This window comes from Ruditapes philippinarum, unplaced genomic scaffold, assembly GCF_026571515.1.
Source record: "Ruditapes philippinarum isolate M1 unplaced genomic scaffold, ASM2657151v2 ctg1599_1_1_1_1, whole genome shotgun sequence".
Classification (NCBI taxonomy): domain Eukaryota; kingdom Metazoa; phylum Mollusca; class Bivalvia; order Venerida; family Veneridae; genus Ruditapes; species Ruditapes philippinarum.
Window position 1 is genome coordinate 223338 of NW_026862866.1, and position 65209 is coordinate 288546.

Here is a 65209-nt window from a genome sequence, read left to right on the forward strand (position 1 = left end):
TCTCTTAAATTTCTTTTCTTTTATAGGCGAAAAACCCGAAACACTTTCCATCACACATAAACAATGTTATTAAGTAAAATCTGAATAGTTCATACCATTAAAAAGAAATGTCTATCTTTCAAATGATATTTGCTTGTTTTGCAGAATCTGTTTAAGTAGTCACTGAATAAACCTTGGTATGGTAAACTTATCTTTTTTTTTTATATTTTCACAGCAGATACACGAAATCATTATTCCCTGTCTAGCAAGCCTATACAATTCAATGTGTATACTTAAATGTGTACATCGTCTTGGACTCACTCTATATTGTTCTTTATATATATTAAATAGCTCACTTACTTCAATATGTTAACAATGAACAAATACATGTTTATTATTCTAGAAAAAAAGTTGTAAGTGGTTTAATAACACTTGTCATTTTTTCCACTTATAAAAACTTAAAATATAACCTAAATGTGACATATGCTAGTCACATGACCACTGCAATTGACTTAATGACCTACTTCATGAACAGATTTTACAATCAATATTTAAAATATACACATCAATATTGTAATTACAAAATAACCAATATGCTGAAGCAGCTGAGCAATTTGAAATTTTGCAATAACTGCCTTATTATATATAGTTTAAAGAAAAGCATTCCATGTTATTTGGAATTCTTGCATTTCAAAATGTCTAGAAGTAATCATATTACACTCAAATAACCTTAAATTGCCAGAACTGTAAGAGACAACTACATTTAAATACTACAAGAATATTCTAAGAAATTTACTGTGATTAAAAATAAATATATAAATTAAATCTACAAAATGTTTGAATTTAAAAACAAGTGCTGATATATTATTATGTTATAGTGTCACAAAAAAAAATCTAACTCTAATTAAAAAAGAATTTTAAAATATGCTAATATCACACGATGATAAGATTCCATCTTAATTTTTCAACAACTTGGAAAATTACATCAATTTAACTCCATGCTATCTAAATTAGCTAAAATATTTGAAATTTCTCTTTACATGTTTATCAAGATAACTTGCAAAATGTGCGAGGAAAATGAATAAATACACAGAATGTTTCAATGTCAAACTTCTAGTGATAAAATTATGTCCAAAGCTTTACAAGTACAAAAGTAATCAGCCCAAAATAGGAAAAAACTAACATAGTAAAATAATGCACTTAAAATGAACATCTAAATCAATTAATTACAATTTATATTAGAATTTAAAGATACTGGTTCACATTTGCGGCAAATATTCATAGCATGTACAAATCAAGTTAAATTAACATAGAACACTTAACATGTATTATAAAATAACAAATTCATTACCTGTATAAGTGAATAAAAGAGAAAAGAGTCATAAAGCTATTGATTATCTAAGGAGTTTTAAAAGCTTCCCAACAGGACTCCTCTACAAAATATACTGTGTATAAATTTAGGCTTGTTTGTTTTGATGTTTTTAAGTCATATAGATACTGTAATGGCCATGGTTACTTTCTAGTTTTACTGGTGGAAGAAGACCCTCATGTGGCACTATGTGCACTATTTCAGGCACAAAGGGGGCATCTGGGTCGAACCACTGACCTTTCTTAAGCTAGCCAGATAGCTTTCTCACACCAGAAAACCCTAAGTCCTTGACAGGATTCGAACCCACAATACACAATAGTATGGGGCATTAATTTTGAAGTGGACAACCTAAACCATTTCGCAATGGAGGCCTCGATAATTGTAGTCTAAACTATTTCATTTCAACTGAACTCACATAACATACAATTTACATGTATATGTAATCTTTCTCAGCTAATCTGTACAAATATTGTGTGAGAAAACCTGGTTCTCACCTCAGGTACACTTAAAACACACACTGACTGCATTAAGAGGTAGACACCTTAAACCATCAATTCCTTTGTGTTTAGTAATTGGATAAACATGGCATCATTGGAAAATGTGTATTCAAATTTGTTTGCATCATAAATTCTGAAAAGTACCACATTATTTACTCGTATCATATGAAATTAAAATATTTTGTCTCAAATGTGAACAATTAACTTAGACTTACTCAGGGTATCATTCTGTAAAAATATGTCACAATCAAGATCATCAAAAGAACACCAACATTTTGCTTACTTGAAAAAACTTTAAATTAAGAAATATAACACCTTAATCATACATTTTCCAAACAATAAATTTTATCACTCCCTCATTTGTTCATCCTATAATACAAGATAAAAATGTATATATGTCTGTGTAACAATTCTTGCAATTACGATCAAAATATTAATCTGTTTTTCTTCCCTTTCAGTCTGATTAACTTATAATACACATCATGAATTACATGAGGCAAACAAAACAACATGAAGATAAAAGCTGCGGGCAGTTATGGGCCAAGAAATATCATACAAGTTCAAAATATCAAATACAAAAATTTCAAATAAATAGCTGCGTAAGAACCAATTGTTATGAGCACATAATTCTAACTTAACAACATAATACAATACACCGTGTAGCAACCTGTTTACAATATATAACAGAAAATTATCTGTGTAATACATAATTCTAGCACCTAAATATATACCTTTTGTGTTTTATGAAGAAATCTTTCGATCAGAGTTCAGAGCATTCACATTGATATTGAGTGTTCAGATTAACTCAAGTGTTCAAACAGAGTGAAATCTAGTAATCTTACAAAAATTTAGTGCTCAGATTATAAGTTTTAACATGTCTGATTGAAATTATTGATATATTTTCCTTTTAATCACCTTCTTACTCTCTCAGGCACATTATTTTATTAAACCAAGATAAGTAAGTCTATAAATAAACCAGAATGTTATGTGTCTATCGTGTTTTTTTATTATCTAATGGCTATGATATAAACAAACAATTCCTCCCTACTATGGCCAGCAGTATACTGGTATAAGAAAACAGATAAATGCAGTATGTTAATATGTAGATATCCTGTATAATAATGTGCAATAAATTAAAACAACATGCACTTAATTCTAGATATAAATGTGCAAAAATGCCAAAACAACAGCTTTTATCTAATTTCTTCTACAAAATGTGATACATTTAGCTCTTTGGTATGTCGTACATGTAATTGGTTTTCTTTGAAGGTGCATGTCTTCTGTTTCAGTTAAACACAAAAATCTCTAAAAAAATTTAAATATGTTTTAATGATTTCTAAGGGATTAGATAACTTTTTTGATCAAATGGCAGAGAAATATATATTTATGAGAGAGAGACTTTCTTTGATCGTTTTGTTGGATTTAAGTTGCGCTGACACTGTTCAAGCCATATGGCAACATTTTGGGTCAACTAATGGCAGAACTGCTCAGGTTTCCCTTTAACCATGAGCAGGCACTTAGACAGAACCATCAACGTTTCATAAGCTACCTGGATAACATCCTCACATCAAAGAATCCAAAGTCACTGGTGGGATTTGAACCCACAACTGTTGGGACAGATTAATAGTTTAAAGATATATAAATAAGACACCATAAAAGTCATATGGCAAAATATTTAATATACTACGGCAAGCAGCCATAGTTGTAAAGTGTAGGTGGGAAGTTATGATCTGAAAAACCTGACCTGGAAATAAACTACAGACTGCTTAACTTTAACATTTTGAAATTGAATTCCCATGAATTTACATAACAATAAACTGGAGGCCAAGATTTAAGATTAAACTTTAGTCAGACATACTTGATACCCAATGCTGTAAATGAATACTATATAATAATGAATATTTTAAAAATGCTTCTTCAAGAAAGAACACAACAAGTCTTTCAAAATGGGTAATTTTCAACTTTGAAAGCTAAACATAAAGCTCATGACTGCTGTTTAGAACTGAATGTAAAGTTTATGAAATTTCTCCCAAAATATACAGATGCACAATTTATACTGTAGATGGTTTTGTGATAGAAGGTCAACATGTTCGTGCAACAACTGTCAAAAGTATTATACTAAAACTCTAACAAATTATAACACAAAGACTTATACATATTTCATGAACAAAAATATAATAATTTTAAATACTGTATCCGAGTATAAGCAGAATACATGAACCAATCTTGATAACGCCAGAAAATAACAGCAATGCCCCTTAAATGAGATGCGTTAAAAAAATCTAAAAAGAAAAATACCCCTCCTACATATTTCCAAATAAAGCCTCTATAACATAATTCCCATGTTCGAAACTACATAAAATTGAACTATAGTATTACTTTATTCTGTTGCAAAAAGAATAAAACTTTTAAGACTAAATATCTTAAGAACAAATTTACAATATATAAATTTGTGTATTCATGAAAGCTGATAATTTATGTCTTTTTAGGCATAACATTCAACACAAATAAATCATAAGACTCACTTATGTGTATGTATGTGCCAATTTAAAACATATATTTCTCGGATATACCTCAACATAGCCCGATGATATACCAATATATGCATTGATTATATACATCAATTTTTATTTTATGTTGTTTTTTTCTTTGTATGGGATACTTCCTATTGTCAGGACCAAAATGAAAAGCATTTAATAAAAACATTTACAATTGTGTTAACAGTGTATTGCAGATGTAAATATTCCACTGATCTTGAGGTACAATTGAACAGAGGTTCTACATGTAATTATTTGACTCTCCTATGATAACATCTTTAACAGTAAAAAATCAAACACACCCAATTAAAACATAGCACCAAACAAGACACTTTATACCAAAACATAATATAGATACAAAGCTAATCACTTGGGCAGTTTTGCAGTTTCTGATTGGATGAATTGCTAAGCCAATGAGGGCATGAGAACAGAAATGCTAAATAGCCATTACAAGTTACTCCCTCGTACAAGTGCAAGCACATGAAGCTGTTTCATTTTCCTCCCACTTGAAAGATTCTCAGGTTTTATCATTCTTGTCAACGCTAGGATAACTACTGGGACGGACAAATTTATCACCAGATGCTCGTCTCTGAAAAATATTAAAGATATTTATGTGTATTACTTTATCTCACAAAGAAGTGAAAACTTAAATTTTATTTACATATTTTCAAGAGCATGAAGCAAATTTTTTTTATTATAAGTGTTTCCCATGGAATATCAGCACCAAATAAAGCTTATTTATATCTGATGAAGTTATCAATGATGTTAAAAAAAATAAAAATCTTACAATGTATTTTTCCTTACTAAAATAAAAGAGAAATAAAATATGAAACAAGTTTTGGGCACATAATTTTATCGTCCTGTATTTTATTAGGGCTGACTCCTCACCCACACATTCAAACATTCAAGGTAAGAGATATCAAGAAAAAGTCAAAAGAAATTGATTAACTGTATTTAAATGAAATGTTGGACTAATATCGGGAGTAAAGAGCAGAAGAAAGAAAGGTCAGCAATCAAAAGTTTTTCATCATGACATAGATCTACATTAAGAGGAAAGTTGTACATATGTATATCACAAGACACTAGAAAATGCAAAATCAAATATGATATGATTAAGTTGCATAATTCATTAGATAAATATCTTCTGATTGTTACCAGTTAACCAGTTTTAACCCTTACAAATGTACCTAAATTCTTTAAATATATTTGTCTTACAATCTGAACAGGGTTGTGCATTATTTCTTGGGAAAATCTCAAAATATCTTCTGACTGAATAACTAACAGTGCAACCCATGCTGTGCCAGTTGATCTTGGTCTGTACTGTAGCATGGGCAGATTCTAAAGCTGCCAGCTGGCTAAGTGTTAGGCTACATACCAGCAGTTAGATACCTAACGAGTTGTCTGAATTCTGTACCAGTACTAATATGTTTTCTCACATGTAACTGTCAACTTCTTCACATACTTATTTTGAAACATTGTTGGAAGAGGAATAGAATTTGAGATAATGGGGTCAAACAAAATTTCATTGTAAACATTTATCTTTATGTTTTGTTTGTTTTATTTGTTTGATTTTACATGGCACTAACACTGTTAGGGTCAGACAGTGACTTTCCAGCTTAATTCGAAGAGCAAGATGTCAAGTGCCCCTCCAAGCATCATTTAGGTGAGGGGCTAATAGACTGAAGTATGTCACCTTAACCACAGATAGCCCATCTTTTATGGGAATTTAATAATACAAGTCTAAGGTTTATTAGCCTAACAATCTCTCACTGAGCTTACATGGTAGGGTAGACAAATAGTAGCTTATGTGAGAGCTAAATAAAAGGACACTGGCTATGGTTAAAGAAATGCATATTTAAAAGAGTAAGAATATGCTATACTGATGCAGGGATCTCATGTTGCAAAGTGTATGCAAATTGTTTACACTTAATATTACCAGTTGTTGATCTAATATTTCTGCAAGAGATGTTCACTGACAACTAGGTACATGTACCTTTTCTGACATCACTTGTTCCAAAACAGGTTATCCAAACTGATTTACCATCAATAATCATAATTAATCAAAGAATTAAAATATTCTTAATAAACATCAATTATTAACATAGTTTTACAACAGTAAGTTGAATTAATGAGTGTCAAGGTAAAAATAAGTAACTGACATTAATGTATCTTTATGTAAGATTGAACAATATTTACCTGCGGTCCAGAATGGGCCATTGGTATGTGTGTGCTGGTATGAACAGGGGGTGATGTACCAAACCCAGGGGGATGAAATGCTGATCTTCCGGTAGATGTTGATTCACCAGTGTTTCTCCTCATGGGGCTTGGTGGACTAAATATTGGGTGCATCCCTCCAGCTGAAACATGAAGACAGGTTTTTTTATGCTTACAAATAAGTAATGAAAAGTTTCTTTTATGTTAACAAGTAAGTAACAAGAGAAAAACAAGAGGGCCATGATAGCCCTGAGGTCGCACACCTGTATATAGGCTTGGGTTTTTTCAAAGAAGATTTAAAATTTTTGCTATACACATATAAAGAAAATCAATGACCCCCGGGGCGGGGCCAATTTTGACCCCAGGTCTTTTATTTGAACAAACTTTGTAGACACTCACTAAAAGATGTTCCATGCTTAATATCTTAACTCTAGCTATTTGGTTTTTTTTATGTTTTTGCTATACACATATAAGGAAAATCAATGACCCCCGGGGCGTTGCCAATTTTGACCCCAGGGCTTTTATTTAAACAAACTTGGTAGACACCTATTAGAACATGTTTGATGCTAAATATCTTAGCCATAGCCCTTTGAGTTCTTTAAAGGAAGATTTTTTAAGTTTTTAATATATGCATATAGGGAAAATCAATGACCCCCAGGGGCGGGGCCAATTTTGACCCCAGGGCTTTTATTTGAACAAACTTGGTAGACACTTATTAGAACATGTTTCATGCTAAATATCTTAGCTCTTACTCTTTTGGTTCTTTAAAAGAAGATTTTTTAAGTTTTTACTATATGCATATAGGGAAAATCAATGACCCCCTGGGGCGGGGCCAATTTTGACCCCAGGCCCCGTGTTCACAAAGAAAAGATTAGCATCAGGATCAAGTGATCCTGATTTTATTTTCATTGTTTTATGTTACTAAAATTAATTATGTTTTGCTACAATTATATAGTAAATATTCAAAATGTAAAAAATTGCTGATTTGCAAAGTAATCAAACTATTTTGGGATAAAATTAACAAATAAAAAACAAATACAAAAATGTCCGGATCAAAATAAGGATCAATTTTAGGATCAGGATCAATATTTGGATCAACTGTAAAATGCCTGTTTCTTGTAAAAAAAACAATAAAGTTATTCTAAAATTTCATTAATTTGCTAGTACACGTCCAGTTTTATCAAAGTAATATTAGATATTTACTCTATGAGGTTTAAAAATGAAGAATATGAGAGTTTTTAAATTTGATCCTGATCTTGATCCTGATCCTTAAATCTTTGTGAACACAGGGCCTGGGCTTTTATTTGAACAAACTTGGTAGACACTTACTAGAAGATGTTTCATGCCAAATATCTAAGCTCTAGCTCTTATGGTTTATTAAAAGAAGATATTTAAAGTTTTTTCTTTCAGTTGCCATGGCAACCAGAGTTCTGCATGGAATTAAATTCTTTGAACAATTTTTAAAGGTGACCACCAAAGGAACATTCCTGTGAAGTTTGGATGAAATTGGCTTAGTGGTTTATGAGGAGATGTCATTTAAAGTAAAAGTTTACGACGGACGACGGACGGACACCGGACGAAAAGCGATCACAAAAGCTCACCCTGTCACTTTGTGACAGGTGAGCTAAAAAGAACAAAATGTACAGGTATGGCATTACATGAACAGGTAGATGAAACTGTAAGAAAAATTTATATTTTTCTAAGAATGATAACCGATACATATGAATTATATATATGATTTAAAAAGGCTATGAGGAACAGCTTTTTCAAGTTTGAAGCAAATCTCTTAATCCTCATGCTACCAGAATATTAATTATTACCTAACAATGTATTTGGCAGGGAAACTACAGGGTATACCTGTCTTGTAGGCAGTGAAAAGGTTATGTAATTTACCAAACTTTATGCAGGAATATGCACATGATTTATATTCACTGAGACCAACACAACATATTATAGTCGAGCTAAAAACAGTCCAATATAAAGCTAACCTGGTGATAATGGTCTGGATGAATTAGGTGAAACATAGGGTATTGGACTGGATACTGTGCGTGGTCTAATGTGACCGCTGGAACCAGCCCCATGACCTGAAGAGCCGCTCCCACCACTGATATCATGTTGTTTTGTCATCTCATTGAAATGCCTACAAAATAATACATGCATATTACAAAATGAGGTCAATTAAATGGTATAATAACTTTATGTTCATTTCATTGATATTGTGTTAAAGGCCCATTATACACCAGAAATGCTTTTATTTCTTAAGTTTTTTATATTTGTTGTCCTGTTATAGGTTCCAAAAAGTTACTCATTAGCCAATTACTTGAACCATCTTGTACAACTAATGCCTTTTGGCAAGTGATAAAGTATTTTATATGAAGTCAAAATACTACTTTTGTTTACATTTTGTAACTTTTAGGACAAATTATTTCACATTGAGCACTACTTTTTTCAGGTAATAAGCATCTAATATACTCTAAATAATTATCTAAACATCATAAAATTCATATTTCCCCTTTATAAAGAAGGAAAAGAATTATTTGTTTCTGAGGCATAATGTGCCTTTAACATGAAGTTGAACTCTCAATATTCTGTTTAAACGGATAACCATATATGATCAAACAAAATGCACTTGTAAAATTTGGTCAGTCTAATATTTCCCATAAAAAATATGGGACATTGTCACTTAAAGTATACTAAACTTCCCTCAAACAAAATGTTGAATTCCACTTACGATATACATATTCTGCATAACGAAATACAATTCAAGTCAGAAAATATTTTCCAGCAATTTACAATGCCTGTACAAGACTTGAGAGGTGATAAATAGTACCTTTCATCATCCATTTCTAGACTAGATTCACTCTCTGACAAATGCCGACACAGACTTTCCCGCCGTTCCATCTCCATCTGTAATTTACGTTGTAGACGAAGGTTCTCTTCTCGAATGTGACGTTCCTCTTGAGCATAGTGTGCCATCTTCTCCTCATCTAATAATACATAATATCTTCGTGATTATTTCATATCTTTGTTATAATTTCATATCTTTGTTATAATTTCATATCTTTGTTATTATTTCATATACAAAACAAAACTTTTTTATTTCTGCATTAATGCATTACAACTTTTGGGTTTATTGAATTGTCACTTTAGTTTTGTTTAATAATATTTTATTGCTATTTGAATACAATTTCAGAATATTATATTCAAGGGTTGAATAACAAGTTCTAGAAACATTAGCAACTTTTCTTCCCTCGTCAGTTTCTATGTTCAGCATTCCTATATGATAATCTCTACTTTCAAGCATAATAAATTTAGTATTGTACAAATACACATAAATTATTTTCTTCAAATCATTCTAGATGTATTTGATAGGAACTCAGTAGGTAAAAAAATTAACTCTAATTGCTATTACGTCAAGTAAAGTAGTTTCATATATTCTTTATACATGTTTGCTTCATAAATCATGTATATTTGCTGATGAATTCCTTGAATTTCTGAGCTAAGTAACATTATAATGTAGGTCTCTGTTAATCAACGTGACCCATTTATCCTTTATATTGTGTGACATCTGTCAATGATGGATGTTATCTATTAATTGTTTCAAATCATATTTTAGAAATTTCCATTGCACATTTTCTCCTTTTTTTGTGTGACAAGAATGTGGACAATATAATTTCTAACATAAGAAGTTCAGAATATTTTTTTTTATGAAGAAACAGCTTGCTTTAATTCCCTAAGAAATGAAAAGGGGGTCTAAAAAGTCTGATGAAAAAATACCAAAGAGTTACAGATACCCTGAAGAAAACAACAATGTATGTGTATTTATGAAGTTCATATACATGTACATATTTGTCAGTCAGTGTAAAAGTTAATGTCTTCAATGAGTAAACTATTGTTGTTTTTTTTATTATTAAATATATTGTATTACACATGTACACTGGATGAAAGTTCAGCTTTGAATCACATCATCCATGTGAAACAGAAATGAAAACAAAAGATATCAATATTTTAACAAAACATAAATCAATAATGTTTAAACATGTTAAATTTTTTTGTAATGAATTAACAGAAAGTGTGTCAACAATAAACAAAGATAATATCAAATTACGTTCAATCTGCGCTGATCTAAGCTGCCTCCTAAGTCTGGTAACCTCTCCTCTCAGGCCCTCTATGTGAGTAGATAGATTCTCCGCAGTATCTCCATTGTTTATTTCACGAGGAGACGGCGGCTCTGTCACTGGCTGTTCCAGTTTCTCTTGTAACAATCTATCAAAAAATAATACTTTTAATGTATTTTTAGATATATCAAAAAATGTATACAGATTTTCACTGAAATCTTCCGCAAACACTAATTGGACTATTCACAAATCTAAGATTTTAAAAATTGGAAGGCTTACTGAAAACTTAACAAAGAAACTTGTAGATAACTACACATCAAGACAGTTGTCTCATCATTTGGATGATTGAAGAGCTATGTTTGAAGTAAATTTTTTGTAAAAGATCATGTATATAACAATACTTTCATTTTTTGTTATAAATGGCTGTTAATCATATTCTTGAAAATGTAACCAAAGTAAGTAAAGAGATAAGACATAAAAATCTGATCCCATTTTCAAGTACACCTTTCAACAATCTTAAAACGCTATAAAAACCTAAAAATCTGTGTACCTTTTTTCAGCCTCTAGCTTATCCATACGTTTCCATAATCTGTTCACAAGTGACTCTTGTTCTTGTTCTAATGCATTCTCTAATTCTATCTTCTCTCTTCTCAACTAAAATATATAGCAAGATTTATTTAAAATTCTATTAGATTAAACATTTCAAATATGTCCAGGGTTTTTTTTTTGGCCGATTTTATAGCTGATAACAGGTTATATTTTCAACCAAAACACCAATAAAATTCCAAATCCCAAGGGTATGGGTCATGTTCCCAAAATACTGAGGAAAAACTCCTGATGTTTAACAATAATATAGGGAATCCCATCAATAAAGCAACACACCTTCTGAGCCATATTTATTTCATGAAAATTTAAATTGAACTGCACACATTTACGTTTTTACAAACTTATAAGTATCAACTTTGAATAAACTCTGTGAGAAGTCTTTTCACCCCTCTTTTTCTTCAGTTTTACCTGCCTCAAGCAGCAGTAACTTATCTGAATTTTCTTTTTGACCATTTAGAATGAGACACCCAATATGCCTCATTATATTACCTGTTCCAGTGTGGTTTGTTTCGACATAGTATCTCTCTCCAGCTTTTCTATCTTCCTCATCAATTTGTTCACTTGATATTCTTGTTCTTTCTCCAATGTTTCCTCAAGCTCTACCTTCTCTTGTCGTAGCTAAAATTATAACATCAACAGATGAAATCATTACTTGGCTGTTGGTTTTTATTGTTTTAAGACATAATGAAAATTTTTGCAGGTAGATAAATACACCTGGATGCCTCTATGTGTATTGTTTATGATTGATTTGGTACTAGATAAAGGCAATGATGTTTAGGGGTGTGGATCGTCGGATAAGTGACGATCCGATCCGAACCAAGATTCAGCATTAACAATTCACAAATCGAACAACAAATCTTTTGTTATCAAGACACCCATAAAAATATGTACATTAGTTATAAAAACATGTTTATTTCAAACAAAAAAAACACTACTAAACATTAAACATAAAATATAAACAAGAATTATGTTTTTATTCTTTGGATGAGTATTTTTGTTTTATTTTTTGAAACCAATTACTTCCTAACTCAGCATCATGGTACATTAACCAGCAAATTGTATTTAGGTAAACTTCATATAATTTATACTCAAATCGTATTTTTCTCGATTTTAAATGTGTGAGAAACAGTGAATGTATAACAAAAATTAGATCGCGATCCACGATCTCTGGGCTAACGAAAATTCAAACTCGATTTTTCACTTGGATTCGTGATTATCCGAGTACTTGGATACTCGCCCCAGCGCTAATGATGTTAGTCAAGCTTGTTGAGTTGTGCTCCTCACAATTAATATTAATTAGAATATGTGATAGTGACCATTTTTTAACATTAACAGATCTATGAGAATCAGTACTTTGTTGCTTTTATTGCTTAGACACAATGAAGGTTTCTGCTAGTAAAGAATTACACCTGGATGGCTTTATGTGTATTGTTTATGATTAAGTTGGTACTAGATAAAGGCAATGATATTAGTCAAGCTTGCTGAGCTGTACTTCTCACAATTAGGTACTCAACTTCCATTAACAACACTAGATATCTAGTGATTCAAAGTCAATCACCATGACTACTCCACCATATAAGCCCCAAGCACATTCCCAAAAAATCAACACAATTTGTAGAAATGGTCTTGGAACCTCAGGACATACATCTAAGAAACTTGCTTATTTTCCTAAACTACGTTCTTGTTAAAACATCTGTTTTATAAATTGGCAAAAACTATGATTTAATTTTTTTTTTCAGTTTTATTCAAACAAAATGATTTCAGGAAATGTGTTAACTTGTACATGTGTATTACTGAAACAATCACTTAAGGCTTATGATAACAATGTATTCTTACTATCACATGATAAAACAATATGATGATACATGTATCTTGAACCTTACAACTAAGTGTTTGTGTCCACTACTTAAAATAATCCAGTTGCTGAATTCAATTTCTTTATTTTTTTCTTCCTTCAAAAAAAAAGAAAGAAAGAAAAAAAAACTTATATTCATGATGCTTCTGTTAATTGCATTTTAATATTTGTGTGATCATATCTTTGGCATTCCAGAAAATGTTCATTAAACAAAGTTTTATTTCATTACAAATTCCTTGCGGGTTATTAATTTCATTGATTTGTAAGTAAATTAGTTTTTTTAATTGTTTGGCAATTTGTCAGAATTAAATCTCAGCTGATATAGATAAATGTGTTTCACAAGATATTGCAGTAATCTACAATGTACATGCAATAGAAATGCTGGAGAAAACCTAAAACCTATACTGGTAGATCTCTTTCAAACATTGAATTTAAATTTGTGGCTCACAAGACCAGTTCATCTAACTTTGGATGTTTTTTTTTAATATAAAATAAGGAATAAAATTTATTTCCACTGATTTTAGATGACAACTAAAACTGCCTATATGATGCCAGTTCAAAAATTTAAAATTATTTTCAAAATTTCATAAAAATATGTATTCATCCATTAGCAATTTCTTTTTCAAAATTCAAATGGGTTTTTTGCTTACTAATTACTAATTGGGAGAGAAAAGAACAGTAACTGAAGTCCCATTTCAGCACAATTATGTCTCATATTGGCTTAAAAGAAATTACCTGTGTTAATTTTCTTGAGAGATCATTGGTGAGGAATTCTTCTTCTTGTTCATAGTTCATAGCAAGGGATTCCTTCTCTTTCTTCAGTAACTGGATTTTCTTCAGCAATGTATTACTGATAAATTCTTCTTCTTGCTCTGCTCTTGCTTGCTGTAAATTGTTGAAAAGTTAAACACTAATCGAGTAGAAGAAATACAATGACTTAAATAATGAGAGCCATGATATTTGATGACAACTATCAAATTTGGAAAACTTGTATGGGCTGTATTATCATTGGTTATCAGTAAACAAAAATCAACTGGTCTATAATGGAAGATCTGTAATACCAGAAATAATCATGTTGGTAGTATTTAGTATCATACATGTACCTGAAAACCAACCATGAAAGAATAATATATTGTGTATGCATGTTGTTATAGTAAAATTAGTATGAGTTAGATATATGACCCAGTATAATATATCACTATAGAGCAGATAATAATATGTTATAGGGCAAAATATTATTATTCATCATTTAAATGTTTATATGTTCATACTGACTCACATTAGAACTCTATCAACATCTTGTGACTGTTTTCCAGAAATATTTTATGATAATGTTAAAAGTAAAATACAGATATCTACATTTTTTTTAAATCTCCAATTTTTTCTCTCCATTTTACCTGTCTAAAGCAGAAGACCTTTAACAATAGCTTCTTTTGGCAAAATAAAAGTTAACATTATGCATATATCTGTTGACAAATGAAATTCCTTTTTTTTCTTCAAAACAACACAAAACTCCCCTACCTAAGCTACTCGTCCGGCACCAGTCCCCTAAAAGGTACTTGCAATTAGGCTTTTGGACAAATTATATACCTGATTATTTAAAACTTGGATTAATTTTAAGGACAACTGACACTATCTTCTAATTTAAAACTTATAGAGCAGACTTCCCGAAATACGTCGGTCCGATGGACATGTTTTGATCAGGTCTGATGATTTTTTATTCCGGATCGGTCCGACTATCCGGCATTTATCCAAGTCGCATATATTCAAAATGGCGTCGCAAAAGGTGCCAAACCAGGGAAAAAATGAAAATCTACGTCAGAGGAGCGCGCAGAACAGCAATAAAAGGATGAAAAGAATAGACCTGAGACAAAATTTAATGAAAAATGGAAGCAGAACCATGAATCATTGGTGTATGACAGGGAGGAGATGAAAATGCGCTGTACGGATTGTGCCGATTTTTACGGCGAAAAAATTAAAAACAAAAAGTGTCTTAGAAATACAAACACAAGTTATTCTTTGATTTTGATCAATTTTATTTGGTCCGACAGATTTCGTTTCGGTCCGACAGATTTTCATGGTTTGTCACACCGAATGTCTTACAGTTTTTTTCAACTTTCGGGAAGTCTGATAGAGGGTATAATAAAACATCAGAGAAACAAGTCCACATATCACCATCTATTGAAAATTCAGTTTATTAAGGATTTAGAATCATGATGAATATTGATGTTTAAAATGTCCTCAAAAGTTTACACAAATGTATTTATGGCCTGAAGACTTTACCTAATTTATTTTCTTTGGTTGAGTTAACTGAGACACTGAATGCGTTTAATGGTAATGGCTTCATGATTAAGCCGATGTTTTATTCACTCTGATTTATAATTTAATAGCGAGCTCGACGAGCTGGCCCAAAGGGCCTGCTCGCAAGGGGAGCTTTACGGTAATGCGAGTACCTGCTAGATGATGGTTTTGAAAACTTTCGTCCGATTTACCGAAGACACATTGCAACTTTTCGAATTACAAGATAATGCTAAAAGCTGATGTACTCTGATATAAAACGGAAGCGTAGACTGGTGTCCTGCGCACTTATATGGGAACCATAATAGAAAGGAGAAACCAGAATAAATGGAAGCAGTGTAAAAAAAAACCGAATGACAATTTTAAAACGGAAAATGTAAAATAAAAATGAACGATTATTTTAAACTATTTTATGGTAAAAGAAAATCGAGCTCGCATTTAGGCTTTGCCTTTTTCATATTAAATTATATTCTTCTATTACATAGTTTTTTGTTGTTGATTTTCTTCTTTTTGATCCAATTATTTCTATTATTTGTATTACTCTAACCTAATATTATTTGTATTACTCTAACCTAATTCTATTTGAAAGAATTTTCAACTCTTAGCGAATTACCAACTATCATATTTTGATTAAAAAAAGTTCTTAAATATTTCAGCTAAATTTTATCAAACACATTAACTGATTAAACGTCTGTTTAGTTCAATAAATATTCACATGTACACTGACTTCTTATTTCACTGTGTTTTAATTACTTATCATGTTAAATATTAAATACAATTAAGTTTTCAAAATAACAGTTCTAAACAGCATAATTGAATTGACTAACTGTAAAGCCAACTGATCAATTGAACTGTACATAAATACATGACTGTGTGAACGAATGCCACTGTAAATATACATGCACAATACACTAAATATAGATATGATTGGGCAATCAGCATGTATACCGTTGCCCATCGTATCATGGTGACTCATCCATGACAGCACGTGTGAAACTCAAGGGTCTTTGTTTACTAAAATTCTGATAAAAGAAACAGTAATTTATACAAAACAAACATATGACAGCTTCTTAAAATAATAGATAAATATGTTTCGTTAACTTATCACTGCAAGAAAATATCAATAACTAAAGACCGATACTTTAAATATATTAAAAATATGCGACTTACGATATTTACGCTCGCCCTCTTCAGTTCTTGTTTCTCCTCCGCGAGTTGCTTGCATTTTAGTTTGAAAGTCTCTAACTCGACTTTCAATACCCTATTTTCCTGCTGCAGGGATTCAACTCGCTTTTTCAACTGCTCAATTTGATAGTTAGCAGAAGTTTTAGGTAAAATACTTCCATCAAGAGAACTAGTGTCGCTCTCCAACTCGCTCGCGCTGTCCGCCATTGTTTACACAAATTGCACGACTTGTTATGCCGAAATATCCGTATTAAATATCTAGTTCATATATCAATCTGTTAGTAAAAATCAGCAATTTCGATCAAAAATTGAAATGTTCTGATAAATTTTAATTAATTATTCAAACAGTAATACGTTGCAATTGGCCTCGCTTTAAATTCGAATATAGGGCTTGAGTTCAAAGTTCACAGTTCAAGGCCACTGACCTGCGGGAAGTCAACAATCGGTCCATATTTTTATAAAATTTCACCATATTCAATTGAAATGGCATCTCAAAGTGACGAACAGTCTGTAAGCTATAATTCAATTTATATGTTTAAGCTTTTAAATGGTGATGACATTCGAAAAATTTGACTATAAATGTTCAAAAAACATGTCCACGTTCAATTCAACAGAAAGAATATCGGATAGAAATATTTCGGATATGCAAAAAAACATTACAAATGATCAGTGTCTGCTCAGCACTAAAACTAACTGGGCACCTTAGTCCAGCATAGGTCAACTTTGGTTGCATTTATATTTTCGGCTTATTTTCATCTAGTCCAACTAATTGTACTGCGCGACGAGATATTGTGCTATTTTCGTGTCTGGGCAATATCTCGCCTTAAAGCGAGATTCTGCCCCAGAACGAAAATATCTCAGAATCAAGCTTTGGCACGTCAATATATTTTGACTAATTTTCATCCAGTTCTGGATTCCAAAACTTTATAAGCCGGTTTTTACATTTTTTTCTTTCCCCTGATGCGGCATTAAAGTTTTGATCAGACCCGTTATGAAACCTAAACAGATTAATACATGTTAGTAAAACCATGTTTAAATTTGCAAATATCCTTTTCCTAATTAATTTTTGTGCATTATCCGATAAAAATTATCATTTCAACATCGTTGTAGTCTCATAGTCATAGTAGCTCCATTTTGCAAAGAAAAAAGTTGACCTTTTTTCATAACCCTCTCGTTGGTGTGTGCATCAGCAATTCGGCATTGGTTAACAATTTCATTAAGGTCCCTTTTCTCAGAAATTGTCTAAGCTTTCACCTCAAACTGTGTATACTTGTCAAAAATAATGTCATGAATTCAAAATGGCAGATAATCCTAAAATTACTTTATTCAAAGTTATGCACCTTTTCAACTTATATTTTTAGCCCTGGTTAACTGTTTTTGTTAAGGTTAACTTTTTCAGAAACTACAAAAGCTTTTCGCTCAAACTTGATATACATGTTCTCTATCAAAATATGATAACATTTCAGAAGGGCAGATAATCTTAAAATTCATTTTTGTGAAGTTATGCCTCATTTTTTACTGATTGTTTTTCTTCTAAGGTCAATTTCTCAAAAACTGTCAAAGTTTATCACTGCAGATTTTGAATACTTGTTATATTTTTTAATTGGAATGCATTTCTACAGGGCAGGTTAAACTTCATTATTTTTTTTTTCAGTTATGCCCCCTTTTTGACTTTGAATTTCAGGGCCTGCTAAGCACATTTACAGAATTAAGCCCCCTTTTCTATGTTTGAATTTATTGAAGTATTCAGCACTGAGAAAAGTGGAAAAACACTGTCTGTAGACAGGTCTTGTTCTCTAAAAGTGACAAAGCAATTTACTATTTATTAGATTTTTTATGCTCCTCGAAGGGTGAGCATATAGTCCCCGCTTTGTCTGTCCGTCCCTCCATCTGTCTGTCCACCCAGGCTATCTAAGAGAAGTAGGGGGCCATGTAACTGTAAACAGAACAAAAGAGAACAATAAAGTTATTTCCGGAACAATAGAATAAGGGGCCATGGCATATTAAACAAAAGAAAATAACAAAAGAAATGGTCCCTTGGTCCATTTAAGTGGCATGTCCATCGTCCATCCACTATTCTTGTCCGGAACATAACTTTGAAACAACAAGAGGTATCAACATGTAACTTTGTAGGTAGATAGATCTCATTGAGTAGTAGTGCAGTGCAAAAGAACCATAACTTGCCTAAATTTGGAGTTATTGCCCTTTGTTCATTTTTAGACTTTGAACTTTGTCCGGACATAACTCTAAAACTATAAGCGATATCAACATGAAACTTTGTAGGTAGATAGATCTCACTGAGTAGAAGTGCAGTGCAAAAGAACCATAACTCTGTCTTGCCTAATATTGGAGTTATTGCCCTTTGTTTATTTTAACATTTTGAACTTTGTCTGGGACATAACACTAGAACTTTAAGAGATATCAACATGAAACTTTGTAGGTAGATAAATCTCATTAAGTAGAAGTGCAGTGCAAAAGAACCATAACTGTGTTTTGCCTAATTTTGGAGTTATTGCCCTTTGTTCATTTTACACTTTGAACTTTTTTCCGGGACATAACTCTGAAACCATAAGAGGTATCAACATGAAACTTTGTAGGTAGATTGATCTCATTAAAGAGAAGTGCAGCGAAAAAGAACCTATCTTGCTTGATTTTGGAGTTATTGCCCTTTGTTCATTTTTACACTTCGAACTTTGTCTGTGACATAACCCTGACACTACAAGAGGTATACTTTCCTGTGTCCAAAACCTATTCGGGGAGTATCACCCAGTTGAACAGGTTCTTGTTTCCTAAGCTTCCATTATTGAAATAGTTGATTGTGCTGTCTTTTCTTACAGTTGATGTTTGTTTGGTGTATAAAGGTGCATGAATATTAATCCCTATTATTATAGGCCATTAGAGTTAATATTAGTTGTGTCTAGGACATTTAGGGTTACCATGTAAACCTCTTTTCTTCATGGAAAATATGCTTGAGGATCATCAGAGTTGGAAATTTATTTCAGTCTTCACCCAAGTGAAGGACCGTCTTAGCCTTTTTTGTTATTAAAGATTGCGAATAGTCTAAATACAGTGTCCTGTGATAGTTATTGTTTCATTTTCAGTTTATGGATTGGTTTATAAGATACCGAAGTCCATCAGAGATAAGCAAACTTCACCCAGATTATCTGAGAATGGAATTGAGCTGTTTCGTTTGTACAATATTGACATTCATTCATGGTATGTGTGAAACTTAATAAATATTAAACAAGCATATAGGAGCGTCCATGGTAGAAAGATTATGATTGTTGAATTTGAATGACTTATAACAATTGTTTTGAATTCAGTCAAGGATGTTGAACTCTTAGTTTGAGGGCTATACCTAGCTAAGGATTGATGTAATGGCCTATATAATTATGTCCAATATAGTTAGAGATGTAGGCTGTAGCTAGCTAAGGATTGATGTAATGGCCTATAGATGTTATATTCCTGCAGATGGCAAAATACAACAACAACAACAACATTTAATTGCCCTAAATGTTACAACAACATTATAACTATAAACATAAAATAATGTAATCATGGGTGCAAGTTCAGATACAAATAAAAAAGGTTAGCACGGGAAGCATGAGAATGAAATTAAGTTCTGTTTCTATTGCAAAATGCAAAATAAGATATTCGCTTAAACAAATTAATTCTTTATACAGATAGGCACTGATCCTTTTGATGTACCAGTATATGTTTATGGCAGATTTTATCAGAATATTCAGAATTCTTAACAGTTTCTTTCTAAACCATGTGATATTGATATCATATTTGTAAAGGCTGGCTACCTGGGTCTAAGTAGCTTAATAGAAGCTCTGTCACTGCATGTGCAACGCTGGGCCTTTAGTAAAGTAAATGTTAAGAAATGTGATGCATTATTTTATTGTTTCATAGACACACTGTAAATATATGCGGTATTTTAGTCGTTGGGATTAATAAATTAAGTCATTTGAGAAGAGTTGTATCATCTGATGGCACTGGTATCTACAGCATATATTCAATAAGTCACTCATTAAAATTAATTGAGACATATAAATAAATCATTATCATTTTGAAGGCAGAAAGGTGAAGGCTACAAAGAAATCAAGAAATCAAATTGTCAGTCATGAAATACATAGCATGATTAAATTATCATATAAAATTCAGAGAAAGTTCTTCAGAATAATGTCTTCTCAAATAGCTATCACAATTCACATGTATGTTGCACTTAAAAAGACTCAGTGATCTAAATGTTTATTATGAAAAATTACTGATATCCTAACTGTAGTGCAATAAAGGGTTTACTGCTATTGAATTATATAAGAAGGTAACCAGTTTACTGCTCTAACATGACAATACATGCCTCAAATTAGTTTTTTTAGTCTCACAAAGTGACAGGGTGAGCTTTTGTGATCGCTTTTCGTCCGGCGTCCGGCGTCCGTCCGTCGCCCGTAAACTTTTACTTTAAATGACATCTCCTCATAAACCACTAAGCCAATTTCATCCAAACTTCACAGGAATGTTCCTTTGGTGGTCACCTTTAAAAATTGTTCAAAGAATTTTATTTCCATGCAGAACTCTGGTTTGCCATGGCAACCAAAAGAAAAAACTTAAAATATCTTCTTCTAAAAAACCCAAAGAGCTAGAGCTTAGATTTTTTGGCATGAAAACATCTTCTGTGAGTGTCTACCAAGTTTGTTCAAATAAAAGCCCTTGGTCAAAATTGGCCCTGCCCCAGGGGGTCATTGATTTTCCCTATATGCATATAGTAAAAACTTAAAAATCTTCTTTTAAAGAACCCAAAGAGCTAGAGCTTAGATATTTAGCATGAAACATCTTCTAATGGGTGTCTAGCAAGTTTGTTCAAATAAAAGCCCTAGGGTCAAAATTGGCCCCGCCCCAGGGGGTCATTGATTTTCCCTATATGCATATAGTAAAAACTTAAAAAATCTTTTAAAGAACCCAAAGAGCTATAGCTAAGATATTTAGCATGAAACATCTTCTAATGGGTGTCTACCAAGTTTGTTCAAATAAAAGCCCTGGGGTCAAAATTGGCCCCGCCCCAGGGGGTCATTGATTTTCCCTATATGCATATAGTAAAAACTTAAAAATTCCTCTTTTAAAGAACCAAAAGAGCTAGAGCTAAGATATTTAGCATGAAACATCTTCTAATGGATGTCTAGCAAGTTTGTTCAAATAAAAGCCCTGGGGTCAAAATTGGTTTTCCCTATATACATATTAGTAAAAACTTAAAAAATCCTCTTTTAAAGAACCCAAAGAGCTAGAGCTAAGATATTCAGCATGAAACATCTTCTAATGGGTGTCTACCAAGTTTGTTCAAATAAAAGCCCTGGGGTCAAAATTGGCCCCGCCCCAGGGGGTCATTGATTTTCCCTATATGCATATAGTAAAAACTTAAAAATTCTTCTTTTAAAGAACCAAAAGAGCTAGAGCTAAGATATTTAGCATGAAACATCTTCTAATGGATGTGTACCAAGTTTGTTCAAATAAAAGCCCTGGGGTCAAAATTGGCCCTGTCCCGGAGGTCATTCATTTTCCCTATATGTGTAAAACTATAGCAAAAATTGAAAAATCTTCTTTGAAAAAACTCAAATAGCAAGATTTTAGATATTGATCATGAAGCATCTTCTAGTGAGTGTCTTCAAAGTTTGTTCAAATAGAAGCCCTGGAGTCAAAATTGGCCCCGCCCCGGGGGACATTGATTTTCCTTCTACAAGTATAGCAAAAACTTAAAAATCATCTTTTAAAAAACCCGAATAGCTAGAGTTTAGATATTAAGCATGAAACATTTTCTAGTAAGTGTCTACAAATATTGTTCAAATAAAAGCCCTGGGGTCAAAACTGGCCCTGCCCCAGGTGTGTCATTGTTTTTAACTATATGTGTAAAGAAAAAACTTTAAAAAATCTTCTTTTAAAAATCCCAATGAGCTAGACCTTAGATGTTTAGCATGAAACATCTTCTAATGGTTGTCTACAAAGTTTGTTCAAATAAAAGCCCCGGGCTTTAAACTGGCCTTGCTCCGGGGGCCTATGTACAGGTGAGGGACTTCAGGGCCATCATGGCCCTCTTGTTTTCTTCATTTATAATTTCTCAACTTTCTTTTTTTCCAGCTCAACGTATTGGTGGAAGGTTTAAGTTTCTATGGATAGCAGTAATTTTACACGGCCTGTTTGTTGAGGCTGTAAGTTATTGGATGCCTGATATTGACAGCTTTTGGCACGCTCAGGGGATATTCATGTTCATAGGACAACGCTTACCTCTCTATATAATATGTATATGTAAGTATTTCAATTAAGATTGATAAGATACATGATGTATGTTTATTTTTATGTCACTCTGTCAGTGGGTTTTTTCCGCACCTAATTGGAATGGAGCCTTAGCCTTTTCATATTAGGAAGAATTATCGCTAAAAATGCTAATTTGGGATGTTAAAATGTAAGTTCAGATTTTTGGAAAAACTGCATGATTTTAAAGAAAATTTCCATTGGGAAGAGGCCTTTTATAAGCCTCTGTTATATAAAGAGAAAACCACAGTATGTATATGTGCTAAATTGATTATTTATACATGTATAAAACTTTTTGACGATATGCCTTAAAAATTTTGGTCGCCCATCTGTTAGCAATTTTATGTATGCTCTCTTGAGCCAGTTGAACGAAATTGAAACATTTTGGCAGAAAAACTAATCATATTGTGATGATGTGCAGAGTAAAGATTTGATGTTCCTCATGTCAAGGTCACTCTTAGACATCATATAAGAATTTTAAAATGTTTTGTCAGTGTGTCCTTTATTAGCTGATTAATTAAAACTTTTTGGCAGAAATGTGAACAATAATGAGACAATATGCAAAATGCAGGGTTGGGCTTCCTTAAGTAAAAATTAACCCCTTTCCTGATGTCACTTGATTTATATAGACTTGCTTAGGAAAACACATGAAGTGTTTCTGTGTGAAACTACAATGCTTAGATTTTAGATAGTTTGTAGCCTTATGGTCCACTATAAAACTGATACTTATTAATCATTCTCCTTGGGTAAAAAAATGCCAGACTTAAGGGGGGCCTTTTAATTAGAAAAGGAAAACAATTCTGAAGCTACAATGCTCTTTGCTTAGATATTTGGCATGTACATGTACCATTACCTGTTGATCCTTAGTAAAAGTGACATAAATCAAGTCTTTTGCCCAGCTTGTTTATCAAGCATTGATTAGTAGATTGTTGTTAAGGTATGATTTGTAGCCTTGTGATACATTTATCCAACATTAGGGTACATTTTTTCACTATGTTTATATTTTAGATGCGGTATTTATTTATACTGCCAGTGTTGCTGTAGGACACTCAGGAATGAGATGGTGGGCTCAACCATTTGCAGGTATATATTTAGTTGTATTTGTAAATAACTGACATTAAACATACATTTTGAGAGTATAAATCATCCACTAGTTCATGTTCAAGCTTTAATGTTTGACTTTTTTGTGTGTAAAGAATCAGTATAAAACTGCATCCTGAAAGTTCATGTTAAAGTTAAAACAGAACTCTACTACATTGTACTGGTAAATGTAGTTAAGATTTTTGGAAATTCAGCTTCTCAGATGACTTAAGCTTTTGTTAATTTTCAAAAATAACGGAAGTCAAAGGTCAGATTAGAAATTGAATAATATGTGAGTATTTATTGGTAAGCCAGCATGAATCATAGGATTATTATGTAACTACTAGTATTCACTTTTAAGACTATGAACATTTCATGACAGGGCTACTTTGTGACAAATTGGGCATTCTTCAATGTTTCTACTTACAGTTGGTCTGACAGTAGTGATGCTAGACTTACCATATGATATACTGGGGATCAAGAATCTTTTCTGGACATGGCATGATACAGATCCTAACATATATGACAGACATTACTGGGTGCCATGGACTAGCTATTATTTCCATGCAACTTTTGCCTGCAGTTTTACAGCTGTTTTCCATGGAAGTCACAAACTTCTAGCACCTAGCAAAGAAACATACCAATATGCTGGGTAGGTGGGGAAGTAAAATTGAAAGTGAAACAATGCTGTGGCTATAATATTGAAGTTGAATATCATTTTTAACCAGGTTTTCCGAAGGAAAAAACTGGTTATTAGATTGAGGTATGTCGGCGGGCTGGACGGGCGGCGGGCGGGCGAAACAATTTCTTCTGTGCGCAACTCCTCCTACATTTCTCAACGGATTTTGACAAAACTTTCACAGAAGCTTTGTCATCAAGTGCCCTGGCGCATATTGTCGGGGTTTTGCGATTAGATAATATTTGACCTAATTATGGCCCTTTGTTTTTTTTCCTTATATAAAATATATAGTGAACAATTTCTTTTGTGCGCAACTCCTCCTACATTTCTCAACAGATTTTGACCAAACTTTCACAGAAGCTTTGTCATCAAGTGCCCTGACACATATTGCCAGGGTTTTGCAATTGGTATATATTTGACCTAATTATGGCCCTTTGTTTTTTTTCCTTATACAGAATATATAGTGAACAATTTCTTCTGTGCGCAACTCCTACATTTCTCAACGGATTTTGACCAAACTTTCTCAGAAGCTTTGTCATCAAGTGCCCTGACACATATTGCCAGGGTTTTGCAATTGGTATATATTTGACCTAATTATGGCCCTTTGTTTTTTTTCCTTATACAGAATATATAGTGAACAATTTCTTCTGTGCGCAACTCCTACATTTCTCAACGGATTTTGACCAAACTTTCTCAGAAGCTTTGTCATCAAGTGTCCTGACACATATTGCCAGGGTTTTGCAATTGGTATATATTTGACCTAATTATGGCCCTTTGTTTTTTTTCCTTATATAGAATATATTGTGAACAATTTCTTCTGTGCGCAACTCCTCCTACATTTCTCAACGGATTTTGACCAAACTTTTACAGAAGCTTTGTCATCAAGTGCCCTGGCGCATATTGTCGGGGTTTTGCGATTAGATAATATTTGACCGAATTATGGCCCTTTGTTTTTTTTCCTTATATAGAATATATAGTGAACAATTTCTTCTGTGCGCAACTCCTCCTACATTTCTCAACGGATTTTGACCAAACTTTTACAGAAGCTTTGTCATCAAGTGCCCTGGCGCATATTGTCGGGGTTTTGCGATTAGATAATATTTGACCGAATTATGGCCCTTTGTTTTTTTTCCTTATATAAAATATATAGTGAACAATTTCTTTTGTGCGCAACTCCTCCTACATTTCTCAACAGATTTTGACCAAACTTTCACAGAAGCTTTGTCATCAAGTGCCCTGACACATATTGCCAGGGTTTTGCAATTGGTATATATTTGACCTAATTATAGCCCTTTGTTTTTTTTCCTTATACAGAATATATAGTGAACAATTTCTTCTGTGCGCAACTCCTCCTACATTTCTCAACGGATTTTGACCAAACTTTCTCAGAAGCTTTGTCATCAAGTGCCCTGACACATATTGCCAGGGTTTTGCAATTGGTATATATTTGACCTAATTATGGCCCTTTGTTTTTTTTCCTTATATAGAATATATAGTGAACAATTTCTTCTGTGCGCAACTCCTCCTACATTTCTCAATGGATTTTGACCAAACTTTCTTAGAAGCTTTGTTATCAAGTGCCTGGCACTTATTGTCGGGGTTTTGTGATTGGATAATATTTGACCGAATTATGGCCCTTTGTATATTTTTTCCTTATATAGAATATATAGTGAACAATTTCTTCTGTGCACAACTCCTCCTACATTTCTCAACGGATTTTGACCAAACTTTCTTAGAAGCTTTGTTATCAAGTGCCTGGCACATATTGTCGGGGTTTTGTGGTTGGATAATATTTGACCGAATTATGGCCCTTTGTATATTTTTTCCTTATACAGAATATATAGTGAACAATTTCTACAGTGCGCAACTTCAAAAATTAAGCAAAAATAAAGTACTGTTTACCTTTCTAAAACATTTGGGGAAAAAAGGCGAATAGACAAAATAAAATTTCTCAATCATTTTTGTTTGAGGAATATTAAAAAAGCCATAATTCCTCCTAAAAATTCAATTAAAAACAAATACCCCTTCATGACAAAGCTTCTGTGAAATATTTTGCTGAAAACCTGGTTGCATCGCATTGCGATGTTCCTTGTATTTCTCATAGAAAAAGGACAAATAAACCGGGTTTATCTCTCATTTCTCATAGATAAAGAACAAATAAACTGGGTTTATTTCTCATTTCTCATAGATAAAGAACAAATAAACTGGGTTTATCTCTCATTTCTCATAGATAAAGGACAAATAAACTGGGTTTATCTCTCTCATTTCTCATAGATAAAGAACAAAAAAACTGGGTTTATCTCTCTCATTTCTCATAGATAAAGGACAAATAAACCAAGTTTATCTCTCATTTCTCATAGATAAAGAACAAATAAACCAAGTTTATCTCTCATTTCTCATAGATAAAGAACAAATAAACTGGGTTTATTTCTCATTTCTCATAGATAAAGAACAAATAAACCAAGTTTATCTCTCATTTCTCATAGATAAAGAACAAATAAACTGGGTTTATTTCTCATTTCTCATAGATAAAGAACAAAAAAAACGTGTTTATCTCTCATTTCTCATAGATAAAGGACAAATAAACTGGGTTTATCTCTCATTTCTCATAGATAAAGAACAAATAAACCGGGTTTATTTCTCAGCCTGCTGCAACTCAGCCTGTTAAATTATAATGATTTAAAGTGCTTACATGAAGAGGCTTTTCTTCATGTATGAAAAATGTATTTTTATATTGACGCATATTATCAAAATAATGTGAACTAACTGTTTAATTTTATATTAAAGATTTACTTTAATGAGCATGTACAAATTTTCTATGGTCATTGTTTGTTTAATATAGATTCATGCGTGAGACAGTGTGTTGTTTGTTGGCTGCAATGTTTGGGTTCCCACTAGGTGTGATACAGTTTGTGTTTATATACCATCCACTACATGACACATTTGGGATTCATACCGAGGTGTGTGTGATGTTGTTGGTAGTTGTCTATGGTTCTATTATCTGGATGGGAGACAGAAATGTGGACAGAAGTCATGCTCATCATAGTAAACGTAAGTTTATATTGTATATCTAAGGTAAATTATTATAGAACTTGCGTGTTTGTACCTGTGAATTAGACAGTAAGGAAATGAACCTTTTTGTTTTTTGATGGTAAAAAGAAAGTGTTACAGAAAGTTATATATAGTATACATACACAGCAAGTTAGTTATGTACAGTAATATATATACATACAGTAAGTAGTGGTTTACAGTAAGTGATATATACAGTCAGAAATATACAGTGAGTGATTTAAAGTGAGTGGTATACATGTACAGTAGTTATAAACAATAGGGAACGATCTGAGATGAGCATCGTATACGTCACTGATAAGAGACCTGTTCTAAAAATAGCCACATATCGATAACTTTCGGACAAGGAAACTGGTTAATCTACATGTAGATTATACAACATGTAATGGTTACGAATACTTTTATTCACATTTCTCTCAATGGAAATGATGTTCCTGGGGTTAAACTTGCGTAAAGCATGATTGAGATGGTTTAAAACCATCAGGAAAAAAAAGATGATATGGTGAAAAAGAAATAACTTTCGGGGCAATACTTTCCCTGCATGTCAATTTGAGAAAAATGCCGGCGCTTGGCAATTTGTTTTTGTTTCACTGTTTATCAAAATTAGAAATGGTGTTATGATATGGTATGATTTTAAGAAATTGGGACTAAAAATGAAAAAGTATCTTTCTGTCCCAGATATACCGTACAAAATTTTGTTTATATGTAAAATACGCAGATTGGAGAAGTCACCAATCTATCCACCAAAGTGCTAAGAGTATTATAATAATTACTATAATATCTTAAATTAATTCTTTAATAATTTTAGAATACGCAAAACCATGCGTTTTTCCCATATTACCTAATAAAAAATGCCGATTCTAGAAGTTACTGTATCAGAAATAATGTGTACGTACATGCATGCTTGCATGTATATTTAAACTGAATTGACAATTGAGGTCCGTGATTTAACATACACTGTTAACGTATAGACAATAAGATACATTTGTTTTTTTTTATTTTATGTCTCACACAAAATATTTGTTGTTAAAATCATCGCCAATTTAGAATTGCTGGTGCATTTTGTAAACTTCGCCTCATCAATCAAAAGAGTCAAACTTTTTTTCTGCCTGAATGACAGAAACCGTTTTATTGACAAATATAGAGGCCAGAGCAGATTGTGACATATGTTTAAATTTAACTTTTCAAAAGTACAGTGTGTAGTTGTCCCTTTTCTTTTCACACTAAATTCCATTTCCAACTTGTTTGTATTCTACAATTTCTTAAAATATTGCATGTAAACAAAGTAAATATACGCTGATTATCATCATGTGTAGTGTGAACTCCCTAATCCCTTGTCCGAAAGTCAGAACAGGTGATGTAGTGGTGATAAGGTAAAATCTATTTTTAGAACAGTGTTACCTTCAGATCGAAGGCTATTATTGTTAGAGAATAAGTGATACACAGAGTGATAGACATGCACAGTAAGGAGTGATATACAGTTACTGATATAGAGTGATTAATATTCAGATAAATTGAGTGATATACAGTTAGTATTCATCCACAGTAAGTAGTGATAACACAATGTTTGCTATTCATATATAGAGATATACAGTGAATGATATACACTGGGTGATAGACATGTACAGATAGAAGTAATATATACATGTAGTTAGTGATATAGAGTGATTGATATTTATATACAGTAAGTGATAGTGAGTATTTATCCATAGTAAGTAGTTATCGACAGTGATTGCTATTCATATAAAGTTAGAGATATACAGTGAATGATATACAGTAAGAAGTGATATGCAGTAAGTCATGTACAGTGCATGACATATGCTAAGTGATATAAATATACAGATTATTTTATGTGACAAATTATGTTTGATATGGGTTTCTGATTGAGATATCAACTTTGCTCAGTATATGAACCATGTTCTGTTTTAATGCTTCCAGAAAAATTTTAGGAGCATATTCTTTGTCACCCATCAAACACTCTTTCACATATTTATTGACTGATAATAAAGGCATTTGGTTAAAACCTGTACACTTCTATAGGTTTAACGTTGATTGTGGCATGATCACTGGAAATTAAAAATATTTCTTTCTATCACCTCATAGCATCTTGGTTTATTGGGAAATCTTATATGTTTGGTATGCACATCTTGCATGGAGTTCTGCTCCTAAAGGATGAATTGCAGGTGAGAAAATGACTCTTTGTTTTATTTTCGGGAAAGTTTCTAGATAAGTTGTTTTTATATTTTCAGGATGGTTTTTAGATAAGTTGTTCTTATATTTTCAGGATGGTTTTTAGATAAGTTATTGTTGTATTTTCAGGATGGTTTTTAGATGAGATAATGACTGAAGTAATTTTACACTATACATTCTTTATATACCTGGTGTTTACCTCAAAACCAGAAAATAATATAGTGACAGGTCTCCATGAACCTATAGGACCATGCAACGAGACAGAGCCTGTGCAAACACCATTTAAACATGTAAGTATCATATGTTTACCTGAATTGGCATCAGAAGATAATCACTTGCAAATGTTTGCAGTAAAAACTTATGGCAAAATTACAGCTTGGTCATTTTATTTTTTTTTTGTTAAATAAAGATGGAAAGCTAAAAATAAAAATAGGTGTTTATTCCTTCATATGCAAAATTAGAAGGATATATGAATTGTTACGGTTGATTTTTAGGCTTCTTTTTCAATATGTATAATTTATGAAATACCTTGCTTTTACTCATACCTGCAACTTGTGTCATAATTATTCCAAAGACAAGTCTTTAAGTCATTGCTTCATGAAATGTTAACCACTGGACAGTGAACACTTGGTGTGATAAAAGTCACAACCAGGAATCTAACCTTGATCCAGAGACCGATCATTGTCTCTATCCATTTTGTGTAATATTATATGAAGAAAGTCTTGAGTACATTCAGTAACAGAATTACAAATCAAATTTGTCAATGCCTGTGTTAATTTCATATTAGTCATTCTGCCTAAGAATTTTTTGTTTCTTACCAACTGATTTATGTGACTAATGGTATATTTGTTTTTTTAGAGTTGGTAGGTCTGTTTTATTATGAATATTTATTTTATCATTTACATGGCACATAAACGTGAATATATATATTTTTTCAGGTACTTTCTAAAAGAAAATATCTGTGCCTTAATGATTATGATGAGAAGGTTTACGATTTCCACTGTGTAAACGAACTGCCTGAACATGGGTCACGCTGGTACACAATCTGTGGAACGCCTTACGAAAATCACATGGAATACATCGTTATCGTCTGTGGCGTCTGCTTCCTTGGACTAGTCTGGTGTTTCAACCTGCTCCTCTCCGGTCCCCTGGCCGGCAAACCTCACACCAAGCAGCATCATATCATTCGTGACAAACAAGAGTGATGAAATAGCTACGAGAAACCAAAAAATAAATAGATGATCATCAACAAAGTGCTGAAACTAAATGAGAGAACATTTTTGCTGTTTTGCTATTGAAGCTCAATTTTAATTGTTGTGCTTGCATAATATATAGGGATGGGAAATAAAGTGCTATATTTATTAGTTTTTATTCATCTGTCTACATAAAAAAATGGTGCAGTGGACCAATTACAGTGATAATTGATCTTACAATTGATTCAATTTGATCTATACCAAATTTTTTGGACATTATCTTGTTAGGGACATTTAATAATTGTATATACAGTCTCTGATCTTGGGCATTGAAAAATAAAAAAAATCTACATTTTTGTGTCGCCTCTACGGAGTAGTGGCGACATATAGGGATCACTTCTCCGTCGTCTGTCTGTCCGTCTGTCTGTCTGTCTGTCTGTCCGTCCGTCCGTCACAAAACTTGTCCGGACTACCCCTCATAAACTACTGGTGCAATTTCATCCAAACTTTACAGGAATGATCAGTATCAAGTCTAGTTGTGCATATTGTCAGCATTTTCCGGTTCAATGATTTTTGTCAGAGTTATGGCCCTTTAATAATTTTTAATTTTAAAGTTTGTCCGGACTACTTCTCTTATACCACTAATGCAATTTCAATGAAACTTTACAGGATTGATCTGTAGCTCAAGTCCTTGCGCATATTGCAAGGGTTTTCCGGTTGAATGATTTTTGGCCGAGTTATGGCCCTTTGATAAAAAAGGTGTTTTTTTCTGTGTGTTGCCAGATACACAATAGCTTGTCCGGACTACTCCTCATAAACTACTGGTGCAATTTCATCCAAACTTTACAGGAATGATCAGTACCAAGTCTAGTTGTGCATATTGTCAGCATTTTCCGGTTCAATGATTTTTGTCAGAGTTATGGCCCTTTAATAATTTTTATTTTTAATGTTTGTCCGGACTAGTTCTCTTATACCACTTATGCAATTTCAATGAAACTTTACAGGATTGATCTGTAGCTCAAGTCCTTGCGCATATTGCACGGGTTTTCCGGTTGAATTATTTTTGGCTGAGTTATGGCCCTTTGATAAAAAGGTGTTTTTTTCTGTGTGTTGCCAGATACGCAAAAGCTTGTCCGGACTACTCCTCATAAGCTACTGGTGCAATTTTATCCAAACTTTACATGATTGATCAGTACCAAGTCTAGTTGTGCACTGTCCGTCTGTCTGTCCGTCTGTCACAAAATTTGTCCCAACATGAAATTGGCCATTATGAGGCGACACATGTGATTACTGATCGCTCTTGTTCCAAGTATAGGTTGTAGGGAACTTGTCTTGAAAACACTATAACAATACAACTATTATGCCAGTTGTCCTGATCAGATGTTGATAATGTTTGTACATGTAATAGTCAACGATCTTTGTACGTTTTACCAGAATTTTTAAACATTCAAGTTTATGATAAAAACTTTTGGTATATATTTGTTGGAAAATAGTCTTGACTATAGAAAGCACAATAAATAAAACATGGTTTATACAAATATCATGATAAACTGTCTCAAAATTATTGTACATGGACATGTATTTTACTAGAATATTTTTATTTCATTCTGACTTCATATTCAAACTCATCATATGTAAACACACTGTACTATATATTATGAAAAAGTTCAGAATAAAACAGAATTGTGAGCCCTAAATATACATACATGTACATTAAATGAAACCAAAGACATTTTTCTAATTTATATATTTTAATATATTTAATAGTGAAATTGAATTTAAACTAGTTATTTAATTAAGCTAAACTTATCTTAATGTGTTATTTAACTTATTTTATAAAAAAAGAAACTAATGTGAATAATAAAATGTCATTATATTAAACTTTGTTTAGATTAGAAATCAGTAAGGATCTAGCTATTTTATATTTTTTTGATTTATATGATTTTGTGATAAATTTTTGTATTCTGGAGTAGTTGTGCTTTTAAAGGTAGGTTGACAAGCTTATTACAAAATAGATGTTAGAAAGATAGTCAGTCTTGTTTGCATTATTTGAAGTGCCTATTTAACATGTGACTTTTTTATTAAGGAAATAATCTCCCCCTTTAACCAACCTTTGATGTATGAAATGGATTTGACCAGTTTTGAATTTAGACCAAAAGGTTATTGTATTTTAAGAATGTACACAGTTTCAGGATATGTTTTAATGCATATTTGTTACCGTAAAAAATATATTGTAAGGGAAGTAACTCGTATTAAATAGAAACAAATATAACTTCTCAATTACTTCCCTTATGTCCTCAGAAAATGTACAGACCAATATAGTGTCGTAAGACAACACTCGCTTGAAAGTTAACATATATAAAGTAAAAATCCCTTTAACTACAGTGAAACTCCCTTCAACTACAGAAAACTTATTGCAACAAGAACAGCAAAAACAACGCCAAACCAATCTGATTAAGTAAATGGTTATGTTGGTGATTTCGCGACTGTTCAAGTAATCAAATTCCTCTAAATAACAGCACGGCTGTTATTAAAGACGTTATTGTCATGATAGAAAAATATAAATTTTATGTACATTGAAATATCAAGTTCAAGGTCATTTTTTGCTGGGTGCTAATAAACTATGAACTTGAATTTAAATTAATGCGCATCTGGGACTTAAAATGACGTCATCGTAAGTCCCAGTGCGCACTGAAGCGTATGTTAAATGAGGGTCCATTCGTCCGTTAAGGTACAAACATTGCTTTCGCTATCAGATCTAGGTCCTGGACATGTCAACAGCCATGCCCATACTGCGAACAGATAAATCGCTGTACAGCAGCCAATTAGAGCGTGCTGTAATATGTGTCAATAATGAAGGTAAAGATAGGATTGATAGGGGATATTTTGCTAGCAAAGGGCTTGCCTTTCAAGCCGTTTAGAGCCCAAAATGGGATCAATCACCCTCGTGCCCTTCCTCCTGGTCGCTGCCTGATTCGTAGAGCCACTTCCCTCGCCTTCTGTCTGAAAATCGGCAGCTGCTCGGCCGTCCAACGTTCTTCAAACCTACTTCCGATGCCCTGTGTCTCTCAACGACGTACCCGCACAAAGGGAAAGAGAGCTAATTTCTTTTTTTACTTTGAACCATTCATAAATGGAAGTGTGGTAAATGTAGTAAGGAATCTGAAATGACAGCGGACACCATGATCATATGGTCACATTGTCCGACTACAAAACCCAAAGGACCCCGGTCCCTCTCATACTTAAATCACTGTCGTTCAATCTGAAGCTGAGTCTTTTTGTGTTAATTTTTTTTAATGGAGTAATTTCTGGATCACTTTTAAATTATGTTATCCACCAAAATATAAAATTATTGACTGTGTTGTTATGGTTAATTTTTATAGCGAGTTTTTCCTTTAGGTTGCCGGTGGCAACATATCACGCAAACCGGGTGACTTACAATTCACCCAGCGAAAAACGAGAATTACAGCGAGGGCTTTGCTGATTGAGCAATTTTGCTGCTCAATAACTATTCAGGAAGAACAGCATTCATTTAAGGCTGAGACAAAAAATGTCCCAGGGTTTCTTCTACTTTTTAAAACTTATTTATTTAAGCTAGTACTTCTTAACATGTCTAATAATTTTCAGTCAATCGCTGACTATACCAGAATCATAAGTGATTTTTTTTTAAGTTATGACAAAGGGGTGTTTAATTGTTAATTTTGCCCTTTTATGACTTTTTCATGAGTACAAATTTCACGGATTTTATATTGGTTGCACGTTTGTGTACTTGATTCTAACTTTACAAATAATGTGAGTAATTGTATAAATAAATACTAAAACAATAAATCCTTAATATTGCTGAAGATTTTTTTTGGTGTTTCACTCGTATACGATTAAAGGAAGATAAAAACATGAGTCATGTAGAATGACGTAAACTAACTACATGTAGTACGAACAAAGACTAACAGGAGTTACTCCCCTTAGTATCGTATCGCACAAAAGGACAAAGTACAGTCAACTTTGTAAAGCGAAGTAAACAACTATGACACACTTAAAAGTTAAAGACGTTTAAATATAAACTGAATAATATTTAGGGAAATTTCGTAATGTTATTAGGGTTTTTTTCATAGCAGTGTATTTTTACATTACATAATAATTGACGACATCGGTTAGATTGACAGAAAAGTACTATAATCTACGAGATAAATATATAGGAAAAGGGAAAAATAGAAGAGCAAGGACAAAGAGAATAGTTACTATATACAAGGGTAAGTTAAACTTTAAAACTTTAAGTATCTCGTTGTTAACATGATTTTGTATGACAGTCAAAATGTCGTATATCCTTTATTAATATAACTAATTAAGTCTATTATTTTAAACTTGATTTTGTACTATTTTGATATGGTGATATAATATGTATTAAGTCAAATATATGTCGTATATATGTGAAAGTGAATGTAAGTCACGTGGACCATGTAATAAATGTCCTTTTTGTAATAAATCGTTTTAGCTAGATAGATAATTAATTGAAGACATTAGCTACATGTATATTGCATTCAGAAAGTTTCAAAAACAATGTATCTTCTCTCTATATATATATACGTACTTGTTTAAGTCTAATTTAAAGAAAATTATGAAACGAGACGGCGTTTAATTACTAAGATAGTATTTGGTATTGGAATGCTAGATATTATCATTTATTTAATTACTTAGATAGTTTATAATTACATAGATGATATTTTATTGTCAGTTACATAAGACAGCTGTTTTGTGCCATTGTCTCTTTCATAACATAATTTAGTATTCTATCTTCGAATTGTTGCTCTTTGTTTATACAGAATTTATTTTAGTTAGATTGTGTAGGAAACTATAAGCTATAGCACACTTTCAAATCCATTCCTTGAACCAACCAGTACTGAGCAATGAGTGTAAAGTTTCTTTCTTAAGGCAACAACGACTTGCCCTTGACGGGGTTTGAACCCATGCGGCTAGCTATTGTTACTCTTAAAGGGCTGCTAAAACTTTGTCGCCAATGTCGGTAGAATTATTTCAGTCAGGTTTTGTTTAAGTTACCGAGTATATGCCAGGCATTTCCTCTTGAACGAAGTCAGTTCTCGGTTGGTCAGTCTAGAAGTCCGCCAGAAGTAACATGCGCGGAATAAGCTGATTTGGCAGGCGGGGGGGGGGGGGGGGGGGGCAAGTGCCCTTAAAGGCAAATAATTATTTCGCTTATATAATTATGTATGAGAAGTTTATGATGTACATGTGAAATGAAAAACAAATATAGTTCAATATTGTGAACAGCTGATAAAACAGTGTATAGATGATGATATCGGTGTATACCAGCCAATGTGTCTATTGTCTGATGTCGAATGAATATACAACAGCTGTACGTGTATATGTTACTATCATTTTCTAACTTTTAAACAGGAAATTGTTTTTAAAACTACTAGTTGACACTCCGTTTTGAATACAAGTGTATGTGACATCTTGAAGGAGCCTTTTGTGTGAGCTTACTTTGGTTTGATCATTACCGGGTTTCTTCTTAAAACTTGAGCTCAATTTTGTTCCTACTTAAGATTCGGTAAAGCTGATGAACTAAAACTTAACGTACATGGGGTAACATGCCACTCAAAAAGAAAGCGATTTTTGTCAGCAGATTTATAAATCTGTTGACGAAATTTGTGTGAATGCATTTTAATGTTATTTAATCCACTTACAATCTATCTCATTGCACTTCATGGTTTTGAGTTTTCACAAAGGAGTATCTGATTTAAGTCTAACAGTTTATGTGGGGGTATATTGTAGTGGAAGGATTGGTACGATAATATACTTTACTAATCTAAACGAGATTATTTATCCGGTACCCCAACGACGTTATATAATCCATTGCTTTGATTTTTGAACCGTTTAAGGACATGAATGGTCCGGGGTCCGTACTCTCAGTGTCTGAAAGAACGGATGGACCCTTATTAACCTAGAACACACTCGAAACAGTTAACTGAAATTCTACGGGTCTTCTAACATTGAGCTACCAATTAAGGGAGTAGACTGCGCGGATGTACAGGCTAACTTGACTGCGCTGTGATCTGAAGTACATTTTCGTCTAATTGTTATTCATTATATACAATACGAAAAGGTTCGTAAATGACATACAAACGACGTGATTTGCATAAAATTAACTTAAAACTAGGCTTCATGTAAACGTTTTGTTCTAAATAGTGTAGCTATGATAAAACTTTATTCTGTTCAGTTAAAAGTGATGATGCTGTTTTAAAACAAAGCAAAGAAAAATATCCAAAGTAGTGAAACTGGCTCAAGTGGAAGATATAAGCTTTTAGACGCACTTTCGCAAACAGTAATAAGCAAATCGAGGTTTACTTTCCTGCTCACTTGATACTGTTACTGAATACAAAAAAAAAACATGTGCATTTTAACCTTTATCCGGACGCATATCTTCTCCCGATTAAGCTTGAATGAAAACTGTACCTATAAACCTAGAAAACCTGTCTTGGTCTTCGTTCCTTGTTCATGTCCATTTTGTTCTGCAGTTGGTTTATTCAATGATGTAACGGTCTACTGGTCAGCAATTTATGTTTTCGACAGTCCAATTACGTCGTGTAATTAACACATAGTTGATAATTGTAAGCACATGTAAGACAACCAATTAAGTGCTGTCAAAAGTATTCTCAGTTTGCCCATGCTAGTAATTAGATGACGGAGATGAACAATAAATGCCTTACTCTGTATATTGATTATTGAGTAAGTATAGTAATTGTTGACTTGACCAGAGGGGTTCTTAACATTCAAAAGGTGTTAAAAGTGTTAAAAGGTTTGGGTTGTCAACATTTAGTCAGAAGGATTTTAGATTTTATACTGTGTACTTTTCAAGTTCTTCAAGTTTACTTTACGATAAGCTTCGGATAATCAAAGTCGACAGGTACATTGCATTTTTTCAGTATTTTATTCGTTTAGTTCAACTTAAGACTTCGTTTCTTAAGAATCTGCTGTAAACTTGTAAGGCCCGAAAGCTAGGTTAGAAATATAAGTCTTCTCGTGTACATATACTTAACATTCTTCATACGCATGCCAGGTAGAAATTTAACTACTTTACAAGTTAGCTGGTACAAGATATTATATTTTAGTCCCAGAATATACGTTTTGCTCTGTTGTTGCTTTTTTTATATATATGATTCTAATTTCTAGTAACTACCCTTGCCGCCGCCGGTCCTTGCTGGACCCGTGTTGTATGCCAGCTGTGGCGTCTTGCTGTCAATCGGTTGTCGTAAAGGCCATTCCTGCGTCTCTAAGATGCGAAGGCTTGTCGGCACGTCCTGATAAAATGCTTACAAGCAGCTCTCTGTATGGCAACACCCTCCTGAATTAATCACAACGGGTTAAACAGACATCACTTGTACTAAGGTTGACTTGTACTTGACTTGCCTCCCCGTGTGCCTTTTTCTCTCGTAAGAGATTGGAGAAAAAACGTATTGTGTGAAGTGTCTATTGTAAATATTGTTTCTGTTCCCTATATAAAGCCTAATTTTGAGATTTATTGTATAAACATCTCACGTTTTAGGTTGATATGCTCATTAACTTGTATGCGTGCTAATCAGTGCTAATTGATAAACCGTATATGGCCCTGATCAGACACCATAGTATTTTCTGATGACAATGATATGTCATATATATTAAACTGATATACTATATAACAATAGCATTTATAGTGTACTAAAGGTTGAAATATTTGATATGATGAACCGTAAATTACAAGCTACGATACACTTCTCTTATGAGACACGGACAATAAATTGATATATGACACTAAAATGTTGTATTGTGATATTGTACGGAAATATTTCATATCCAGTTCATGTTTATATGTTTTGAAAAAAACACAACTTTTTCATTGCTTGTAATTATGTAGGTGTCACGTATAGTTGTAATAGTTATATATTGATGTGTACCAAGTTTCTCCTCGAATCTGTCATTGGCAGTAACTGTTGTATTGGCAATACTTATCATTCCAAAATATCTCTAGAAACACGTTTGTTTACTGCCGACTTAAAAACTAAAAATATATGTGCGATTTCTCGTTTCATGTAATATGGATGTAAAGGATCAAAATATGAATTATAGACAACATACCTATACTATATAATATTATGTCTTCCTTATTTGTTACTTAAAATGTACTGAATGTTATAATTTTTATAATTGCTTGTAATATGTCTATTTTTGTTTAAGGTCTTGTTGAAAATAAGATTTTGCATTATATGTGTTATATTTGATGCTTTGATGTATTGTCTTAAGGTACCTTCGTTAAATATAGAGTTAATTATTATTATCATTTCAAAATAAATCCGCACAAGTAGGGTCACCTCGAGATGGCGTTGTTCTTGTAGAACGGTGATGGTATCCATCAACACCAGGAATGTCAGTCAGCAGGTATCCAGACAGCCTCTCTATCGTTTATTTTCAATGACTTTCGGAAGCACAGACAACTCTCCCGTGTGTGTTTCACCTAAATTAGGTGCTACATAGCACATACTGAATTATTCAATAATTCATGATATTTGCAGTTTACTTTTTTATTTACACATTTTTATCAATTTCAGAACAAGAATGCACGGTTGGGAGAGACTATCAAATCTGTGTGGTATTGGTTGCAAGGTGTTGTGGACGTCATGGGGTAACGAAGACAAGACTTATGATTCTGTGAATAAAGATGACACTGACACAGCTGACCTACACGAACCCGTGACGTCAGAACCAATGAAACCAATCTGGTCAGACATAAATATAACAGCGCCTATTGTCAGAAATAAGTCCGGAAGTGTTGGCAACATTAAGATTGGTTCTAGCGCGGGATACGAAAAGCTTTCTACAGACGGACTTAAACAGAGTGCCAGTCTTGCGAAACTAAATGAAAAACGAAACAGTAAATCGGACGTGACAGTCGGTGCCATGGCTCCAGCATTCAGTAAAACTTTACTTAAAGAAGATAAAAGTTTAAGCAGCAGTAGAGCAAGCCTGGCGGAAGAAACTTTGGAAGTTCACGAGTTAGTGACTACTGTCTGAACTAACTAATCACATAATGGATAATAATTCCTGTGATATAATGGAGCTTTTATCAAATTTATAGACAGGGATTTTTTTCTGGAATTCCTTTATATAGTTCTACATTGACAGTGGTATAACATTACAAAGTGCTAAGTATTAAAAGTTATGGTGCTTGTAACTAATGTTAAGGGAAAAAGTGACTACAATGTAGAATTGAGAAATTGCTCTTCCCTCGTAAACGCGCCGAACCTTAATAAATTATGCATGTTTATTACATTAGCGCATTTATGAATGAGGAACATCATTTATGTCTTTATATAGTTTGACAATATCGACATTTTTATAAGATATTATGTGAACTTAGAACTTGTACATTTTGATTGAAGGAAACTCTGAAAGATAAGACAAATTGTCTAAAATAATGTCATACCAACTGATGGTTAAAAAAATCAAGTTCCTAATGCACCTGGCATTTTTAAAGTAGATGTAATAACGAGAATTCTGGGAGACATTGCAATATTTCCAAGTATGTCACTGATATACTACACTTGTTAAGAATTCTATGCCATGCTCATTAGTAATGCATTTCATTTTATTGTTTATAGTCAAAGGATACTAAGATTAAGTTTTATAATCATTTGTTATTCGACTGGATGGATGGTTCCAAAGCAAGAGTTTGTGACTAGGCTAACAGTTTGGTTATCATACGCGATAACTCCCTTAAATACCTAAATTTATGTTTATAAAGTAACGCAGGAAGCAATAGATTTTTTTCTCGGTATTCACACATATGTACACTTGTACTAATGTTATGTACAAAACAATTAAACATAATGTAGGAATAAGCATGCATTGAAATGTAGTTCGTACGCTCTTATCTCTTGAAATAGCGTCACGTTGGTCACTTGAAATAGCGTCACGTAGGTTAGAAAAAAAACAGACAGGTTCATGCTGATTGAAAAGAACAACGCGTTGAAATGAACAAAGTTCGTGTGCTCATAGTGAATTGAACAAATTCGTCTTGTGACAACGAAATGAACAAATTGAACACATTTTTTTCTTGAACGTCTTCACATATTGAACTAAACAAATTCTTCTTCTTTGTTGAAATGACTGATGGAGGCGTGGAGGCGAACATGTACATGTGTTGTTTACAAGTTTGCTTTGAAAAAACAGGATTGGTCTGCTTGTGTAACTTTTATTTTTGTATGAAATGAAATATATTGTTTCATTTTACTTTGCCAAAATGATATAAAATTCATGTGCAATAAAATGTTTAAATTAGATAGTGTACTGTAAATAATGTATTATATTATATTGTACTAACTTTAGCTAACAGCCAGTATTTGATATTAGTGCAAATGTAAACAAGAAGATACTTGATTAGCTAAACATTATTTTAATCGTTCCAAATTGTTTTAATGTTGTTTTTTTTTATATTTATTTTACTGACTTCAGTTGTCATTCTTAGTGATCAACATCATCTAGAGTCAAAACTCATATTTCATTTATGATATATACACACCTGTTATATTACATTATTTTAATCAGCATTCTTATACTTTCTTGATTTCGTTTCTGGATAAATCTTGTCGTCTCATTTTATATAATGGTTTTATAATTAAGTTGTTGATGATAAAAAATGAACATATTCTTTGCAACAAAAAAGAATCAAGCACAACCTCGAGGAGAATAGCAGACGTGTCACGTTCGGATTTTAGCCTCCAGTCTCTAACTACAAGATGATGTCTGATTGTTAGAGATGTTGCTGAAGATATGTTTTATTGATTTCACCATACGGTCATTTTTGTAATTATATTATAGAACTTATCTGTAAATGACGTGGGCTTAATGTTCTGTAAATATAGACGATCCTCTATTCTCATTTTTTTCTTGCTTTGTCAGTCAAGAATTCAGGAACTTTGTTTGTTTCTGAAGGGTAAATCATTGATGTTTGAAATTGTCAGACGTATATTAGTATTATATAATATTAAGTTATCATTACTGGTTGTAAGGTACTCAATGAGTCATTATAATTTTGATACAGTTATATTAATTTTTATATAATTTGGTATATTGATATCTTCCTAACATAAGATAAAACGCTGTGTTCATAGATAACCTATTTACCTTTCATCTGATGCGATTCATTTGTACGTGAAAACGGACACGATTTTCAAACGAAAAAGAAAATTTGGACCTACTCAGTACAATATTTTTATGAAATGATATAGGAAAATTAGCCCATAATTGTTTGAGTACTTAAATATGGTACGTTAAGTTCACAGAAATAAATATTTAATCCACGTTATGTAAATCATGTAAAATATTGTTGAAATGGTGAGCAGATGTTATGGTAATCGATCGGGAATAAAATTGCTCAGTAAAGTATTATTATATCATATATCAGATGATTCAATAGGCATTATTTATCACTTTTAACATGTTACTCATTCACTGGATACATGAATCATTGTTCTGTAGGATTATTATAGCAGACGACACCCGAGTGTCTACCATAAATACTGTTTACTGTATTTTCTTCTTGAATAATTCAGGATATTATCAAGCTCTTGTCATATATGGTCTCTGTAAGGAATTACTTGTCGAATGAGGTCAAGATGAGGTGTCATCCACTTTTGACACAGTCTTAAACATTTTTTTGATAAAACTCTTTCTTCCACTTTTATTACGAAATTAAACTTTTGTCATTAATAATACTAATCTCTTGTCAATAACATTATTAGAAAATGTTTGTTCTTCAAATAGAGTCAAAAGCAAGTAAACGAGTATATTTACATACCGAGCCCGTTTTCTTTTAACCTTCTTGTCCTTACCGATATTATATACCCCTCTAATATTTATTTTAGAGTTATTGAAGATACAAATCGTTTACCTCCTTAAATGTAAAAACTGATCTTGCATTATATCGATACGTAATCATTACTTTTTTGTTTTCACTTTGTCACGATTGAAGGTGTTCACATTTTGTATTTCAAACTGACACTCAAAATCATAAGATAAGCAGTTTTTCTCTCTCTTTTTTTAAATAAATGCGCTCTATGCCGACACATACTGTCAGTAAAGTAGGAAAATTATCTATGAATCACATTTTAAAATAGTTAACCAATATACGAGCATTTTGCTGTTTTGAACAAACATGTAAGGACTGAGATAATTTGTTTTAGAATTGTGTCATTTTTATGAAAATCATTACTCTAGTGTTTTCGTTTTTCCAGTTGCGAATTTTATACATAACATAGCTTCTTGTGAAGAATTTAATAGCAAACGTGGTAAACTAAATGTTTTCCAGTTTGTAAAAAACATTAAAATATTTTTTTTTTCTTTTTCACTTTTGATGTTTCAGTTTTAAGAAATACTTTTAACGAACAATATTTTATTCAAATTTACAAAAAGTTAGTTTACAGTTCATTTTAGACCAGTAATTTTATCTGCATGTTGTTATACATTTTCCCCCATGTGATTTGTTATAAAACAACTATTGATCATTGTGTATATATATTGAAAACTGTGTTGTTAATAACTGAATAAAATTTATTTTCTAAAATCATGAGTTTGTTATTACATTTCAATGTAAACAGTTGACTTCACGGTCGCTGCTTTATTTTTAAAAGCTGTATACTTTTCGTGAAGACACTGATGGGTCAATTTATGCTTTCAACGCATCACTGTTAAATATTTGTAGCAAATATAATGTGCCTTTAACTGTCATCTTATGAGAAATGCACTAAACGAGTACAGTCATATTCGTGTGACTTTATGAACACTTACTGTCAAGACTCTGGCCTTTTTTAACAATAATGGTCCGTAGGTAAAGATATCCCACAAAGCCATTCATCTGTCTAAACCATGCTAAGGGAATTTTCGGTGTCACTTGCTATAGGGAATGCCTTAGTCGGTTGTTCAGTGTCACTACAGGCTTCAGCTCTTCTTATTTTCAGAATCAGGCAATTAGTTTTCGTTCTAAGATTAGCTGATTCTACTATGAGAGATTTGATATCTACAACAGAACCAGTTCTGAAAACTGTATAATTTGAATCATCAATAAGTTTACAATCACCCCTTTCAGCATCCAGACCATCTGGATCTTGATCAGTATTTTTAACAACATTTTCCCCGTCTATTCGGTATATTATTGCTTTAGGAGTAGTATCCAAGTCTTTGAAGGCGGTTGATTTCTGTATGACTGAACCACGAACTATCAAGATTGCTTCATAATTTACGCTGTCAGTTTCTAACAGCACCGTCATCCCGTCTTCAAATTCCTGAACATCACTAGCAAGAACTGATCTCCAAAGTTGCTGTATTGATGATGTAGCGTAGAGAGAATTCTCTTTAAGATAACTAACCAACATCTCAATGTGAAGATAAGCCTCGTTCTGAATGTAAACATGACCGAGGCGTTTGAACGAATCGCGAAATGAACGTATTTCTTTATTGAATGTTTCCAGTTGTTTTGGAAATGATTCGAGAATGTTCCTTACCAATTCCTTACTCACTTGTATAACCTGACAGTTTGTCAAAGCTTTGATAGTAACAGGCGATGTTTTCCCATCACTTATCAAGGTAATTTCAGTGAAAACAAACGGGTCCTTTTCATTTGTTATAGACCGTGTGTTGATAATTTTGGAACCGTGAACAATTTCGATGTCACCTTTTAATACTATATATACAGCCGTTAATGGGTCATTTTCTAAAATGATAATCGACTTACAAGGATATAATGTTACAATATTCTTGTCAAAGGATAATATTAATTTCTTTATCATTTCCTCCGTCCAGTCATCTAACAAATGTATGTGTTTTAATGTTTGAAGAGCAAGTCGACGATACACTCTTCCACTGTCTACCGAACTTCCGGTGGGCAAGTAACGTCTTTGTATAAACCAATCAATCATATCAAGACTTTCTGTATGCTCTTGGAATATTTCATATGTAGCTTGTTTGGGTAATTTTACGACGGTTACGTCTGATACAGCAACAATATTTGCCGTCACTGGAATATCAAATAGCAATGAAACTTCACCAAAAACTTCACCAGGGGATAGAGTAGACAAAACTTCACTTTTATCAGACGTTAAAACATTCACTTTGCCCGTCAATAATACGAATATTGCATTTCCTGTAGCAGATTTTCTCAAAATCGAATTATTTGAGCAAATTAAAAGTTTTTGACCATATTTAAAAATTATATCGTAGACCTTTGAACATGAATAACCAATTGTCGACAAGAGGAATCTCTGAATGCTCTCTTCTGCAAAACTTAGTTCCTCTTCGAGCAGTTGTAAACCGGCAGTATCTAGGTCGATATCTGATTTTACAGGAAGTTGTACAGAGTCTTTTACAAATTTGTTATCTTGTTCTAACGAGTCCTCGTCACTGTTAAGATCTGTGCTGGTTTCCATTTTATCCTCTTTGTACTCATCTGTATTTGCAGCCTTCGACTTACCGGACAGGTTTCCAGTTATCGCCATTTTTAAAAAATGGTTATCTGCATAATGACGTCATCAACGTCGTTAACCGCGTTCACAAATTCTGCTATACAGTAATATATGTATTATGCCGAGGGGGTAATTTGCAAGTTCGCATCTTTCTCTTTGGCAAGACAGTAAAAAATCGATTTTGTTATTCAGTTGTTAAAATTAGATATATTTTACATAAACTACAAACAGTTTATATCCAAAGGTAGACTATTTAAAAAAATATCTTTTTAAAATGAAAATAACAGGCTACAGTAGAGATACACATGTAGATAAACAGTCCTAGATCTACTTATTTTTTTATACAGAATCAATATTAAAATGAGAAAAATAGGATGAACCCAGCATGTATTTTTGCATGGTATTCAACAATAATAATTTTATGGTAAACATATATTTCTTGGATAGGCCCTACGTATTATTGTATTATATCCAACAGTATCGTATATAGGCCTACATGTTTAAACACTGGTTTTAATTAATTGCAAAATTTAGGCTACAAAAACGCAAAAGAAAGAAACTTACTTTATGAAATAACACAACATTTAGACCAGTTAGAATCAATTTTCTATAACAATTTGCTAGTTTATCCTTATTTGTTATAGATTCTACATTATACTGAACAACTCAGCTTTGTCATGTTGTAATAACTAAAATTAATTCAGCTGTTTTATTTATAAGATCTAAGATAATTTAAATATTTCATATTGTTAAAACTGAGATAATTTGAGCATTTTTACATGGTAAAATCTGCGATTTAAAAAAAAAGAAGAAAAAAGATAAATTCAGCTAATCGAGATAACTTCAGCTTTTTCACATTGTAAATACTGACATAAATTCAGATACTTTATATTGTAAAATACTGAGATAAATTCAACAATTTCATACTGTAAAAATATGACATAGGACAAGCAGGATAACATATATTTCAAGTTTTCTCTAATCAGTAGGTACTTAATTGATGTCAATGCATGAAGGTATATAATGTACTGTACATGTATTTCCATAGATTAGAAGCGTACGCAGTAAATACAAGTAGCCTAAAAATGGTAAAAAAATCCGCTTTTTATGCTCTTTTTCTAAAACGTAACTTCCTACTAGAGGTATGTGAAGTTGGCTTGTACATTGTACATCGTAGTTCAGCTAGTAATTCGCCAATATTTGAATTACTAGCTAGTAGATCGGTATTCAGCGTGTAGTTCGGAACAAATACACCAGCATACACAATATTTGAATTACTAGCTAGTAGATCGGTATTCAGCGTGTAGTTCGGAACAAATACACCAGCATACACAATATTTGAATTACTAGCTAGTAGATCGGTATTCAGCGTGTAGTTCGGACCAGACACACTAACATACATAATATTTGAATTACTAGCTAGTAGATGGGTATTCAGCGTGTAGTTCGGAACAAACCCACTAGCATACATAATATTTGAATTACTAGCTAGTAGATGGGTACTCAGCGTGTAGTTCAGACCAAATACACCGGCATACACAATACTTGAATTACTAGCTAGTAGATCGGTATTTAGCGTGTAGTTCGGACCAAATACACCATCATACACAATATTTGAATTACTAGCTAGTAGATGGGTATTCAGAGTGTAGTTCATACCAAATACACCGGCATACACAATATTTGAATTACTAGCTAGTAGATCGGTATTCAGCGTGTAGTTCGAAACAAACAAACTAACATACATAATATTTGAATTACTAGCTAGTAGTTGGGTTTTCAGCGTGTAGTTCGGACCAAATACACCAGCATACACAATATTTGAATTACTAGCTAGTAGATCGGTATTCAGCGTGTAGTTCGGAACAAATACACCAGCATACACAATATTTGAATTACTAGCTAGTAGATCGGTATTCAGCGTGTAGTTCGGACCAGACACACTAACATACATAATATTTGAATTACTAGATAGTAGATGGGTATTCAGCGTGTAGTTCGGAACAAACCCACTAGCATACATAATATTTGAATTACTAGCTAGTAGATGGGTACTCAGCGTGTAGTTCAGACCAAATACACCGGCATACACAATATTTGAATTACTAGCTAGTAGATCGGTATTTAGCGTGTAGTTCGGACCAATTACACCATCATACACAATATTTAAATTACTAGCTAGTAGATGGGTATTCAGCGTGTAGTTCATACCAAATACACCGGCATACACAATATTTGAATTACTAGCTAGTAGATCGGTATTCAGCGTGTAGTTCAGACCAAATACACCGGCATACACAATATTTGAATTACTAGCTAGTAGATCGGTATTTAGCGTGTAGTTCGGACCAAATACACCATCATACACAATATTTGAATTACTAGCTAGTAGATCGGCATACAGCGTGTAGTTCGGAAAAAATACACTAACATACATAATATTTGAATTACTAGCTAGTAGTTGGGTTTTCAGCGTGTAGTTCGGAACAAACCCACTTACATACATAATATTTGAATTACTAGCTAGTAGTTGGGTATTCAGCGTGTAGTTCGGACCAAATGCACCAGCATACAAAATATTTGAACACAGCTAGTAGATCGGTATACAGCGTGTAGTTCGGAAAAAATACAGTAACAGACATAATATTTGAATTACTAGCTAGTAGTTGGGTATTCAGCGTGTAGTTCGGACCAAATACACCAGCATACACATTATTTGAATGTTTGAATTACTAGCTAGTAGTTGGGTATTCAGCGTGTAGTTCGGACCAAATACACCAGCATACACAATATTTGAATTACTAGCTAGTAGATCGGTATTTAGCGTGTAGTTCGGACCAAATACACCATCATACACAATATTTGAATTACTAGCTAGTAGATCGGTATACAGCGTGTAGTTCGGAAAAAATACACTAACATACATAATATTTGAATTACTAGCTAGTAGTTGGGTATTCAGCGTGTAGTTCGGAACAAACCCACTTACATACATAATATTTGAATTACTAGCTAGTAGTTGGGTATTCAGCGTGTAGTTCGGACCAAATGCACCAGCATACAAAATATTTGAATTACTAGCTAGTAGATCGGTATACAGCGTGTAGTTCGGAAAAAATACACTTACATACATAATATTTGAATTACTAGCTAGTAGTTGGGTATTCAGCGTGTAGTTCGGACCAAATACACCAGCATACACATTATTTGAATGTTTGAATTACTAGCTAGTAGTTTGGTATTCAGCGTGTAGTTCGGACCAAATGCACCAGCATACAAAATATTTGAATTACTAGCTAGTAGATCGGTATACAGCGTAAAATGTAATGCATTCAATAGGATATGCTTAATCTTTCATTTTGACTACTATGGTTAAGCCAGGTTTGCGGGAAATGTTCGTACAAAACGTTAAGGACTTGGTTTGTAATAACTTCTTTTCATTTGCAGTGACGATACCGCATGTGAAGGTGTTCGACAAACTAGAAGAATGATTTAACAAGCAGGTCCTGTAGCTGCCTTGTGCGTTTATGAGTTATGCATGGCCGACCGAATTTCATTCCACAATCTGATGTCTTCGAAAGAAATAAACATCGATGACCGTGTATTCGAATTGGCCGGTGTCACGATGTACAAGGAAGGCCACTTTTGTGCCATCGTCTTCCTTGATGAAGAGAAATACTGGTACGATGCGCTGAATGCTTGTTTGACCCAATTCCCAAAAGATATGTTGACGCGCTACTTTCCAAGTCATGCGCTCTACTGCCAGATTGCTTGAAATTATGCAACACAAAAACCCGGAAACACTTAGGGCAGTTCAAAACATTACATCGCTTATAAAACATAACAAAACTAAATTTGAAATTTAGGTTCTGGATCCTTGGTCCCGACGGTCTGCAGATATAATCGCGAACATTTTGGCGCATGTGCAGTAAACTATAATTGTAAGACTGGTTTGTAAATATTTCTCTGAAAAAAGATTATTACATGTTCTTAAAAAAGCTAACCAGTCTATTTCCCAACAGCATTTAAACACAATACCGCGTAGTCGTCTGATGACATCTCCAATATTTCGAGAAGACACAATATTTGTAGGGAATGTAACATTAATGCGGTTGATAATCACTTTTTGATATGTTCAAACGTACTCAATATATTCCTAGATACTATGATAATTGGCCCAAATTGACAACATTCAATTTTCAGATGGCTTGTAATAAAAGTAAATTTTGTGTGATATGGCTATGACTTTTATCGTTAACTGAGGTTAGACGAAGCTAGTCGCATAATTATATTTACTTATTTATATGTATTATTTTCAATAGTCGTTTTTTATACTTTTCTGCATATGCTTTTGATTATGTTTACTTGCATGCCATGTCAATATGTTCAAATAAGTATTTTGAGTAAAGTTATGTTCTGTAATAACATGATATGAAAATAAAAACTTTTGTCTTGGCTTAAATAACATTCGAACATTCGAACTAGCTAGTAATTCAAATAATTATTATGTATGCTGGCGTATTTGTTCCGAACTACACGCTGAATACCCAACTACTAGCTAGTTATTCAAATATTATGTATGATAGTGTATTTGTTTCGAACTACACGCTAAATACCAAACTACAAGCTAGTAATTCAAATATTATGTATGTAAGTGTATTTGTTCCGAACTACACGCTGAATACCCATCTACTAGCTAGTAATTCAAATATTGTGTATGTTAGTGTATTTGTTCCGAACCACACTCTGAATGCCCAACAACTAGCTATTAAGTCAAATAGTATGTATGTTAGTGTGTTTGTTCCGAACTACACGCTGAATACCCAACTACTAGCTAGTATTTCAAATATAATGTATGTAAGTGTATTTGTTCCAAACTACACGCTGAATACCCATCTACTAGGTAGTAATTCAAATATTATGTATGTTGGTGTGTTTGGTCCGAACTACACGCTGAATACCGATCTACTAGTTAGTAAGTCAAATATTATGTATCTTAGTGTGTTTGTTTCGATATACACGCTGAATACCCATCCACTAGCGAGTAATTCAAATATTATGTATGTTAGTGTGTCTGGTCCGAACTACACGCTGAATACCGATCTACTAGCTAGTAATTCAAATATTGTGTATGCTGATGTATTTGGTCCGAACTACACGCTGAATACCCAACTACTAGCTAGTAATTCAAATATTATGTATGTTAGTGTGTTTGTTTCGAACTACACGCTGAATACCCAACTACTAGGTAGTAATTCAAATATTATGTATGTTAGTGTATTTTTTCCGAACTACACGATGAATACCGATCTACTAGCTAGTAATTCAAATATTGTGTATGCTGGCGTGTTTGGTCCGAACTACACGCTGAATACCCAACTACTGTGGCTAGTAATTCAAATATTATGTATGTAAGTGGGTTTGTTCCGAACTACACGCTGAATACCCAACTACTAGCTAGTAATTCAAACATTCAAATAATGTGTATGCTGGTGTATTTGGTCCGAACAACACGCTGAATACCCAACTACTAGCTAGTAATTCAAATATTATGTATGTTAGTGTATTTTTTCCGAACTACACGCTGTATACCGACCTACTAGCTAGTAATTCAAATATTTTGTATGCTGGTGCATTTGGTCCGAACTACACGCTGAATACCAAACTACTAGCTAGTAATTCAAACATTCAAATAATGTGTATGCCGGTGTATTTGGTCCGAACTACACGCTGAATACCCAACTACTAGCTAGTAATTCAAATATTATGTCTGTTGGTGTATTTTTTCCGAACTACACGCTGTACTGGCATGCGAGCAGTTCCCGTACAGAAGCAGTACCCGTATTTTTCATTTAAACGCTTGATTTTTACTTGCATTCTTCAAAAATTCATTTCAAATCAAGCAGATACATAAATGAGACAAAATCTTAGTGTCAGTTCGGCAGTACGTATATAAAGTCTCATTTTAAATCACTTTCACCTGTGCGTCGTCAAAACGTGACCTTGTTTTCTCTGGGGGATTTTGTCCTTGCGCGCATGCGCTAAAATATTTACACGTGAGGCTTGTTAAAGGGTTTTCCACTAATACCACCTTTTTACAAATAAGTAGGAAATGTGATGTAAACTTGTTTAATTATCAGGAGGTTGACCAATATTACTATATATAATAATTTTATGGCTTTGATGCGTAAAATATCATGCATACAAGCATGCTATTGCATGTGAATGCGTTTGGGTAACGGTACCGGGTAATTGATACCCGCGTTTAGTCTACGCTCTATTTCCTGAATTACATCTATTTATCTCTTAAATAATGGTCTGTTCAACAATTGTAAATGAAAAATAGGTCCGATATAATAAAATTGTATAATTATAATGGGTTAGATTTTATGTACGGGAACTACTTCTCTTCATACAAAATAATGGATAATTTCGGTACCCCATATGAGGCCTCATAAGTAAGGGTTATACTATGTTTAGAACATGATGGAATTTCCATGATTTGTGTGACGAGCTGAATATTGATGTGTAACATTCAAATTTATGGTGAGTGAGCGTAATAAAAAATAATGTTTAAGTAACTATGATTTTTGTACGGGAACTGCTCGCATGCCAGTATACCGATCTACTAGCTAGTAATTCAAATATTATGTATGTTAGTGTGTCTGGTCCGAACTACACGCTGAATACCGATCTACTAGCTAGTAATTCAAATATTGTGCATGCTGGTGTATTTGTTCCGAACTACACGCTGAATACCGATCTACTAGCTAGTAATTCAAATATTGTGTATAATGGTGTATTTGGTCCGAACTCCACGCTAAATACCGATCTACTAGCTAGTAATTCAAATATTGTGTATGCCGGTGTATTTGGTCTGAACTACACGCTGAGTACCCATCTACTAGCTAGTAATTCAAATATTATGTATGCTAGTGGGTTTGTTCCGAACTACACGCTGAATACCCATCCACTAGCTAGTAATTCAAATATTATGTATGTTAGTTTGATTGTTTCGAACTACACGCTGAATACCGATCTACTAGCTAGTAATTCAAATATTGTGTATGCTGGTGTATTTGTTCCGAACTACACGCTGAATACCGATCTACTAGCTAGTAATTCAAATATTGTGTATGCTGGTGTATTTGTTCCGAACTACACGCTGAATACCGATCTACTAGCTAGTAATTCAAATATTGTGTATGCTGGTGTATTTGGTCCGAACTACACGCTGAATACCCAACTACTAGCTAGTAATTCAAATATTATGTATGTTAGTTTGTTTGTTTCGAACTACACGCTGAATACCGATCTACTAGCTAGTAATTCAAATATTGGCGAATTACTAGCTGAACTACGATGTACAATGTACAAGCCAACTTCACATACCTACTTCCTAGATCATTATTACAAACAAAAGTAGTGAATTACTCTAAGGAAGTTACTTCAATATATAAAAATAAATACAATATACATGTGTATAATCATTTCCGTTCTTTATTAATAGTGATTAAATCGAAACAGTTTAAAATAACCCTACAATATGATGTCATCTGCGTGATGATTAAATGTCGTCTGCTGACAAACAAGCTGTGTTAATTCCCTCATAGGACGACGACCCGCAAATAGAAAACAAGGACAGGGTTGTTAAACTTATTACATTATTTTAGCTTTTCTTCGCAGGCCTATTTCCCGTATCATCGTCTGTCAAAAGTTGTCATTGAACTTAAAAGATACATGTATACAGTTACATGTATAGTACGAAGACACTACATGCACATTGTATTTTCTTCAAGTAATAGTTTTATTAGACAAATATTTATAGACAAATAATGACGGTTTTTATGAGAAACCAAACATTGACCAGTGGACTGCGGCTACAAGCAGGTGTACAACATATTTCCCTCTGCGCATAACAGAACATATAGCACATAAACTTGTACATAATTTCTAATTTATTGAATAATTGTATAATCAGCTATCTATATACAGGTGCTAGTTGCCTCGCATCTCGTTTTATGACATTTTGACTAGTTTAGTGCATGCATGTTTGTTCGATTCAATTCAGGCAGAATTACGTACTCTTTCTTTTAATCTTTGTGCAATAGTTTCCTCGTCTTATTCTTGTTTATATAGGGACATACAATTTTCTTTGTGAAATGACATGTTTAATGCTACATAATTATATAGCATCATTTTGTATATATTTAATGTAAGTCAGTAAAAGAACAGACTGATATTTGATAATACTTCAAAGTTGTTTACAAGCAACAGACAATTTATAACTGACAAGCTGAATGATTTTCGTAACATATTTATGACATAAGTCAGAAAAAGTGGCGATTGGCAAATACATTTTTAAAATAATTAAGCATTGAATGAAAATAATAGGCACAATTGTAAGTTTATTGTGAAATACACTTCGTGGTTATCTAAACTATCGAGAAACCACATGTTTCTGATATTTATGCAATCAGTATAAGCTCAGGCGAGAAAACAAAGTTAGAAATATTAATTCTCAGCATACTCGAGAAAACGTTGTTGCCTTTACATCAGATGAGAAGTACTTTATCAAGACGTGTCTCCAGAAAACCCACAAATTGTGTGTATGGTCCCCGGTCAGCGTACCGAGGATCTGTGATGGGTTTCCCACTTTGGTCTATATTTGTGGCTGACGTCTTACCGGGCTTATGGGACCAATGTCCATCAGCATCTAACCTGCAACATAAAAATAGTGTAGTTACAAGGGAGGTAACCAAAATATAACAATTTTCAATAATACTAGTTGGAGTTGTCTATCATTACAAAGACGTTTGTCAAATGTTAATGCGAGAAGGTTGGACTTATTTACCAGATTCATTGTATACACCGGATTTATTGTACTCACCTATACCAGTGAAAGTCAAACAAATCACTTCCAGGTGTTGGTGGCCAAAACACCAGTGCTACAAGATTCCATTTATGGTCAGGGAGTTTTTTCATGTTTGGAGTAAATACGGCTCTCAGACCATCACACTTTGCAAGCTTTTCAATATTCGTCCCGTTTGTCAGGAGAATGTTGTTGCAATTACCGGCACGACCTGGCTGCGCAAACGTGTCTGTGATTTTATTGTTTGCATAATTATAACAGTTATTATGTTCCTTCACGACACGCTTATTCCATTTAAAAGGCTCGAACCTAGTCGGTCCTAGGAATGGAGGTGGCGCAGTTATGTTTCTGAACCTTTTGTCGATTCCCCATAGCTTTGCAAGCTCCATCATGTCACTGTTAGACAGTGAGTTAATTGGATCAACTGTGGTAGGTTTGTAGAACAAAGAGCCATAATCATAATCATTGTAAGGATTGTATAAAGATCTCCTTTTACGTCTAGCCTGGAAAATACAATTAAAAATCATCTGAAGAAAGTGTGATCCCTCGGAAGCATTAATCACAACAACATTACATGAAAAGTGTAGGCTTGGTTTCATTGAGTCTGTACATGAGAGATAATAAGAACGTGCAACATCCCTCACGCCCCCATAGCACCGGCTTGAGCGGTACTCAATTTCAACACTTAAAAATGATAGAATAAATAATCACGTAGGACCAGAAAAAAAGAACACTGAAGTGAAGTACAGGGCAACATTTTACAGTTGCCTAACAGCACTTGACACCTGCTATTGTGAAGTAAGCATATATCTTTCAGTGAAATGAAAAATGGCAGACTAAGAGAGACTATCTATAGACATGAAGTACAATTTTAAGTCACGTTTATTGTATAAATTGTGAATATGTAGTTAAACATAGATGCTCTTACTTAATTTAAGTTCATTTTTACACTGTTAAGACACGCATTGCATAATTCATAATGTTAAATAAATAAATAAAATAATCTTAAACGGATTTATAGAGGCACCATATATTTACATACTATCGTTTGAAAACACCATGTAGGTACTCTCCACTTTCATTTACTTATTCATTACAAGAGGGATACACTTTTGTTGCCCTAGTATTTTATTAGACACGTATACACCTTACTGACAGGAATAGAAAAGTTCCGATCCTAATTGTCTTAGACGGCTTGTACAGCATTGGTATATCCTTCAAAGTTAAGCCAAGATATAGTTGAGCCGCGTCATGACAAAACCAATATAGTGCGTTTGCGACCAGCATGGATCCAGACCAGCCTGCGCATCCGCGCAGTCTGATCAGGGTCCATGCTGTTCGCTATCAGTTTCTCTACTTGCTATAGGGTTTGTAAGCGAACATCATGGATCCTGATCAGACTGCGCGGATGCGCAGGCTGGTCTGGATCCATGCTGGTCGCAAACGCACTACGTTGGTTTTGTCGTGACACGGCTCAAATTAATTATGTTTACTACTTACAACAGTTTTCAGTATGGACTGTTTAGCGTGTAGTCTCAGATCTTCAGCATCACCTTGATATGTTTGTAGAAGATACAACTCCCAATCCGGTAATGACGTCACAGTTCTGTTGAAATACCTTTTCTTTTCGAAATTCTCTCCGTCGGATATGTGGACCAATGAAAACCCTTTATATCCAAGCTCTGACATAAATAAATATTTACTTTACGTGAGCAGAATACGTTTGAAAGCGTCACTCTTATTAGTTGGGCAATAAAAGCATAATATATATTTTTATTGCTCGCAAAAGGAAGTTATCATTGAACTAGATGTGTATACATGTACGATTCTCTAAGAGCGTCGTATATCTTTATGACCATGTCAAGTTATTTTAATGTTTGAACACCGAAGTGAAGTGCTTTAAATGCAAATTTCATGAAACGCTGCTTAACGAAAAATTATGTTTGTCACGGTGCTTATACCACAAATGTTTGTGATCTGCGTGGAGCATTTTCTGCCAAAATTATTTTAATATTTTATTATTTTATGTGTGAATAAGTGTAGAACCAGTTCATACAAGTGGAGAACCCGTACATAGAATGTCTTTTCGGAAAAAAATATCATTAGTTGTTTTGTTTAAGTGAAACCGTGTGAATATTTTATTGTTCAAACAAGCGGAATCACTTTCCGTAAAAACACAGATTTCTTTTCTAAAACAATCTCTTCTTCGTCTTCCTCCAGTGAAGTGAGACATTTTCTCTCTGTGTGTTATTTACTAGATTGAGCGAGATCTACACTTTATCCCATAAACTATAATGAAATATTTAAAAAAGTTATAGCAGTGAAATAAAACTCGGACCGTCTTATGTATTTGTTTTCTGTCAACACAATAGTCGCTGGATATAGTCACCGTGTTTGTATAGCAGATGAATTCCGAAGATGTGTTCTTTTTTCTGGAAAAGTATTAACAGTTGAAGAAAAAGTAAAGCATTACTTACTGCTTGGTAGTGGTTTTGTAGGAATGCCATTTATGTTTTTAACAATGACGTTATAGGCTGGATGTGAGTACGGAATAAGCCATGATGGATCCCGACGTCCAGAATACACGTGCATTGTCACGTTAATATGCCATTCGCCATTTCCTGTCCGGAAGTCGTTATTTGTCGACGGCTCTTTGTCTAAGTCGTTGTTCTTTAGACTGAATATAAGAAATATACACTATACCATATAGATCACCCTTTTAAACACGTGCAGCTTGTTACGTATGCCTTTAATGTACATGTGCTGATGTTACTTGTTTGTTCACTATAGACCCAATACGTTAACAATCTCAAATAAATCAGGTACATGTATATTATGGATAACGAGGTTGTTATGTTATTAAAAATATTTGTTTTGTGCAAATGTAGTTATAGTCAAATAACATTGACACTGGCAAAAGACTATAAATTTTATTCAAAGTCGGCCAACTGCAGTAGTGTGATTCGGAGTTGTCCGTAGTATGGTCATACACTGGTATGGTCATACACTGAGAAAGTGAAATTCATTCTCTACTTGCCTCATATTACATGATTTACAAATTCGCTGTTTTCTACAAGTGATATCATATCTAACAGTTTCTATGATGATGTTCGTAATCTAGTTAAAACAGTTCTGTATTTGCTGTCTTGGACACAATCTAAATACTTTTTTCATTTCAAAAGAATGTTTGAATATGCAGTTTAGTTGTAAATTTAGTGAATTGTTAATAGATGCAAACCAATTTTGTTGTAAAGTGTCAACTAATCTTTGTTAAATAGCAGTATATGGTATATCTATATCTAATTGATGATAAGCCAAGACTTGACAAAGTTTCTTTTATATCTCCCCCACTCCATTTTTTCCAGTTATAAGTTCGGCCATCGTATGTGGCTCACTAAGATTTAAGTATTTTTGACCAATATCTTATTATGTTAAGATTTCTAGTAACACGTAGCGGATAACACAGAGCGCTTGTTTTAACCCCTTAAACTCTCCACAAAAACAGTACTGTCAGATTCTATATCATTTCAAGAACAGAACTGAACAGATCAGAACATACTCTATATTCTCTGAGATACATAAGTACTGTAGGAACATAAGTACAGTATGGGGAAAAGAAAAAAAACAGGTTAAAGTTTGACAAAGGTATGCATGTAGTACTTTGGGGAGACCCTGATAATATCATAATATTCCTTTTGTAACTTTTACGTAATACATTTAGGTAGATACTGTATGAAAAAATACATGCACAATGTAATGTAAGACAAATCTATATTTACCTTGCTAAATGGCATGTATAAACATATGATTATTTAAATTTCGCAATTATTGTGTAAGAAAAAATAGACAAGTGCTTTAATTATTTTTCGGGTGACATCATGTTATTTAAAACTGTTAAACTTAAATTATTAGTAAGAATTGACCTTTGAAACGTAAAGGAAGGGCAACATAATAAATAATGTTTTTCGGTGCTTATTCACTTTCTGTTTTTGAATAATAGTCCGCCCCACCTGCCGGTTTATATAATTTATATGCGTTACTTGAGATCAAATGAGCGTAATGCCACTATGGTTGACCTAATAAATCCAGGTTTTTATCTTCCTAGTCTATGTGCACTTGTGTCAAAAAGCGTCTTTCCGAATTGAAATTCAAAATGGCGACTTGGGGGGTGTCAGTATCAATAATAAGCAATAATATCATATGACCAAATGTACATGAATTTTAGTAGCTTATATTAACAAAACGTAAAACTTAGCATCCCAAGTAAGCGAAGTCAAACGTGTTTTGAGCGACCGCGCAAGGAAACACCAAAAATGGTCGCATAATGAAACGGTCTCTTAAAACAAAGCATGAGAAAAAAGTCAAAATTAAAACATTTAATCTTTCCTTTTGCGGTGGGAAGTCTTTTTATTTCATTTATATAAATGATTTATAATAAGAATGTTCCGATGATCTAAATAGATTCTAAGATAAAAATAACTTTCAGATATTTATTGACAAACAGTTTTGATCCATTACGTAAATGTTTGAAATTTTTCCAGATTTTTTTAAACTTCTCCGTTGCATTGGGGTCCATGTCTCCGAACAAAAAACCTAATTAGTGTATATGTTTTCTGTTGTGCATTTTTCATTTGTTTGATTGTTGATACTTGTGACACCACGAGGCGGCGTTCTCTAAAAACAGTGGATTGATCTCAATTAGCTTACTAATAAGCGGTCACCGGCCGCGTTGAGCGAAAGTCGCTTAATATATTAATGATATAGAGAGTAAATGATCGGGAGGAATTTGAAGTGGTCGCATAAGACAAAAGTCGCTTAATACATGTGGTCGCATGGGCAAGTTAGACTGTATTTCTTAAGTCGATGAATAGGAAAAAAGATATTTAGAACACCTTCCAAACGAATTCAAGTTTTCGTAAAGATTTAAATTGGTGGATATTGATTTGCATGTTTGTTATATTTGTAGATCTAGATGAATAGACTTTTATGTTTAAATGTCTCTGCCAAGTACTGTATGTGTGTAAAGATAACATTCATTGTTGATTTGCCAAAAAAAACAAAACACAACAACTTGAAACTTGTAATTTATAATAATGAAATAAAAACTATGCCGCGTTTTTAAAAAATATTGTGATAAAGAAAAACAATCTTGGGTTTGCATAGAAAGCAAAGGATTCTTATGTGACATGTTCATTTGAAGAACGGAACAAAAGGTGGGGTTTATGATAACGGCCGTACAAAAATTAAACAGATGACACATCCAAACACGATTCATACCATATCCAGGATTTATACCATATGGGGTCGCAAAATATTGACAAGAGTACAATAAGGGGTATTACATATTGGTATGGAGTAGTTTACTGGTATTCCAGAGGGATAATGAGTCAAAGTCTGATAATTTACATTAATTTACATTAATTTGTGCATTATTTTCGCGAAGAAAGGAAGTTGTTAAATCTTACATACTAGCCAATGCCTGGTGTCTAACTACAATTCAGAGGTCGCAGGTTCGAATCCCCGCTTCTCAATCTTCAGTTACTAACAAGCCTTTCGGAGGAGACTTAAAAATAACAAGAAAAAAAAACCCCAACAAACAACAACATATCACTCTTTCAACTCCAACTGTTGTCCCCTTCCTCTTTTGTACGATGTATTGCAATTATTGTACAGTGTACATGTATGTCTCAATTTTGGAACATAAATCTTTTATGAGGGTCCAACTAAATTTTGCATATTTTTTTATAGAATGATGGAAACGATTTTTATTTACTGCTTTTCTTATCTCTATTTAGAGATGTTATCATGTTCAATTAAAGAAACATTTGGAATTATTTTATACTGTTGATATCGATATCTCAGACATAATTGTCTTGTTAAATAATCATAAACCCAGGTATGGAATATACTGCTATTTAATTATGCTTAATTCACCTTTATTCACCTGTAAACAATTATATTATCTTGATAAAGATACCACATGTTCAGAATATAATATTACAAATGGTATAAAAATGAGACTTAATAGGTGAATGCTATGTTTATTTAATCAAATGTGGAGAAATATACAACAATGTTATTTTTCTATGTTACAAACGCCCTTTTATTTAATTTATAATTCATTATGAGTTGATGTTGAATTGTTGATGAAACTTTGGAATTGTGACAAGGCTAAAAATGGTCCCAGGTCCACCTTAAGGTAACGTGTAACCAACGCTGAAAAGCCTTTGACTCTATCTCAATCAATTGAGAAGTTGCGCTTTGAAGTCAGCTTTGATGGAAAAATCAACGCAAAATAGTGATTTTTTGGCAATTTTAAAATGTCCACTCGTTGCCATGGTAACAGGAAATTTAAAATTGAGTATGGCGTCACAAAGGCTATGGTCCAGTCAACAGTTGTGCCCAGTTTGACATTATGGAAGCTTTTTTTATAGTTCCATTTGAACAGCCATTTTTCACAAACTGCTCATGAAGTAATGGATTTTTAAATAAAATATTGTGAAGTGACATAAATAATTGACACATTGCAAACTGCACTAACATCCCCTGTAAATCAAAATATACAAAAATAGTTCTTACTGCGCTAGCAACGCAGTAGAAATAATGTGAAATGCGCATAACATGGAAATTATTACTTTTATCTTAAATCTATTTTACTTTTCTTTAGGTCTCAGTACATTTTTCTAAAGTTTGATTTTCTTGAAATATTTTGCATCGTCTGGAGGCGTGCAGCTTAAAAGACACCGCTTTAAATTTGAAGCTGTGCATTTCACACAATGATAAGAAATGTTGTAATTGCAGATCAACAATGTGTAATTACTCTTTCTGAAAGAATAAGAGATACGGCTGGAACGATTATACCAAATATTGATGCCTCTTACATGACTGGAACCAAACTTTGTTAAGAAAACAGGAATTAATTATAATTTATTAAAGAAAGCAAAATGTCAAAGAGTTTAAGCATTCATTTCCGTTTACAACTTAAATATGTTTTCCTGGTAAATGGCTCCTATATGTATATGTATGTCCTGAAATAATGCACGTGGTATCGGTATCTGATAAATATCAAATACCTTTTAAGTTATTTGAATAAATGAATCGTATCTTCAGAGGGGTAATTTATATATGTTTATATGTATACCGATGTATTTTATGTACCACCAGCGTACTTGTTATGTCTTTTATGCAAGTTACTCAATTTCAATCTTATACTTACATAATTTATGATAATTATGTAGTTTTGCAATTATATTACAACGTATTATATAGCACGTGACATCGTTGATAGAAATTATGCTCGTATATAATGATTTAACTAGCATTTATATCTATAAAATCGTTTATATCTATGTCTTGTTGGCATAGCAAAAATAATAATTATGTCGACTACCCTGCTAAATCGTTCAACGTTTCCGTATGATATATGAAACATACTTACAACAATTAAAATTACATAAATATTTCTGTATTAGAAACGATAAAACCAAGTTTTTTTCTTTCTTTTCTGTTTCTTTTACGTTCATATTATTCTTAGTTTATAAACATCGTTGTTATATTTAAAAAAATCGCATTCTTCTCTCTACATTATCATGATTAATCAAAGGTTAACGGCGAACTGTAAAATGACAATTAATCCCGCGCCCCTTAAAATAAATATATAAAAAAAGAAAAAAGGAGCAAACTGGACTATACCTCAAACTGCGAGAATTTCCCACCAAGAAAAGGCACAATAAGATTCCTCCGTACATTTTACGTGCTCCGTTACTGAATTAATTTCGCAATGACAAAATCATTCCAATCTTATTATATTTCTGCAACGACCCGCGCAACTTCCTTATTGGTGAAATATTTTATTATCAACCGGTTTTGTAAACAAGCCAGCGATATATATGAATTCGAAAAATACCCGTATTATGATACCATAAAAACTAGTTGAATACAGTAATCTAAAAGATTTACAAATATCCATTTCATTTCATTTGGAATATAATCGTTGCAAGTATCTGTGGTCGTTTTTTGCTGTGTAAGTGTTTTTGGCTCACCTCAGCAGGTGAGCTTTTGTGATGACAGTGTGTCCGTCGACCGTCGTTCGTCGACCGTCGTTATTCAAATTCGTTTTATCAATATCTCCCAAACCACTTGATTGATTTTGACCTCACAGGAATGATTCTTAGATGGTCCTCCACAATCTAATGTATAAGAAGGTCAAACAGCTTAAAATAAACTTTAAAAATTTAATATTTTAAAATCTTCTTCTAAGAAACTATTATGCCCAGAGCTTAGATATATATAGCATATAGTAGCACCTTGTGGCTCTATATAAAATTCACAAATCATGCCCCTGGGGGGAAAATGACCCTTCCTAGGGATCATTTAGTTCATGAACGCTTGTAAAGGATAATACATTTATGTCTTCTTTTATAAAACTGCAATGCTAAGCGCTAAGGTATTGTTACGCCCCGCGCTTGGTGGTGTGAGCCTAAGCAGTGATCAAATAGGATCTCTCTTTAAATGAGCTGTCAGGATCTGTTTCAATATGACTTTGCAGACTTTTTAGCAACCTATCAAATGAGCTGGGAGTTGACTTTTTCTAACGTAGGCTGATCACAGTTTCAGCTGCTCACCGTGACTGTAAATACTAGGGCCGACCTGAATGCTTGCTCGGTTGGTCGCTTCTTGACGTTTGGACTTCCAACTATTTAATTATTATTCTAAAAACAATCTTGGGAAACACCTTAACTAAGCAAAAAGGAAAACAATATTTCTAGAATCAACAAATTTATTGCGAGATAAATATTATTTCACAATTTATGAACATGTACGAAAAACAAGAAGAAAGAAAAATTTCGTTAAATAAAAATATTCTAAGAATAGAAATAGGTCGTAAAACACGGTGGACAGCCGCGGCGTAACCACTAAAATGACGCGTATCTGTCAATTCCCAAGATAAAATAAAAATGCAAAAAATATTAAGTATATGCAGATGTAATAAAGAGAAAAAATTATATTTCCTTTAATTCAAAGAAGAAAAAGTTACTTATTTTACGTTAAAAAAATAATGCACACCTTTTAAAATTCAGTCAAGTATTTTAAGCTTTCAAATTTCAGTGAACAATCAAAATACGGTGTATAGTGGAACCCCATTGTATCGTGCTATTCATTGTATCGATCTATTTACAAATCTTTAGATTTTTAGAAAAATACGTCACCTTCTGATTGTTAACATTAACAACAGTGTCACGAAAATCTTTCGCATTTATTTTTCTGCAGTAAAATGATCAAAAACATGTTTCCAGTACCGTAAGACGTTGTAGGTAATAAATAGACTTATAAATAATGTGTTCTTATTTAAAGTACATTTACGGTCTGTTAAAAGTTCCTAAATTTATGCTGACATTTAAAAACAGACAACTATGTTTCTAATTGACTGAAAAATCTAGCATAAAGATGGCAAAGGCTTCCAAAACTTTGGCTAACTGAGCGATTCTCACAATGCATCGATATAATGGCGTGACCTAATTCTTCAACCTATTTGACATGTCTGTAAATATCGTATATTCCAAAGCTAAAAACTACATATCAATGATTTTTGCCATGTAAATGTTATGGCAAAAGGATCAAAATAAACGATACAAAATAAATATTCAGGGAGATTTGAATTTTTTAAATGCAGTTGTGATTTATGGGTTAGTAGATCGATACAACGGGGTTCCAGGCTACATGATCACACTACATGAAAATTTCGAAGTTGGAAGACCCCGACTGAAGGCAGACGGGCTATTTATATGCCACAGTCCCCACAAATTCCACAAGCTTGTGGAAAGAACGCTCCACAGACTTTCTTGTGGGGCCCACAGAATTTCTTGTGGAAGGAACGCTCCACAGTATTTTACGTGGGAAAGTCATCCCACAGTCTTTTTTGTGGGTTCCACAGATTTCCTTGTGGAAGAAAGAAAAAATAAGTTAAGAATACATAAAACAATATAACACACCTCAAATTTACGTTTTCTGCCAGTAATTAAATGGAACATCATAAAAAGTTGAGTTTAAACTTTATCATATAAAGTACAGCATCCACGGTTGCTATGCGAGTGCTCGTCGTGTTTACAATATATAAAAATAGTAACAAAATGGCCGCCTGCAAGAGGACAGGTGTACTCACAGTGCTGTTAAAAACAATGACAAAATAAAGGGATTATATGATTAATAAAGTGGTTTCGCTCTGTGGTAAGACAATTCTAGGATTTCTTTATCAAATACAATCAACAATTTAACGCTAGCTTGTCTGAGAACGATAAACAGAGATGTTTACATATTTCGCGAAAACTGTATACATTCGAGGCTGACATTTAAAGTTCCAGTCCAAGAAATCAGTTACAGTATGAAAATAAACAGACAGCAGATATCTGAATAAACAAACATTCATCATGCATTTATGACAGCCTCTGTATGTTGAATTATGTATGATGAGAAACTCTCATCATCCTCATAAAAAATATTACTGTGAATTAACATTGAATACAAGAAATTAAACAAAGTGTGGATATTACATTACAACAGTACAGATCAAGGTAAGTATAAGAGATGTGACCCTGGGATATTACAGTATTTGTCTTGTAGCATTGTTAAGTGGACCTCTACAAAAATTTTGTAAA

General features: G+C 33.1%; 4 protein-coding genes and 1 long non-coding RNA gene across 6 annotated transcripts; 2 read left to right on the forward strand and 3 right to left on the reverse strand.

Moving 5' to 3' along the window:
- Window positions 1–1321: 1321 nt before the first annotated feature.
- LOC132720425 (coiled-coil domain-containing protein 6-like) lies at window positions 1322–16895 on the reverse strand. Of its 2 annotated transcripts, XM_060704569.1 has the most exons (10): window positions 16644–16895; window positions 13911–14060; window positions 11810–11938; window positions 11265–11368; window positions 10705–10862; window positions 9427–9583; window positions 8585–8736; window positions 6579–6739; window positions 6319–6338; window positions 1322–4971 (listed from the first exon to the last, which is right to left on the reverse strand). In XM_060704569.1, exons 1-9 carry the CDS (start codon window positions 16863–16865, stop codon window positions 6330–6332), a joined length of 1242 nt encoding a protein of 413 aa, XP_060560552.1. In that variant the 5' UTR covers window positions 16866–16895; the 3' UTR covers window positions 1322–4971; window positions 6319–6329. The 2 variants fall into 2 exon arrangements, with proteins under 2 accessions (XP_060560552.1, XP_060560551.1); XM_060704568.1 differs by lacking the exon at window positions 6319–6338.
- A 131-nt stretch (window positions 16896–17026) lies between these two features.
- LOC132720426 (uncharacterized) lies at window positions 17027–31346 on the forward strand. The gene is made up of 8 exons (XM_060704570.1): window positions 17027–17168; window positions 19760–19874; window positions 22791–22958; window positions 23973–24047; window positions 24474–24696; window positions 27566–27774; window positions 30112–30272; window positions 30921–31346. The coding sequence occupies exons 1-8, from the start codon at window positions 17142–17144 to the stop codon at window positions 31185–31187; spliced, it is 1245 nt and encodes a 414-aa protein (XP_060560553.1). The 5' UTR covers window positions 17027–17141; the 3' UTR covers window positions 31188–31346.
- Window positions 31347–35078: 3732 nt separating this feature from the next.
- Window positions 35079–43264, forward strand: LOC132720428 (uncharacterized). Its single transcript, XR_009624345.1, has 2 exons — window positions 35079–35425; window positions 39776–43264. It is a non-coding gene; the product is annotated as an uncharacterized LOC132720428 (long non-coding RNA).
- A 374-nt stretch (window positions 43265–43638) lies between these two features.
- Window positions 43639–45798, reverse strand: LOC132720427 (uncharacterized). The gene has a single exon (XM_060704571.1). The coding sequence runs from the start codon at window positions 45713–45715 to the stop codon at window positions 44084–44086; it is 1632 nt and encodes a 543-aa protein (XP_060560554.1). The 5' UTR covers window positions 45716–45798; the 3' UTR covers window positions 43639–44083.
- An 8185-nt stretch (window positions 45799–53983) lies between these two features.
- Window positions 53984–62407, reverse strand: LOC132720429 (uncharacterized). The gene is made up of 5 exons (XM_060704572.1): window positions 62247–62407; window positions 57032–57231; window positions 56055–56236; window positions 54573–55057; window positions 53984–54403 (listed from the first exon to the last, which is right to left on the reverse strand). Exons 1-5 carry the CDS (start codon window positions 62300–62302, stop codon window positions 54238–54240), a joined length of 1089 nt encoding a protein of 362 aa, XP_060560555.1. The 5' UTR covers window positions 62303–62407; the 3' UTR covers window positions 53984–54237.
- Window positions 62408–65209: the final 2802 nt, after the last annotated feature.

Excerpts from the sequence above, each read along its gene's own strand:
- LOC132720425 (XM_060704568.1), bottom strand. The coding sequence starts at position 16,865 with ATGGCGGACAGCGCGAGCGAGTTGGAGAGCGACACTAGTTCTCTTGAT. Across the intron at positions 9,584-10,704 it reads TAGATCAGCGCAGATTGAAC|ATGAGGAGAAGATGGCACAC; the intron begins GTAATTTGATAT and ends ATGTATTATTAG. Across the intron at positions 6,740-8,584 it reads ATCCAGACCATTATCACCAG|CTGGAGGGATGCACCCAATA; the intron begins GTTAGCTTTATA and ends TTCATGTTTCAG.
- LOC132720426 (XM_060704570.1), top strand. The coding sequence starts at position 17,142 with ATGGCATCTCAAAGTGACGAACAGTCT. Across the intron at positions 17,169-19,759 it reads CTCAAAGTGACGAACAGTCT|TTTATGGATTGGTTTATAAG; the intron begins GTAAGCTATAAT and ends TTTCATTTTCAG. Across the intron at positions 30,273-30,920 it reads TGCAAACACCATTTAAACAT|GTACTTTCTAAAAGAAAATA; the intron begins GTAAGTATCATA and ends ATATTTTTTCAG.
- LOC132720427 (XM_060704571.1), bottom strand. The coding sequence starts at position 45,715 with ATGGCGATAACTGGAAACCTGTCCGGTAAGTCGAAGGCTGCAAATACA.
- LOC132720429 (XM_060704572.1), bottom strand. The coding sequence starts at position 62,302 with ATGTACGGAGGAATCTTATTGTGCCTTTTCTTGGTGGGAAATTCTCGC. Across the intron at positions 56,237-57,031 it reads TACAAAACCACTACCAAGCA|AGCTTGGATATAAAGGGTTT; the intron begins GTAAGTAATGCT and ends TATTTATGTCAG. Across the intron at positions 54,404-54,572 it reads TTTGACTTTCACTGGTATAG|GTTAGATGCTGATGGACATT; the intron begins GTGAGTACAATA and ends TTTATGTTGCAG.